Source organism: Ovis canadensis, chromosome 21, assembly GCF_042477335.2.
Source record: "Ovis canadensis isolate MfBH-ARS-UI-01 breed Bighorn chromosome 21, ARS-UI_OviCan_v2, whole genome shotgun sequence".
Taxonomy (NCBI): Eukaryota; Metazoa; Chordata; class Mammalia; order Artiodactyla; family Bovidae; genus Ovis; species Ovis canadensis.
The window spans coordinates 55,774,903-55,846,991 of NC_091265.1; the positions used below are offsets into that span (position 1 = coordinate 55,774,903).

Genomic DNA, 72,089 nt, shown 5'->3' on the forward strand with positions numbered 1-72,089 from the left:
GGATTAGGTCTGTTAGCCTGAAGAACTATGGATGGAGGCTTGTAACATTGCATGGGAGGTGAACGTCAAAACCATCCTCAAGAAAAACAAAAGTGAGAAGGCAAAGTGGTTGCCTGAGGAGGGCTTTAAAATACCTGAGAAAATAAGAGAAGTGAAAGGCAAAGGAGAAAGGGAAAGATATACCCGATGGAATGCAGACTTCCAGAGAAGAGCAAGGAGAGAGAAGAAAGTCTTCATTAAGTGAATAGTGCAAGAATTAGAGGAAAACAATAGAATTGTAAAAGTATAGATCTCTTCAAGAAAAGCGGAGATACCAGAGGAACACTTCATGCAAAGATGGGTGCAATAAAGGACATAAAAATCAAAGACTTAACAGAAGCAGATGAGATTAAGAAGTGGTGGAGAGAAAGCACAGAAGAACTATACAAAAATGCTCATAATGACCAGGATAGGGATGATGCTGGGGTCACAAACATAAGGCCAGATATACTGGATATGAAGTCAAGTGGTCTTTAGGAAGCATCACCACAACTAAAGCTAGGGAAGGTGATGAAATTCCAGCTGAGCTGTTTAAAATCCCTAAAGAATGAGGCTGTAAAAGTGCTGCATTCAATATGTCAGCAAATTTGGACAACTCATCAGTGGCCACAGTGCTGGAAAAAGTCAGTTTTCCTTCCAATCCAAAAGAAAGGCAATTCCAAAGAATGTTCAACCTATCATGCCTATTGTGCTCATCTCACTTGCTAGCAAGGTAATGCTCAATATCTTTCAAGCTAAGTTTCAACATTACATGAACTGAGAACTTCCAACTATACAAACTGATTTGAGGAAACAGAGATCAAATTGCCAACATACATTGGATAATAGAGAAAGCAAGGGAATCCCAGAAAAATATTTCCATCTGCTTCACTGACTATGCTAAAGCCTTCCACTATGTGGACCACAACAAACTGTGGAACATTCTTAAGGAAATGGGAATACCAGATCACCTTACCTTTCTCCTAACAAGTCTGTATATAGGTCAAAAAGCAGCAGTTAGAATAAGACATGGTCAACTGAAAGATTTAAAATTGGGAAAAGAGAATGACAAGGTATACATTGACATTCTGGTTTTATAACTTATCTGTAGGATACATCATTCAGTATGCTGGTCTGGATAAATCCCAAGCTGGAATCAAGATTGCTGGGAGCAGTATCAACATCCACAGACATAAAGATGACACCACCTTAATAGCAGAAAGCAAAGAAGAACTAAAGAGCCTCTCAATGAGGAGAGGAGATGAAAAAACTAGCTTAAACTCAACATTCAAAAAAGTATTCACAAAAAGATACTCAACATTAATGGCTTACAGTCCACCACTTCAAGGCAAATAGATGAGGGAAACATGGAAATAGTGGCTGATTTTATTTTCTTGGGCCCAAAATCACTATGGAGCTTGACTGCAGCCACAAAATTAAAAGACACTTGCTCTTTGGAAGGAAGAAAGGCTATGAAAAACCTGCACAGTGTATTAAAAAAGCAGAGACTCACTTTGCTACAGAGGTCTGTAGTGTCAAAGCTATGGTTTTTCCAGTAATCAGGTACAGATGTGCAATCTGGACCATAAGAAATGGTGAATGCCAAAGAATTGAGCTTTTGAACTGCGGTGTTTGAGAAGATACTTGAGAGTCCCTCACGCAACAAGGAAATCAAACCAGTCAATCTGAAAGGAAATCAACCTCTGACCCCTGCTGTCTCAGCTGAGGCATCAACTGAGGGCCTCTAGGTGGAAAGAATGAATGCTTCCACTAAAAAAGTGCCTAACCATGGCAGCTCCAAGCAAACAGTTTGTAGCCCCACCCATGGAGAAGATCAGAAAGGCTGAAGGCTCTGTGTACCCTGAGTCTCCCAATACATGCATTGCATTCTCCCCAGCAGCACTGGAGGCCAAGGAAGGGGCATTCTAGACCCTGGAGGAGGGGGATGGCTCAGGGATCCACTGGGGCCACCACTTACCAAGTAGGACTATAAAGGACAGAGCAAGCATATGTGGCAGAGAGCTGGTGACTGGGTGTGGAACAAAAGGGAACCAACTCTCCATGAAGTACCTCACCCAAACTCCCCTGGAGGTGAAGGCCAGTGATAAGTTTATCTGAGATGGGATGAAGAGAGTCTTTTTCATTACCCCTTATGATTCCTCTGAATGAGGAGGTAGTGGAGTTGGTGGGTCATCACAAACTCTTCCATGGCCTAGACTATCTCCCAGTCGCTTTCTTTGGAGCTGCCTCTCCCCAGCTTCAGTCATGTAGTTCTGGAGGAAATTGACAGTCATGTGTGCTTCTGGGTCAGGGCCACAAGACCATGTAAAGCCAATCATAGGACCCCATGGCCCTGCCAGAATGGCTGATCTAGGACTGTACTTGTGATCTGTGTTGGGTCATTCAGAGAACACCCTTGAACTCTAATGTCTTCAATCTTTTCTTTCCTTATTGGAGATGCCTTCAGGATTTAAAACCCTAGGGCAGGTAGCCTGGACCCCCTCACTAGGTGTAGAAGCCCTAAGGAAGAAAGTTGTCAGGCTCAGATAATCAAAGAAGAGGGAATGAAACAGTGAGGGTGTGAAATAGAGAAATGATGCCTTCTGATTTCTTGGGTCCAGTCACAGAGATCTTTGTATTTGCTCTGAGTCTTGTGTCCTGGATTCCCAGAATCATTTCAATGAGTCTCCCCTTTCCTTGAAGCCAGGTGGAGGTGGGCTCCTCTCAACTGTGATTCAGACTTTGTTTTAGAGCCTTCCCAGTCATTGTACACCTACCAGACACAAACAGAGGCACCTGTTTGTTTCGGCACCATTGTGAGTGAAACCCTTTATTCTTTAATGAGAATAGGGTGTTCAGAACAACAAATACAGTTCACAAGCATCCTGGGCAGGAGTACCCTAAGTATGATTTAGTGTTTGCTTAGAGCAGCCTTACTGATTCCTGAACCAGTCCAGGCCAATCCTGTCATTTCCTCAATCAAAGACTGAGAAATACAGACTCAGGAAGATGTCATCCAAGATCCAGGTCTCTCTAGATGTCCTCACTGTGTTCTCTTTAAAGGTGGTATAGCAGTGGCCTCTAGAATCTTGGGGGAGTCAGAGACACACACCAGTCAGCCTGAGCCCTTACGTGCGACTCCCACAAATATCCAGACCCAGCACATCTCTTGGTTTTGTTTCCCTCTTTTGGTAAGTATCAAGGGATTTTCTCATTAGCAGGGGATATGAGAGTTCATCCACAACTGAAAAGGGCCAATACATGAGGTTGCCATGAGGAAGGGTATGGGGGAGCGAAAGACTGGGAGTTGGGGATACAGAGGAATGGTAAAGAACAAAGTCCTACTGAAGAGCATAAGAAAATATATTAAATATCCAGTCATAAACCACACAAAAAAGAATAAGAAAAAGAATATATATTTCTGTGTGTGTATAACTGAGTCACATTGCTGTGCAGCAGAACTTAACGCTACACTGAAAATTAGCCACACTTCAATAAAAATTTTACAAAAGAAAAAGAGTGTCCATAGTTCTCCTCTCTCCCTGTTTATTTCTTTATGATTCCTGCTCCTTGTTTTCTCTGCAGAGAAGGCTGATTCTCCTTATGCATCCCCACAATCCATACTTTATTAAGAAACTTTATTTTGTATTAGAGTATAGCTGATTAACAATATTCTGAGATTCAGGTAGACAGTAAACGGACTCAACCATATGTATCCATGTAAACTGGTCCCAAAAATACCCCCCACATCCAGGTGTTCATGTAATTAAGCAGAGTTCCCCATGCTACACAGTAACTTATTGTTGGGAGTTAAGTTATCCATCTTAAATAGAGCAGTGCCCACAACACTTGAAGACTAACTTAGGAACTCTGGGAAGCTTCCTTCACCCTCTTGGGCCACTCCAGGCTTGGTTGGGTAATGTACTCTGGTTCTGCATCCCCACTGGTCAGTCCATAGCCCTCATCACCCCGAGTAAGTCCCCAGTGCCCCAGTGCAGAGCACGTTGGGATAACATTTGCATGGATTTCAGTGCAGTTTTACCTAGAACCAAGCCACTCTCCATATGGCTCCATGAGTTTACAGTTTTCAGTTCAGTTCAGTTCAGTTCAGTCTCTCAGTCGTGTCCGACTCTTTGCGACCCCAAGAATCGCAGCATGCCAGACCTCCCTGTCCATCACCATGTCCCGGAGTTCACCCAGACTCACGTCCATCGAGTCTGTGATGCCATCCAGCCATCTCATCCTCTGTTGTCCCCTTCTCCTCCTGCCCCCAATCCCTCCCAGCATCAAGTCTTTTCCGATGAGTCAACTCTTCACATGAGGTGGCCAAAGTACTGGAGTTTCAGCTTTAGCATCATTTCTTCCAAAGAAATCCCAGGGCTGATCTCCTTCAGAATGGACTGGTTGGATCTCCTTGCAGTCCAAGGGACTCTCAAGAGCCTTCTTCAACACCACAGTTCAAACGCATCAATTCTTCAGCACTCAGCCTTCTTCACAGTCCAATTCTCACATCCATACATGACCACAGGAAAAACCATGGCCTTGACTAGGCGGACCTTAGTAGGCAAAGTCATGCCTCTGCTTTTGAATATACTATCTAGGTTGGTCATAACTTTTCTTCCAAGGAGTAAGAGTCTTTTAATTTCATGGCTGCAGTCACCATCTGCAGTGATTTTGGAGCCCCCAAAAAAAGTCTGACACTGTTTCTATTGATTCCCCATCTATTTCCCATGAAGTGATGGGACCGGATGCCATGATCTTCGTTTTCTGAATGTTGAGCTTTAAGCCAACTTTTTCACTCTCCCCTTTCACTTTCATCAAGAGGCTTTTTAGCTCCTCTTCACTTTCTGCCTGAAGAGTGGTGTCATCTGCATATCTGAGGTGATTGATATTTCTCCCGGAAATCTTGATTCCAGCTTGTGTTTCTTCCAGCCCAGCGTTTCTCATGATGTACTCTGCATAGAAGTTAAATAAGCAGGGTGACAATATACAGCCTTGACATACTCCTTTTCCTATTTGGAACCAGTCTGTTGTTCCATGTCCAGTTCTAACTGTTGCTTCGTGACCTGCATACAGATTTCTCAAGAGGTATGTCAGGTGGTCTGGTATTCCCATCTCTTTCAGAATTGTCCACAGTTTATTGTGATCCACACAGTCAAAGGCTTTGGCATAGTCAATAAAGCAGAAATAGATGTTTTTCTGGAACTCTCTTGCTCTTTCCATTATCCAGTGGATGTTGGCAATTTGATCTCTGGTTCCTCTGCCTTTTCTAAAACCAGCTTCAACATCAGGGAGTTCATGTTTCACATATTGCTGAAGCCTGGCTTGGAGAATTTTGAGCATTACTTTACTAGCATGTGAGATGAGTGCAATTGTACAGTAGTGTGAGCATTCTTTGGCATTGCCTTTCTTTGGAATTGGAATGAAAACTGACTTTTCTAGTCCTTTGGCCACTGCTGAGTTTTCCAAACTTGCTGGCATATTGAGTGCAGCACTTTCACAGCATCATCTTTCAGGATTTGAAACAGCTCAACTGGAATTCAATCACCTCCACTAGCTTTGTTCGTAGTGATGCTTTCTAAGGCCCACTTGACTTCGCATTCCAAGATGTCTGGCTCTAGATTAGTGATCACACCGTCATGATTATCTGGGTTGTGAAGATCTTTTTTGTACAGTTCTTCCATGTATTCTTGCCACCTCTTCTTAATATCTTCTACTTCTCTTAGGTCCATACCATTTCTGTCCTTTATCGAGCCCATCTTTGCATGAAATGTTCCATTGGTATCTCTAATTTTCTTGAAGAGATCTCTGGTCTTTCCCATTCTGTTGTTTTCCTCTATTTCTTTGCATTGATTGCTGAAGAAGGCTTTCTTACCTCCTCTTGCTATTCTTAGGAACTCTGCACTCAGATGCGTATATCTTTGCTTTTCTCCTTTGCTTTTCACCTCCCATCTTTTCACAGCTATTTGTAAGGCCTCCCCAGACAGCCATTTTGCTTTTTTGCATTTCTTTTCCATGGGGATGGTCTTGATCCCTGTCTCCCGTACAATGTCACCAACCTCATTCCATAGTTCATCAGGCACTCTATCTATCAGATCTAGACCCTTAAATCTATTACTCACTTCCACTGTATAATCATAAGGGATTTGATTTAGGTCATACCTGAATGGTCTAACGGTTTTCCCTACTTTCTTCAATTTAAGTCTGAATGTGGCAATAGGGAGTTCATGATCTGAGCCACAGTCAGCTCCTGGTCTTGTTTTTGTTGACTGTATAGATCTTCTCCATCTTTGGCTGCAAAGAATATAATCAATCTGATTTTGATGTTGACCATCTGATGATGTCCATGTGTAGAGTCTTCTCTTGTGTTGTTGGAAGAGGGTGTTTGCTATGACCAGTGCATTTTCTTGGCAGAACTCTATTAGTCTTTGCCCTGCTTCATTCCGCATTCCAAGAATTCCTGAAATTCCCTCCCTTCCTCAAAGTCTTCTTTGAGCCCATCAGCCAGCTCTGAACTCCCACAGGGAACTGACATGAAGCCTCCACCCTGTGCCAGGGCTGGGCAGTCACTGTGCACCGTTTATTCACATTAGCATCCAGCCTCCCCACAGAGGGATCGGGTAGCCTGGCTCACAAAGGGTTCACCCAGCCAGAGCTAGGGGAAGATGCATCTGAGAACTGGGGTGACCATATAACTTATCATCCAAATGAGGAAAACTGTGAGAAGGGAAGGGAGACTGTTAACTTCTATGGTGGCAGAGCACCCTGGGAGTGTCCCCAGTCATTCTTCTTTTCACATGGCCTATTTCAATGACCACTAGAGATGACTTTCATGTTCATGCAGCTGAGGTTTCAGATTGAATTGAAGCTCTTTGAGGACTGAGGACCATAGTGTTCCCCTCTCCTTGTGACTCCCACCATTTCAGCATGTGTGGCATCTCCACATTTATTTCAGGATGATTAGTGTCCCAGATGGCCTTTTACTCCCAAGTGGTTCGTCTTGTGGAAGGCTCTGGCCCAGCAACAAGGCTCAGCAGCATCTGCAATAGTGCGAGATGGCCTGCAGAGGGTGCCTTCATCCCAGCAGCAGCCCAGGGGTTCCTGCAAGTTCCTATTTGAGAACCACCCCTCAGCGTTCTCCCCTCGCATTGAGGATGTAAGCCTGAGCTGGCACCTGGTATTTGATGCTGTTGATAGTGAAGATAATAGAGGGCAGGGTACTGACCGCAAAACATGAAACGTAGTGCTGTTAGAGAGAGAGGTTGGCCCTGGAGGTCCTTGTTGTGTGTGGAGACTGGGAGTGACCCTGGGACATGACCATTCACCTCAGAACCCCGTGGCATGGTGCCGATGCACCTCTGGATGTTATTGACCAGTCTTCTTGGGCCAATGACCAGTGATGACCCGGTATCCACAAGGGCCTCGCAGCCGCCAGAACAATGATCTTTCTTTTCATGGAGATGCGGAGAGACAGTGTGACAAAGCGGGCATCAAGGTCACTCTGAGTCTCCCCAGAGCTGCCCCCCTTCCCGACTGTCTTCTAAACAGCCCTCCATCTTTTGCACTGACTCTTTTACTTTGCTCTTGACATGGCACCTTCCTTGACATCTTTGAATGCAGTACTTGAATACACCAGCAACTTTGGTATCTTGACACAAGCTGGTCTTCCTTCCTAGAAGAGTCCCCTCCCCTTTGACTAGCAAATTTCTTCTCATCTTCCAGATTCCAGCTTAATTGTCAATGATTCAGGGAAGTCTTTCCCTCAGTGTTTATCAGTCTCCTGCCTTGGTCACTTTCTGTAGACCCTATCTCATGTCTGCTGCTGCTGCGTCGCTTCAGTCATGTCTGACTCTGTGCAACCCCATAGACGGCAGCCCATCAGGCTCCCCCATCCCTGGGATTCTCCAGGCAAGAACACTGGAGTGGGTTGCCATTTCTTTCTCCAGTGCATGAAAGTGAAGTCGTTCAGTCGTGTCTGACTCTTTGCAACCCCATGGACTGCTCCTCCATCCATGGGATTTTCCAGGCAAGAGTGCCAGGAGCCACCACGGGAGATCCCACCCATAACAAGGTCATGTGGAAGAGAACTGTTAAGCAAGGCTTCAGAACTCAATGGGCTCCCTAGGCTTTCTTGAGCATCTGCCCCCAAAACCAGAATCTGTCTGTTTTACTATTTCATGACTTTCACCAACTCCTCTGACATTAACAGGGGTCTATTCCTGACCACCTTTCTCTGGAAAAAATTAACTTAGGGCTATAGCTAATAAGTCTTCTGGACATCAGAAAAATATTTCAAATCAAAACCCCTCTGTTAGCATTTTAGTTTGCTTGGCAGATATATCCAGACTCTTGTAGCTACACATATGATTATTTACATCCTCCCAAATGTGAGAGGCATGGAAAGCTTAAAACATAGAGCCTTTCAAAGAGTTAAAAGTTATTAGAGTAGTGTTAATGTAGGATTTCATTATTTGGCCAATGCTTGTTGCTAAGTTCCCATATCTCTTATCCACTGTGCATCTGGGAGTGCATTAGTTAACATAGTTGGAAAGAAAAAAAAAACAAGTGTAGCCTTGAAATTAACCATATCAGACTTTTGAGCTAATTGGTTCTTTCTTGTAACTTACTGCACCTTTACTCTGTGAGAAATGTAACTTGTTTAATACTTTCTGAGGCTGACATAGATTAGAAATATAAGAAAAAAACATTTCAAGGGAAAATAAGTTTTCTGGTTGAGAAGCCTTTATCAAAAGAGGGTCATAAAATGTTCACAGGCCTCCAAGGCCAGAAGATAATGTACACAATATTGTTTATGGGAAAGGTTTGCAGAAAAATCCTGGTTTCAATAAAGACAAAACAGATGTAATGTTTGGGCTGACTCTGTATGACTTTGCATCTTTCATTTCCCTCTATGTACAAGTAAAGGTATAAAAGACCCTTTTGAAAATAAAAACAATGGGCCTCACTTGAAGAAGCTTGGTCACCCCGTGTTTTTCTTTTTTCTCTTTTTTCTCTCTTACTTTCTTTTTTCAGGCTGATCCCTTGGAGCATAGAGGCTCCCTGTGTTCACTTATCTGCCCAGGTTTCTAAGACCTGAACGGGAAGACGTTCTGCGTCTTCACTTCCTTGGGAGACCGGGAAGGCACCTGTGGCCTCCGTGAACAGGGCAAACTTCTTGTCTTGAAGTTTTATTGGCTTTCTGTGTAAACCAAGGAATATCAGCCTCTTTCTCTCCTCTATTTTCTTATCTACAATATTCTTTCCTTATCTCTCTCTCTAAATCATCCACCGACGCCGTTTTTCCTTCAGGTTCCCCTGGATCCTGCGGGGGCTGGACCCCGGCACAAGAGTACTGGAGTAGGGTGCCTCTCATGTCTAGCATGTACCAAAGTCACAATTCAGTATGTGTGTGTGTCATTTCTTGTGCATCTGCCTTCTTAGATGTGAGGGCGAGTTTTATTCTCATTGCCTCCCTAAAGTGTCTGGCACACCGTGGATGCCAAATGTTTGTCTGTTCAGTGAGTGAATGAAGACTGTGAGAATAATGAATGAGAAACACCCAGAGAGTTGTATCTGGTGGGGAACTAATAATGGGTCAAATCACAGAGTGAAGATGGAGATTCGCAGGGGCAGCAGATTCTCATAGTGAGAGGGTAACAGGCAGGAAGGCCAGGGGTCTCCAAATGGAGGAAATAGCCTGCAAGTATCAGACATTTTTATCTCTCTTAAGTGGCAGGAGGAAACAAACTAGCGATATTTTTTCCTTCTCTATACAAATTTAAAAGGGGGTTTCTCTTAAAATTCTGTGTTGCCATGACACCTGGTTTCACCTGAAGTTAACTATTCTCAAACCTAGAGATAACCAATGCCTTTTTCTTATGGAAATGTTTGTCTTAAGCTGTGCTAATGTACTGTGCATTTACCCCAAACTCTGTCTTCAAGTTGGTTCTACCTCTTGGCTCAGAACCTACTTGACAAACCAGTATGTTGTACTCAGATATTGTTCCTCTAATCTATGTAAATGAAACTATTTGTATGGTGATCTGCCCTTCTTCAAGATTCAAGTTAATCATTTTATGGCCCAAGATGAACCATTTGGTGCCAAGATTATCACAAAATGCATCTAATGGGTGAGGAGCCTGGTGCCATTCTGAATTTTAAGACATTCCTTTCTTTCATTAACAGACTGCTAGTGACTCTATAACATCCAGCGAAAGACTAGCATGGGGGTACTCTTTCTGCTTCCTTCTGATGTCTATGTCAGAAGATTTCTCTATCTTCTTTATACTTTAATAAAACTTTATTACACAAAAGCTCTGTGTGATCAAGCCTTGTCTCTGGCCCCGGATTGAATTCTTCTCCTTTGGGGCCAAGAATCCCAGCATCGTGATTCCACAACAACCTTTCAATAGTGGTGGGAGAGAGGGGCTCCTCCGGGAGAAGGTGTCTGCCAGCAGTGCTCCTACAACCAGCTCAGACCCTGAGACCCTGGCCAGGAAATACATGACTAGCCCATAGAAACTCCAAAGGACAGGTCAGCTTTTGTCTGAGGGTATCACACAGAATCCTATCAATTATGCCTCTTGTCCTCAGGTCACTCCTGGATCCCACCTTCCTGATTCTCAGTTATAGCCCCTGCCCCACTGTGTGCCCAGGTATGTGAGGTGTCTTTTTTATTAGTTGCTTTCAAGTCTTAAGACTGCAGCCAACCTCTCTCCACTGCTGGGTAGCTGCTCCCTAAGGAGACCAGCTTTCCCCATTTGCTGAGGACTTTCCCTGTTTTTAAACTGACATTTATCTGAACTGAGAACTTCCTTGGTCCCAGGTAGCCCTGGACAGTTGGTCATCTTATAACTCTGTTCAGGCTGGTGTAATCTTCCCTGATCCTCTGTTTACCACACTGTAGAGTCCTCTAACCATGCTCCACACCTCACAGGGCAGTGGGTGCAGCCCTCTCCCAGCTGCACAGGCCTCTCCGGACCCTTTTAGGACCCTGGTCAGAGCCGTGGTCAGAAGGCCTGGGGATTATGAACCCATGGGTTGTTTGTGTATCTATGTGTTTATGTGTTTGTTTGTATATGTGTTTGTATGTGACTCTAATTGTGCTTTTGTGTCTCTGACTGGCTATGCATGTTTATATGTGTCTCTGTTTATATGTGTCTGCTTGTGTGTTTCCATGTGTCTGTGTGTCTGTCTGTGTCATTGTGGGTGGTGTATATGTCTGTGTCACTATGTGTCTGATAATCCGTGTGTGTGTGTCTGCCTGTGTCCATGTACAGATGTGGAGCATCACTCGGGCTGACCCTCAGAGGGGGAGGCTTACCGGTCCATGGGTACAGGCCAGTCTCCCGCTTGGATCAATGGTACCCAGTTAAGCGCTCCCTGGTAGTAGGCTTTGTCCACCCCACAAAACATCACCACACTGCCCTTCCCCTGCATCTGTAGAGAGAAAAGAGGGGGAGATCTTTGGAGGACAGTAACAACAGCACGGTTGGAGAGCTTGTGTTTGTGCTTGTCTACCCATCAAGGCCCTAATAAGGTCTCCATTTACAGATGCAGAAATCGAGGCTAGGAGCAATTGAGAACCAGACTGAAGTCAGTAACAGGTGAATGAGTGGCACAGAGGAGGTTAGAAGCTGAGTCACATGGCTGGGCTCCACCCACTATGTCTTCTGAAGAGGCCCAGGACCTCCTACTACCTGTGTGCTCAGAAACCCTCAGATGACAGGGTGCTGAAGAGTTTTTGCTTTCCCTTTGTCCAGCTTGTCATTTTTCAGGAAAGTCAAAGCCTGGGAGTTCTAAGTGTGTGGGTTCAGGTCACCCAGAGTTGGCTCCACTGGCCTGTGACCTCTACTGTCCAAAGGGCCCCACACTCAGAAGGGACCCCACCTCTGCTCTCCCTGTCTTGAAATGCCTAATATTTCTTGAACTGTGGGTCCCACACTTTTGTGTCCCACACTTTCATTTCTCACTGGCTCCACAAATTAGGTAGCTGGTCCTGGGCTCCCAGTGAAATGCTTATGAGGAAGGAAAGATATCACCATTGTTCTCCTTCCTTCCTTATAAAATTCATAAGTAAAGTAAGTAAGTAAGTAAAGTCACTCAGTCGTGTCCAACTCTTTGTGACCCCATGGACTGCAACCTACCAGGCCCCTCAGTTCATGGGATTCTCCAGGCAAGAATACTGGAGTGGGTTGCCATTTCCTTCTCCGGGATCTTCTCGACCCAGGGATCGAACCCAGGTCTCCCACATTGGAGGCAGATGCTTTAACCTCTGAGCCACCAGGGAAGCCCTCAAATTCATAAGCAAATCCTAATGCCTTTCCTTCAACTTGTTTCTTGTTGCCTTCCATTAACATTCCTCCTCACTCACCCCCCTAGACCAAGTTATTGCTCTTGAGCCCAGGAGCAGGCATGTGTTCCAATAAAACATTATTTATAAAAACCAGCGGTGATGCCAGGTAGGGCCGGCCCTGAGGCCCTAGTTATCCTGGGTTAGATTATCTCTCAGGATACTTCTTTATCAAGTGTTCTATAATTTTCGTGCAACTGAAAGCATCTTACAGCTAATTTGGAGAAAGGGATTGTCCATCTCAGACTTACTTACTCAAGTAGAAGGCAAAAACAGGCTCAGAAATGGCACCTTGATTATTCAGTTTGTCAAAGATGGGAATGGCTCCAGAGAAGGATATGTTGGGGTAGTTCAAGGCCAAGACACCATCAAAAGGTATACCCTCAAACCCAGATTCTGCCATGCTTAGACAATGGCTGGTCAGTGCTTACAAGGTCCCCAGTCTGTGGGAGAGAAGAGTGTTCCACTTACAGATACGTGAAGTGGGGCTAGGACTGGACTGGGGTGCATTGCCATTAGATCCTCAGAGAAGAAATGAGGCTGGACTGTATCTTTGGTGGACCTCAGATGGTTAGACCAAGCTGGGAGGGGAATTGGGGTTCCATTTGTGAGAGGCTGTGAATTTTAAAACATCTGCCCTTCTGAAAAACACCACCTGAGTGAGTCAAAAAGCAAGAGGGTTCCAGAAAAACATCTATTTCTGCTTTATTGACTATGCCAAAGCCTTTGACTGTGTAGATCACAATAAACTATGGAAAATTCTGAGAGAGATGGGAATACCAGACCACCTGACATACCTCTTGAGAAATCTGTATGCAGGTCACGAAGCAACAGTTAGAACTGGACATGGAACAACAGACTGGTTCCAAATAGGAAAAGGAGTACGTCAAGGCTGTATATTGTCACCCTGCTTATTTAACTTCTATGCAGAGTACATCATGAGAAACGCTGGGCTGGAAGAAACACATGCTGGAATCAAGATTTCCGGGAGAAATATCAATCACCTCAGATATGCAGATGACACCACCCTTATGGCAGAAAGGGAAGAGGAGCTAAAAAGCCTCTTGATGAAAGTGAAAGAGGAGAGTGAAAAAGTTGGCTTAAAGCTCAACATTCAGAAAACGAAGATCATGGCATCTGGTCCCATCACTTCATGGGAAATAGATGGAGAAACAGTAGAAACAGTGTCAGACTTTATTTTGGGGGGCTCCAAAATCACTGCAGATGGTGGCTGCAGCCATGAAATTAAAAGACGCTTACTCCTTGGAAGAAAAGTTATGACCAACCTAGACAGTATATTCAAAAGCAGAGACATTACTTTGCCGACTAAGGTCCACCTAGTCAAGGCTATGGTTTTTCCTGTGGTCATGTATGGATGTGAGAGTTGGACTGTGAGGAAGGCTGAGCACCGAAGAATTGATGGTTTTGAACTTTGGTGTTGGAGAAGACTCTTGAGAGTCCCTTGGACTGCAAGGAGATCCAACCAGTCCATTCTGAAGGAGATCAGCCCTGGGATTTCTTTGGAAGGAATGATGTTAAAGCTGAAGCTCCAGTGCTTTGGCCACCTCATGTGAAGAGTTGACTCATTGGAAAAGACTCTGATGCTGGGAGGGATTGGGGGCAGGAGGAGAAGGGGACGACAGAGGATGAGATGGCTGGATGGCATCACCGACTCGAAGGATGTGAGTCTGAGTGAACTCCAGGAGATGGTGATGGACAGGGAGTCCTGGTGTGCTGCAATTCATGGGGTCACAAAGAGTCAGACACGACTGAGCGACTGAACTGAACTGAGTGAGTCAAATTGGCCTTGTGGCTTCTGTCCAGGTGGAGCAACCAAGAGTCAGGCCAGGACCCATTGGTGCCACCTTGTGGACGAAATGATCGAGAGCAAGATAACCTTCTCTTTGGCATCCCTATCACCTAATGACAGGAATGGACTGCATTCTCTGTAATGTACTGAGGATTCTGAATCTGTCCGGGAAGACAGAAGCCGAAAACACAATCATGCTTGCTGGAATCTATGAAATTACTGCCTGGGGAATTCACTTTTGGGGATATGTATGTTTCTTTGAGTGTGTATGAGACAGAAAGAGAGAGGGTAACTATTCAAGTACTTTGGGGTGGCAGGCCATAGGTTTATTAGATTCTCAAGGGTCCTTTAGAGTGAGAACTCATTCATCAGGCCCCCTGACAATTCTGACTTCCAGTTTCCCACTCTGGATACCTGAAGCCTTTGACTGCCCCCCTGGGTTCCCAGATCAGCTTTATCCTGTCCCCAAACACCCCACAGCAACTTCAGTCCTGAAAAGCCAGCTAAGTTCTACCGCTTACCACAGGCATAACCTCAGCAAGGCCCTTGCTGTCTGCACCTCAGTTTCCTCATATGTCTCATGAGCTAATCAGACCACCTGCTGTGTGAGGTTGTTGCAGGATTAAACCAGTTATTACATGAAAGTGCCTGGAACAGTCTGTGAATATAAAAGTGGGTGTTTTTCCCCTTTTCTTGCTCCCAGCAAAATGAACCTTGAACTGCTCATGGGCAGAGGAGCTGCAAGTCCACACTTCAAGCTATTCTCTGGGTTAGCTAATCTGTTTGCTCAGGTGTAACCACAGGCACTGCCTCCCCAGGGACAGGATTCTGTGTGTAAGATGGTCAATATCTATGGGAGTTAGGCTAGGAAGGGTCCTGCCAGATGGTCCTGCATCTGTTTTGCAAGCCATGGTCACTCCTTAGAGAATCCTGACTCAGCTTCTGTTTACACGTTACCCAAATGGTGTCATAAGCAAGAAATCCCTTCATCCTTCCAGAACCATAGGCAATGTTGAAGGTCTTTTGGGTAGTCCAGAAGGTGGAAGACTCAAGATGTCTGAACATAACGTGTGTAGCTGTGGACACAAGAGACAAGTGTCATCAGGTCTCAAGTGTGGAAACCAAGGCAGCAGGGCAAGTGAAGGATGGTCCGGGTATGAGGTGTCTGTACTCACAACAGACTGGACTGGGGCAAAAGACGGAGGGCACTCACAAGTCTGATGAGCCTGTGTAAAAGACAACCTGGAATTCCTGAGGGGTTGTTCCAATGGTGATGTTACCCACATAGAGCATCTACAGGGAGAAGGAAGGAGTGGGTTAGTGCAGAACTGGCTACCCTCTATTCCCACACTGATGCCTCCTTCTGGGTGTCACATATCTCTTGAGATCACTTTCTAACCACCGTGCACCTCACAGCCTTTTGTCACAGAGGTGCCTGCATTTGATTTTTTTTCTGTGCTACATGGTATGCAGGATATTTAGTCTTACCAAGCATTGAAGTGGTACCTCCTGCACTGGAAGCCCAGAGTCACAACCCCTGAAACTCCAGGACCACTGGACACCCAGGGAAATCCTGGGGCCTTCATTTGAGAAGCTCCGTAGTCTCTTCAAATCCAGCCTTAGCACCCCCTTCTCCAGGAGTCCTTCTTGATCAACCTCAGCTACTCCCTCTAAACTCAGACCACATCCAATCAACACCACATGTGACCCTCTCATGACATGTATTTACTCTTTGCCTATCTCTCAGGCTGGCATGGGAATTCTTGAAGACAAAATAAGTCCTTTTTCTAATCTAAAAACAGTAACCACTGTGTTAGATTCTGATGGCCTTACACAGAATACAGGTTCTGTAACTTTTTACTGCTATGGTTCTTGCATCTGTGGAAACTGAATTCCTTTGCCTCGGGATTCACAATTGCTTTGCAGTTGGTTCTACCTTTTGATCAGTGATGGTTCACTCCTTATCTGTAACTGAGTGGCTCACTTAGTTCAGAAGGAAGAATTGCCCTCAAACTAATGACACATCTTTGACACAGAAATGGATGTTTACCAGCCACCTGGTAATTGCTGGGCCCAGTCACCACAGACCAAGAGTTGAAGATGAGAGTGCCTTCTCCTCTGGTTGGGGTCCCTGATTTCCAAGGTGTCTGCCTCCTGTAGGAACCCCAACCCCAGCATCCACCAAGCACCTCCAGATGAGCCCTGGTGCTAGGCTAAAGCACCAGGGGGCACTGTGAAGCACCTTCTTCCCAAAATACTCACATCCATGGTGTTCCTCAGGGGGTGAGTAGTTATATTTGAGCCACGAGAAGAAATCTGGTACAGTCTATAAGTACATTCCTTCAGAAAACTGTTCAGCAATTTTTTTTAAACTGAGGGTTTTTTGCATGGTCTTCACTTTTGTTAGAGGTATTCTTTCACCGAGCATTTGACAAAGAAAACAAAGAAGAAGCTACAATTATCTGTCAGTGTTAAGGTATAACTGTCATTACGTATAACTGTCATTGTAATGGCACAGTGTGTTTTCCAGTCATTTTTATGAGTCGCCTTGTTATCAGAATTTTATGCATATCCCATGGCAAAGACATAGGTTTGAATACAAGTTCTGTTCTGTAATGTTGGATAAGCCATGTGCCCATGTGGGGTCTGTCTCCCCCTCGGTAAAATGGTGGAATGTAATAATTCCCACCCTCCAAATATAGTGAAGTGATGGATATAAGGTGCCTGATAAATAGGAAGTCTCAACAATGACAGCCACTAGCACTGCTGTTGTGACCCCACTGTATCCTTCTCATAGAAGCTCAGGGAAGGAGGTAGAAGGGGGATTATTATACTCTTTTTCCAGGGGAGGAATTTGAAATACAGGAAGTTTGTGAGTTGGCTGTAGTCACACTTCTTGTCAGATGTAAAACCATGTATAAGTAGCTCTCCCAATCTTTCTCCATGTTGAAAGAGAAGAGAAGGTTGAAAGAAGAATCCAGGAGATAGGGAAAATATTAGGAACATTAAGAGGTTCAAGAGCAAGGAAGAGTTAAAACTGAAAAATTAAAAGTAAGGAAAAACAACAGAGTTATCTGCAGGCACAGAGACTTCCAAAGAGATGGGGAGATAAATGAGAGAGATACAGAGATGCAGACACACAAATACACACTGAAATAGAGAGAGAACAGAGAAGAGATCTAGAAAAAACTGCAGAAAAGTGCTATTCCACAGGACCACTCCTACATCTGCATAGGCTGTGCACTGAACAATTGCAAGGAGTTCCATTTTCAATAGGTTACATGTCTGGGCCCCAAGAGTTGTGCAACCATGCAACTCTACGCCATGACCCTTGGGACCCACAGTCCCTATAGCAAGGTATTTATCAATAAGTAAGAGTTAAACTTTAAAACTGTCAGGGAAATATTCTTTTTCCATCTAACCCTGATGGGTGGAAGAATAATCAGATGAAAAGAAACATCCCAGAAAGGAAGATGATACCACTTAGAGTCCCTATACTTACATGACTATGCACTGTGAGAGGGACACCAATACGATGAGCCCAAGCCACTTCATGCTTCTTTCCTGGTTCCAAGTACTCAGGGAAAATTCGGTTCTTAGCATGTAGTGAAGACCAAAAATGTCTAGTTATATATGCTCTGAATGACTAATCATTCCCTAAGCCATTGATTGATCTAATAAAAATGCAAACCTCTCGAAAATGTTTACCTCCATTAGTGTCCCTGGGGAGTAGACGTTGAAAATTCTCAGAATACAGAGAATTCTACTGTAATCTCTTCCTTGAGGCTTGGTTGGAAAACCAAAGTGAATGGCATGGACATTTAAGAGCATGGGAAACTTGCCAAATTGGAGTAAAAACTGCTAAGAACATTATAAAAATGAATATTAGAGACCATGCTAAACTTTCATGATATCATGTGATCTTCCAGTCACTTCATGAGATGTGCATTGCTGTCCTCATTGGAGAGCTGATTGCTAGGAGGAAAAGCAGGCAAATGGCAAAGTAAAGCCTTCAAGGGCAGCCCAGGGACATACAACTGGCATTAGGTAGTGGGTCAGATGGCAGATATTAGGTGCATCTATGATGCCACCCTGAATCAAAAGTTTAGAGCAGAATGGTATTTCAATTGCATGGTTTCAGAACTGGAAGAAATATCAAATGTATCCACAAGATATTTCATATCATTCAACAAACCTACAAGGAAGACCTGTGTGCTGGGATCTGGATTAGATGCTTCAAAGTCAAAGTTGATCAAGACACAAGTGGTCTTTATCTCAGGCAAGCTAACAGTCTAGTTCTCACAAACTCATGGCTACGGAGGTGAGAGAAATGATTCAAGAATTAGGCAGCCATGCTGGACCATGGACAGTACCGGCCTTACCACTGGGAGAAGCCTTTCCTCCACTTCACCCATGCTGGAATGCAGGCCAGTTGGCCATGTTTTCAAGAGAATCAGAAGTTTGGATATTTATATACAACCTACTGATTTTAATGTTAGCCACTATTCTTTTCTTCCAGAAAAAATATAATGGGAGCCAAATCTCCACCACAGAGTATATGGCTGTGGCTATCTACACCATAGCCTTCAGTCTATGCCTGTTTTTATTTCTGGCCTAGAGTTGGGAGTGCAGTGGGGACGGAGAGGGATTTAATTCAAGTTGATTGATATAAAGTGACTGAATGCATACTAAATATGTTATTTTTCTTTCTGTTTATAAAGGAAGATCACCAGGGACATATAAACCAACTAGTTTAATAATGTCAATTTGCTGAAGATAAATGGATATATTTCTTATGTAATCCCCCAGTAGGGTCCATGCCTTAAAGTTTTTGTCCGCCAAACCAAACATACAAAAAAATAATTTTGAAGTATCTTTTCAATCAAAGAAGACAAAACCACTCAAATCTCCTGCTCAGCCTGAGATGAATAGGGCTACCTGCAAACTGTTACTGCAGCCAAAGTAAAGATGACAGTGTTTTATGACTCCTTCCAAGACTCCCAGGGTCCATTCCTGCATGAGATCTATCCAGGCCTGTCCCTTGGGTCCAATGAAAGGAGCCTGGCCTGATCACCAGGTGTGTATAGATGGGGCACTGTGTCTTAATCTTCATTTTTGCATATTGTTTAATTTAAGTTTTGATGTTAAATTACAACAGGGGGAATACAACAGCATCTAATAAATGACACACATTTATACCCTTTAACTCAGCAGTTGTTTTTTTTTTAATTTTTTTTTACTTTATTTTACTTTACAATACTGTATTGGTTTTGCCATACATTGACATGAATCCACCACAGGTGTACATGCATTCCCAAACATGAAACCCCCTCCCACCTCCCTCCCCATAACATCTCTCTGGGTCATCCCTGTGCACCAGCCCCAAGCATCCTGTATCCTGCATTGGACATAGGCTATCAATTTGTTTCTTACATGATAGTATGCACGTTTCAATGCCATTCTCCCAAATCATCCCACCCTCTCCCTCTCCCTCAGAGTCCAAATGTCCACTCTATACATCTGTGTCTCTTTGGCTGTCTCGCATACAGGGTCATCATTGCCATCTTTCTAAATTCCATATATATGTGTTAGTATACTGTATTGGTGTTTTTCTTTCTGGCTTACTTCACGCTGTATAATCGGCTCGTTTCATCCACCTCATTAGAACTGATTCAAATGTATTCTTTTTAATGGGTGAGTAATACTCCATTGTGTATATGTACCACAGCTTTCTTATCCATTCATCTGCTGATGGACATCTAGGTTGTTTCCATGTCCTGGCTATTATAAACAGTGCTGTGATGAACATTGGGGTACATGTGTCTCTTTCAATTCTGGTTTCCTCGGTGTGTATGCCCAGCAGTGGGATTGGTGGGTCATAAGGCAGTTCTATTTGCAATTTTTTAAGGAATCTCCACACTGTTCTCCATAGTGGCTGTACTAGTTTGCATTGCCACCAACAGTGTAGGAGGATTCCCTTTTCTCCACACCCTCTCCAGTATTTATTGCTTGCAGATTTTTGGATCGCAGACATTCTGACTGGTGTGAAGTGGTACCTCATTGTGGTTATGATTTGCATTTCTCTCATAATGTAACACAGCAGTTTTACTTCTATGTATCTATAAAACAATACACTGATGAAAATATAAAAAGCCAACTGCACAAGCTATCTACTGCACATTGTTTTTATTTTTTTATTTATTTGTTTTTTATACTTTACAATATTTTATTGGTTATGCCACACATCAACATGAATCTGCCAAGGGTGTATACACACCCCCCATTTTGAACCCCCCTCCCACCTCCGTCCCCATACCATCCCTCTGGGTCATCCCAGTGCACCAGCCCCAAGCATTCTGTATCGAACCTGGACTGGCGATTCGTTTCTTATATGATATTATACATGTTTCAGTGCACATTATTTTTAAAAATAGAATATCTTTAGGCCAATTTATTCCTAACTATTTTCTCTTCATTGCAATGGTGAATGGGTTTGTTTCTTTAATTTCTGTTTCTGATTTTTCATTGTTGGTGTATAGGAATGCAAGGGATTTCTGTTTATTCATTTTACATCCTGCTGCTGCTGCTAAGTCGCTTCAGTCGTGTCCGACTCTGCACAATCCCAGGGACAGTAGCCCACCAGGCTCCCCCATTGCTGGGATTCTCCAGGCAAGAACACTGGAGTGGGTTTCCATTTCCTTCTCCAATGCATGAAAGTGAAAAGGGAAAGTGAAGTCGCTCAGTAGTGTGCGACTCTTAGCGACCCCATGGACTGCAGCCTAGCAGGCTCCTCCATTCATAGGATTTTCCAGGCAAGAGTACTGGAGTGGGTTGCCATTTCCTTCTCCCTTTACCATATTCATTGATTAGCTCTAGTAATTTTCTGGTGGTGTCTTTAAGGTTTTCTATGGAGAGGATCATGTCATCTGCAGTCAGAGTTTCACTTCTTTTCCAATCTGGATTCCTTTTCTTTCTTTTTATTCTCTGATTGCTGTGGCTAGGACTTCCAAAACTATGCTGAATAGTAGTAGTGATGTGGGCACCCAAATATTTAGCAATAAATTTACCTAAAGAAACAAGAAATAACAATAAATTTAATAAATAACATAACAATAAATTTACCTAAAGAAAACCATAAAACATTGATGAAAGAAATCAAAGATGACACAAATAAATGGAGAAACATACCATGTTTATGGACTGGAAGAATCAGTATAGTGAAAACGAGTGAAAATGAGTATACTACCCAAAGCAATCTATAGATTCAACACAATCCCTATCAAACTACCAGTGGTATTTCCCACAGAACTAGAAAAAATAATTTGACAATTTGTATGAAAATGCAAAAAAAAAAAAAAATCCAAGCAGCCAAAGCTATCTTGAGAAAGAAGAATGGAACTGGAAGAATCAACCTGCCTGACTTCAGGCTCTACTACAAAGCTACAGTCATCAAGACCGTATTGTACTGTCACAAGGACAGAAATATAGATCAATGGAACAAAATAGAAAGCCCAGAGATAAATCTGAGCACCCACGGACACCTTATCTTTGACAAAGGAGGCAAGAATATACAATGGAGAAAAGGCAAACTCTTCAACAAGTGGTGCTGGGAAAACTGGTCAACCATGAGTAAAAGAATGAAACTAGATCACTATCTAACACCATACACAAAAATAAACTTAAAATGGATTAAAGATCTAAATGTAAGACCAGAACAATAAAACTCTTAGAGGAAAATATAGGCAGAACACTCTCTGACATAAGTCACAGCAAGATCCTCTATAATCCATCTCCCAGAGTAATGGAAATAAAAACAAAGATAAACAAATGGGACCTAATTAAACTTAAAAGCTTTTGCACAATGAAGGAAACTATAAGCAAGATGAAAAGACAGCCTTCAGAATGGGAGAAAATAATAGCAACTTAAACAACTAACAAAGAATTAATCTCCAAAATATACAAGCAGCTCATGCAGCTCAATATCAGAAAAATGAACAACCCAATCAAAAAGTGGGCAAAAGAACTAAACAGACACTTCTCCAAAGAACTCATACAGATGGCTAATAAACACATGAAAAGATACTCAACATCACTCATCATTAGAGAAATGCAAATCAAAACCACAATGAGGTATCATCTCACTCCATTCAGAATGGCTGTCATCAAAAAGTCTACAAGCAATAAATGCTGGAGAGGGTGTGGAGAAAAGGGAACCCTTGTATGCTGTTGGTGGGAATGCAAGCTGGTACCGCCACTATGGAGAACAGGGTGGAGATTCCTTTAAAAACTGGAAATAGAACTGCCATACAACCCAGCAATCCCATTGCTCAGCAGAAACCCCAAGGAAACCAGAATTGAAAGAGACACATGAACCTCAGTGTTCACTGCGGCATTATTTACAATAGCTAGGATACAGAAGCCACCTAGACTTCCATTAGCAGATGAATGGATAAGGAAGTTGTAGTATATATACACAATGGAATATGACTCAACTTAAAAAAAATGGAATGCATTTGAGTCAATTCTAATGAGGTGGATGAAACTGGAGCCTATTATACAGAGTGAAGTAAGTCAGAAAGAGAAACACAAATACTATTTACTAATGCATATATATGTAATTTAGAATGATGGTAACAACCATCCTACTTGCAGGTCAGTAAAAGAGACACAGATGTAAAGAACAGACTTTTGGATTCTGTGAGAGAAGGTGACGGTGGGATGATTTGAGAGAATAGCGCTGAAGCATGTGTATTACCATAATGTAAAAGAGATGACAAGTACAAGTCCAGTGCATAAAGCGGGGCACCCAAAGCAGTGCTCTGCAACAATCCAGAGGGATAGAGTGGAGAGGAAGGAGGGAGGGTGTTTCAGGGTAGGGGGACACATGCGTTCCTGTGACAGATTCATGTCGATGTATGGCATAAACCATCACAAAATTGTAAAGAAATTATCCTCAAATTAAAATAAATAAAATAAATTTTTAAAAGCAAAATATCAGCAAGATACCAGAAGTGATCCTCCACAGGGGCACGTGAAATAAGGCACAGGGCATCCCAACACGTGGGTATAATGTGGATGGAGGGAGGAGTGCAATGGGTGACTTCAAGGTACACTGTGTATTTACTTTTAAAAAGAAGAAGATCCAAAAAAATTCTTATAGTTTGTTGCTTCTACATACACATCTATGTTTATTTTCATTTTTCAAAACTACAAGAATAAGCCATAAGCTACTAAAATATAATTTACAGATGAGGGGCAGGAAAGTGAGATTTTTCTTGTTTTATACTTTGATTTGCAACCATGCAAATGTGTTGCAGCATCAAAAAATAGGTAATTATATGTGTCAAAATTGAGAGCAAAGACTAATAAGTCTTAATTGTATAAAGTTGGTGACCAGTAGCACATAACAAAACATTATTTAAGTGGCTTTAAAATTCAGAATTATGACTGCACATTCAGAGTGGAATATCCTCTAAGGACAAAGACAAACAAAAATACTGCCCATCCAAAACAAAAGTGAAAGAAACCCAAAAGCAGAAAAGGAAAGAAATCTGAAACTATATTCAACAACTTTTTGTTGCTGATATTGCTTCTGTTACTGTGACAGTATCGTATGTATTTTACAGGTAAAAGCAAGTCAGTAACTAAAGCTAATATTGTTCTGAAGTAAAATTTTCAATGGTTAGAGAAGAGAGATTCACACATAAAATGAAGAAGCTTAAGTAAAACCCTGCTGTCTTAAATCTTGAACTGAAAGCATAAGTTTGTACAGCCAGTCATATTCCTTTTTTGTTTTTTTTAAGGAAAATCTATGTTTCCTGACTCTGACCATTGAAAAGCCTAGAAGCAATGACAACTTGATTTAACGGTGACTATCCTGAAGCCTAACACATAGCCTCTAAATATATTTCACACCAGACAATCCATGGATTCTTAAAGAGATGACTGATTTCAGGACTGGTAAAGAAATGCAGCATCATCTTGGGAATCTTCAAAGACCAGAAAGTTGAGGGACTTCAAAGACCGGTGAGGACTGGACATAAAGTGTAGGAATCCATTTGAAGAGGCCAAAATTGGGACAATTTTAGCTTTGCATCCAATCCATTGAAACAAATTAAATGTATAAATGTCATAAATTCCAAATACTATGCTGTTGTTCAGTCACGTAGTTGTGTCTAACTCTTTGCAATCCCCATGGAATGCAGCATGCAAGGCCTCCCTGTCCCTCACCATCTCCAGGAGTTTGCTCAAGTTCATGTCCATTGCATTGGTGATACCACCCAGTCATGTCATCCTCTGACACCCTCTCCTCCTTCTGCCCTCCATCTTTCCCAACATCAGGGACTTTTCCTATGAGTCAATTGTTTGCCTCAGGTGACCAAAATAGTGGAGCTTCAGCTTCAGCATCAGTCCTTTCAATGAGTATTCAGGGTTAATTCCTTTCAGATTGACTGGTTTGATCTCCTTGCTGACCAAGGGACTCTAAGGAGCCTTCTCCAGCACCATAGTTCAAAGGCATCAATTCTTTGGTGCTCCCCCCTCTTTACGGTCAGGCTGTCACAACTGTACATGACCACTGGGAAGGCCATCAGTTCAGTTCAGTTCAGTTCAGTTCAGTTCAATTCAGTTGCTCAGTCATGTCCAACTCTCTGCGACCCCATGAAGGCCATAATCTTGACTATATAGACCTTTGTTGGCAGAGTGATGTCTCTGCTTTTCAACACTCTTTCTACGTTTGTCATAGCTTTCCTGTCAAGGAGCAAACGTCTTCTGATTTCATAGCTGCAGTCCACATCCACAGTGATTTTAGAGGCCAAGATGAGGAAATCTGTCACTACTTCCATCTTTTCCCCTTCTATTTGCCATGAAGTAACGGGGGTGGATCCCATGATCTTAGTGTTTTAATATCTAGTTATAAGCCCACTGAAGGTGTCCAAATGTTAATAGGCAATATCTAATTTGTCACTGTGACAGATTGCTAAGGCATCAATTCTCATCATTCTAAGCACTGAGAAAGGAAAATGATCAGCTATATTTATGCTATTTTTGTTTGTATGAGGCATAGTTAATGTACTATAAACAGTAAAAGGAAGCTTATTTTTATTGAAGAATTTCAAGAATTAAATTAGAAGGAAGGTAGAAACAAGAACCTCTATTTTGAAATATCCTCATAAAATGATTCTAGGCAAGTGTCATCAATGAATGCTGAAACTGTAAGTGAAAGATAGAAGGGGAGGTATATAAAGTGTACATGAGGATGGCAACACCAGAATCCACTGCATTTCAGCATCTCTCAAAGTGAGGCAGAAGGAAATTATGAGCCTCTTGTAGTGGAACCATAAGAAATATATATCTGCATATGAAATATTCCAATAAAAAATTCTGAACTCAAGTATAGATCTAACTACCAGTTTCCAGGAAAAAAAAAAAAAAACAGATAAAGGAATGGAGAAAAAATCCTCTAAACAGGTGGTCCCACAACTTTTTGGCACCCAGGGCTGGTTTCTCAGAAGAAAATTTTTCCACAAACCTGGGTGGTGGGATGTTTTCTGGATGATTCATGGTTATTTCATTTATCGTGCACTTTATTTCTATTACTATTACATTGTGATATAAAAAGAAATTATTATACAACTGTCCATAATGCAGAATCAGTGGGAGCCCAGAACTGGATTTCTTGCAGCTAGACAGTCCCATCTAGGGGTGATGGGAGAGTGAGGGGGAGCAGCTGTAAATACAAATAAAGCCTCATTCACTGGCCTGCTGTTCACCTCCTGCTATGCTGCCTGGTTCCTAAAAGGCCAAAGATGGGTACTGGTCCTGGTACCAGTGTTGTGGATCCCTGCTCTAAACCCAATATTGGGACATTGTATAAGACAAACCACCCCGGTACCTATCAGTTCTTAAACAAATAAATGGCATTAAAATTTCAAGAGAAAAATTATTTCATCTTAAAAGAGAATAACCAAGTACAAAATATGAGTACAATCTTTCAAAAAACTGTGAAAAGCCATCTGTCTTTAGAGAATCAGGGAAATTTGAACATGGACCAGATAGAAGATGTTTATTTTCCTTGGAACAAAATAGTATTTTTTGCACATAATATCATTTTCTCCCAAATATTTATTATATGTAACTTGTGAAATGGTCATCTCTTCCCTAAAATACTTCAGAAAAATGAATAAAGAGTAAAAAGGGAAATTAAATTAGGGTCTGTCTTGATTTAAAAACAGATCTGCATAGCTGCTATGGATTGAATTTTTTGTGTCCACACCCCAATTCTGATGTTGAATCCTTGACTCCCCATGTGATGGTATTAGGTGGTAGGGCCTTTGGGCAGTAATTAAGCTGATATGGGGTTTCAATGGTAGGGCCCATATGATGGGGTTAGCCTCCCCTTCTTTTTCTCTTTTATTCTCCCTCTTCCTCCCTTCCTATCCCTACCACATGTGAGAACACAGCAAGAAGAGAACTGAAGAAAGTCAAAAAGAGTGTCTTCACCAGGGAGCCAATTGTTCACCTTGATCTTGGCTTCCAGTCTCCAGTCTATGACAACCTGTGAGACTAAGAAAGTAGTTTTGTAGTTATTGACGCCAAATGGTGAAATACAGCATTCACGATACTATTCTCTCTTACTTTTGTTATGTTTGAAATCACTTCATTATAAGAAGTTTACAAAATGTCCATTCTTAAGTTTCTGTCTTTAGTGTTACCCTGCAGAGCCCAAGAAAACAGATTCAGGAAGGCCCCCAGGGAGTGAGTGGTTGGAAACCCACCTGCTCTCTATCCCCCTCTTCTGTCATCTGATCACCATCCTCGACACCCAACAACCCCACCCCCAAACCTATCTGCATCTCCACTCCCTTGCTAATCTGCTTGTTCATCCAGCTGGAGACTTTGATGAGACAGATCAGAGCCTGGAAGTAGAAGGAATGTGGACGTTATTAGAAAGAATGATTTGGACCACCCCCTCCCTGGCTTTATCTTCTTTAGTGCCATCTGCTGGTGAAAGGCAGGGCCTGGGTAGGGAGGGAGCCACAAGTGGGGCTGCGGGGATATTTCCAAGGGAAGGGTGAAGTTCACATCCCAGTAACCAAGAGGTGGGCAGCTTGGTCAGGACACGGGAGGGAAGGAAGAAGCACTAGGAAAAGAATGATGCCTGCCAGAGGGCCAGACGCATCAGGGGTTTCCAGTTAACCTTGCTGGAGATCGTGTTCTTCTGGCTGGAGTTCCTCCTCCAGACATGGAATGTCTGGAGTGGAACTCGCTGCTAATGATCCACGGAGAGAGGGACAGTCTCATCCAGGGGCCTTTTGAATCCACTATAACTGTTGGCATCATCCCAAGCTAGAAACAATATAGCAGGTCATCAGAGAGATGACCTATTCAAAATACTACAAAATTTAACCAAGAGTCTTGGCATGTCTTGTGCCCAAAGTTCTTTTCAGTTCAGTTCAGTTCAGTCACTCAATCGTGTCTGACTGCGATCCCATGAATTGCAGCATGCCAGGCCTCCCTGTCCATCACCAACTCCCGGAGTTCACTCAAACTCACATCCATTGGTCGGTGATGCCATCCAGCCATCTCATCCTCTGTCATCCCCTTCTCCTCCTGCCCCCAATCCCTCCCAGCATGAGAGTCTTTTCCAATGAGTCAACTCTTCGCATGGGGTGGCCAAAGTATTGGAGTTTCAGCTTTAGCATCAGTCCTTCCAAAGTACACCCAGGGCTGATCTCCTTCAGAATGGACTGGTTGGATCTCCTTGCAGTCCAAGGGACTCTCAATAGTCTTCTCCTATACCACAGTTCAAAAGCATCAATTCTTCAGCGCTCAGCTTTCTTCACAGTCCAACTCTCATATGCATACAAGACTACTGGAAAAACCATAGCCTTGACTAGACGGACCTTTGTTGGCAAAGTAATTTCTCTGCTTTTGAATATGCTATCTAGAATTCTTTTAGTAGAACTGATTCATCATCCCACCTTGGGTTTCTGCTGAGAAACCTGCAACCTCCCAGTTAGTAACTTCTGACTTATTATTACCTGATCTCATTCCTCAGAAACCAAGTGGTGGAAAATTCTAGCGGGCAAGGGATCTAAGGTCCTCCATCTCACAGCAGCTGTTTGCCAACTGGTCTGCCCTCTCCACCCTGTTCTGAGCCCAGGATCCATGGACATCACCAGGAAGTCACAGCTCCCTACCTATCAGATGCAGTCTCAGCATTCTCAGCAATATGTACGTCTGAGCCACTTGTCCATTGATTGACATTGAGCTTCAGTCTGGAGCAAATGCACTGGAGCAAATCCAGTTTCCTTCATCTAACAGATGGGAAACTGAACCCTGGGGTGTATGACTCACTCTAAAGCTGCAGGTGGGGTGGAGAAGTGCTGAGTCCCAGGGTTCCTGGTTCTCAGGCTGGGAGAGCTCCAGAAAGGGAAATATCATAGAAAGCTCAATTGCATCCACTGCTGAGCAGCTCTCAGAGGTCTGCTGATGACAGAGTTGAAGTACTTTCCCCTTGCTCCTTAGTCTGGCTCTGATTCTATCAGCAAACCTGCCTTCTTGTAGCAGCAGGAAAGGAATAGCTGGGTCTTCTGGGTTCCAGGCATAGTGAGGGCAACCCCCTCCTGGAGTGGCCCCAGGAGACATTGGTACAAATGGTGTCTGACTCACTCCCAGCTAAGCAGCCCCAGAGCTCCCTCTCCTCATCCACACAACACAGACCATTGGGAGGCTGGGTTACATGGATCTGCATTCACAGTAAGGAGTGTTTTCTGCTCAGCCTTCTGACAACTTCGATGCTGTGTCTTATTGTTTCATCAGGGAACCCCTGGCTGAGAAAGGTAGGGGGTGCTGAGACTAGCCTGGATTCAAGGGCTGTGTTCCCTCTTTGACACTCAAAAAAGACCGTGGCACTTTTAAGGCCTTGAGAGGGGGTGAAATAGTCATGTTCTTTCAGGACTTTGCTTTATGGACTAGGTTGGAGAAAAAGAACAGACACCAGGACAAGGCTGGATATCTCTGGGTCCCAGATAGTTGCAACTTGAGTTCCAGCCACCAGGCTTCACAGTCAGGTGCTGATGTTAGTTACAAATCACCTTTGGAGAAGGAATAGAGAGGAAAGAGTTTTTGCCCAGAGAGCCGTGTGGTCAGGGGACCATGGGATCACACAGGTAAAGATGAGACAAGGGTGATTGCTTGTTTTTTTGCTCTATCAGTTCCCTGGAAGTTCCACCCCTGAGGACAATCTCTCTGACAGAGATTGTCAGAGTCACTGGTGGTGCCCCTGGCACCTGATGCCCTTGGTAATAACTGTTTGTGTACACAATCCTGAGCCCAGAGCTGACTCAGCCCTGCGACAGCCCCAGTCTCCCTTCTGAGGGAGGTGAGATGGCTCATTTGTCACATTGTACAGGAGGCAGACACCTAAAACATCCCTAAGAAACAGAAATGTGAAAAGGTAAAGTGATTGTGTGAGGAGGCCTTACAAAGAGCTGAGAAAAGAAGAGAAGCCAAAGGCAAATGAGAAAGGGAAAGATATACCCAATGAAAGGCAGACTTAAATAGCAAGGAGAGATAAGAAAGTCTTCTTAAGTGAACAGTGCAAGAAATATAGGAAAACAATAGGATTGCAAAGACGATATCTCTTCAAGAAAACTGGAGATACCATACGAACATTTCATACAAAGATAGGCACAATAAAGGAGAGAAAAGGCCAGACCTAACAGAAACAGAAGAGATTAAGAGGAGGTGATAAGAATACACAGAACTATACAAAAAGTCTGAATGACCCAGATAGGCATGATGGTGGGGTCACTCATGTAAAGCCAGATTGCGGAGTATGAAGTCAAGTGGGGCTTAGGAAGCAGCACTCCAAACAAAGCTAGTGGAGGTGATAGAATTCCAGCTGAGCTGTTTAAAATCCTAAGAGATGATGCTGTGAAAGTGCTGTTTTCAATATGTCAGCAAATTTGGAAAACTCAGCAGTGGTCACAGGACTGGAAGAGGTCAATTTTCATTCCAATCCAAAAGAAAGGCAATTCCAAAGAATGTTCAAACTACCATACAATTGTGTTCATCTTACATGCTAGCAAGGTAATGCTCAAAATCCTTCAAGCTAAGCTTCAACAGTACATGAACTGAGAAATTCCAGAGGTACAAGCTGGATTTAGAAAAGGCAGAGGAACCAGAGATCAAATTGCCAACATTCATTGGATCATACAGAGAGCAAGGGATTTCCAGAAAAACATTTACATCTGCTTCACTGACTATGCTAAAGCCTTTCACTGTGTGGACCAAAACAAACTATGGGATATTCTTAAATAAATGCAAGTACGAGATCACTGTACCTGTCTCCTGATAAATCTGTATGCAGGCCAGAAAGTGACTGTTAGAACCAGACATGGGACAGTTGAATGATTCAAATTGGGAAAGGAGCATGACAAGCACTCTGGCTATTTAACTTATGTGTAGGATACATCATTCGAAATGCTGGGCTGGATAAATCTCAAGCTGGAATCAAGACTGCTGGGAAAAATATCAACAACCACAGATATGAAGGTGTTACCACCCTTATGGTAGGAAAGGAAAAGTAACTAAAGAGCCTCTTGATGAGGGTGAAAGAGGAGAGTGAAAAAGCTGGCTTAAAACTCAACATTCAAAAAACTAAGATCATGACATCCAGTCCCATCACTTCATGGCAGATAGATGGGAGGCAAGTGGAAACAGTGGCAGATTTTATTTTCCTGGGCTCCAAAGTCAATATGGACCTTGACTGCAGCCACAAAATTAAAAGACACTTGCTCCCTGGATGGAAGAAAAACTATGACATACCTGAACAGTGTATGAAAAAGCAGAGAATCGCTCTGCTGACAGAGGTTTGTAGTATCAAAACTATGGTTTTTCCAGTAGTCATGTATAAATGTGAGATTTGGACCATAAAGAAAGGTGAGTGCCAAAGAACTGATGCTTTCAAATTGCAGTGCTTGAGAATTTGCAGTGCTTGAGAGTCCCCTTATACCACAAGGAGATCAAACCAGTCGATCTGAAAGGAGATCAACATCTGACCCCTGCTGTCCCAGCTTTGGCCTCTACCAAGGGTATCCGGGTGGAAAGAACTGATGCTTTCACTCCAAAAGTGCCTAACCATGGCAGCTCCAACCAAATGTTTTGCAGTTCTTCCACTGGAGGAAGCTCAGAAAGGCTGAAGACTCTATATATCCTGGGTCCCCCGCTACATGAATGTCAACCTCCCCAGCAGCACTGGAGGCCAAGAAAGGGGTGTGCTGAGCCCTGGAGGACGGAAATGGATCAGGCATCCACAGAGGCTGTCACTTGCCAAGTGGGACTGGAAATGACCCAGCAGGCATGTGTGGCAGAGAGCTGGTGACTGGATTGGGGTGGGAGATGGACATAAGGGAACCAGCCCTGTATAAAGGACCTCACCCAGAACTCCCTGGAGCAGAAATCCACTGACAAAGTTCATCTGAGATGGGACAAATAGAGTTTATTTTCATTACTCCTTATAACCCCTCTGAATGAGGAGGTTGTGGAGTTGGTGGTGCCATCATAAACTCTTTCATGGACTAAACCATCCACCAGTCACTATCTTTGGGGCTCCCTCTCTCCAGCTCCAGTCATGCATTTTTTTTAAGAAACTGACAATCATGTTTGCTACAGGAACAGGGCCATGTGACTTTGTAAAGCCAGTCATAGGACCCCATGGCTCTGCCAGGATAGTTGGTCCAGGGCTGGACTTGTGATCTGAGATGGGCCATTCAGAGCACTCCCTTGAACCTTGATAGCTCTAAGCTTCTTCCTTCCTGGTTAGATGCCTTCAGGATATAAAACCCTATGGCAGGTAGCTTTGGATTCCTTCACTAGGTGTAGAAGGCTTAAGAAAGAAAGCTGTCAGACTAAGACAATCAAAGAAGAGAGAAGGGAAAGAGCGAGGAGGAGAAAGAGAGAACTGATGACTTCTGATTTCTTGGGTCCAGTCACTGAGATCTTTGAATCTGCTCTAGTTCCTGTGTCCTGGATCCGCAGAATTCTTCCAATAAGTTCTCCCTTTCCTGGAAGCCATTTGGAGTTAGGCTTCTCTCACTTGTGATTCAGAATTGGTCCTAGATTCTCCCCGATCATTATGTACCTCCCAGATACAAACAGAGGCATCCATTTGTTTTAGAACCATTAAGAATAAAACCTTTTATTCTTTAGTGAGAATACAACTTGCAAAGCACCAAACACAGTTTACCAGCATCCTGGGCAGCAGTGCCCTAAGTATGAGCAAGTGTGTGTTAGAACTGGCCTGACTGATTCCTGAACAAGTCCAAGCATTTACACAGCAGGAGCCAAGCCAATCCTGTTATTTCCTCGGTCATAAACTGAGAAATACAGCCTCAAGAAGACGTCACCCAGGATCCATTTGTCTGTGTTGTCCCCATGAAAGCTGCTAAGGCATAAGCTATTGGAAATCTGAGGGAGACAGAAATATATACCAGTTAGCCTGAGCCCTTGTCTGCAACCCTCCTCAATATCCAGACCTGGCATACTTCTTGGTTTTATTTCCTTCTTTTGATAAGTATCAAGTGGTTTCCTTAGAAGCTGGGGATGTGAGAGTGCATGTAAAAAGTTAAAGGGCCAAGACATGTGGTTGCCATGAGGAAGGGTGTTGGGGAGGTGAGGATTGGGAGTTGGGATTATCAAGTGAAACTAATATATACAGGATGAATAAATAGCATAGTCCTACTATATAGCACAGGGAACTATATTCAATATCCAGCAATATACTGTAAGGGAAAAGATTAAGAAAAAAAGTATATATACTTGTTTTTGTGTAACGGAGTCACTGTGCTGTATAGGAGAACTTAATGCAACACTGAAGATCAGCTACACTAAAATAAAAAAAAATTTTTTAATGAGCAAGAATGGTCACAGTTCCCCCTCAGTTTCTGTTTCTTTCAGTCCACTGTTCACTGCTTTCTCTGCACAGAATGCCTTTTCTTTTTCCCAATTTTCCCCGACCTGTTTTTTGTTTAAAAAAAAAAAAAACTTAATTTTGTATTGAAGTATAGCTGATTAACAATATTGTGAGTTTTAGGTAGACGGTTAAGGGACTCAGTCATATATATACACATATCCATTCTCCCCCAAACTCTCTTCCCATCCAGACTGCCACATAGCATTGAGCAGAGTTCCCTGTGCTACACAGTAGGTCCTTGTTAGTTATCTATTTCAAATAGATTTATAGCAGTGCCTACAATGCATTGTTTAAGACTGCTCTCAGGCCCTCTAGGCAGCCTTCCAGGACCCACAGTCACCGTCCCTGAAGACTTCAGACTGGGTCAATGACTTACCCTGGCTCTGCCATAGTCTGTGGCCCTCATCACTCCTGATCTGTTCCCAGCACACCTTTGCATAGCTACCGGGGTACCATTTGCATGGAATCCAGTATAGATTTGCCTCAACCCAAGCATCTCCTCATTCCTCCATGAGGCTTCGTTTTAGAATTACTGAAATTCCCTCTTCCTCAAAGCCTTCTTTGAGCCCATCAGCCTGCTCTGAACTCCCACAGGGAGCTGATAGGAAGCCTCCACCCTATACCAGGGCTATGCAGTCACTGTGCACCTTTTATTCACCTTAGCATCCAACCTCCCCACAGAAGGGGCTGGTACCCCAACTCAGAGAGAGAGCACTGAGGCTTAGCAAGGGGAAGTTGCAGCCAAGTGTTAAGGTAATCATGCTGTTTATCACCCTAATCTGGACATTTTTGAGATGGGATGGGAGACTGCTAATCACTATGGTGGGACAGTACACTGCCAACCCCGCTTGTCACATGGTCTATTTCAGGGATTGCTAGAGCTGACTTTCCATGTTCATGCACCTGAGGGCTCTGGTTGAACTGAAGCTCTGTGAGGACTGAGACCTTTAGTATTCCCTTCTCCTTGTGACTCCCGCCATGCCAGCATGGAGTGCTGTCTCAACATTTATTTCTGGATGATGGATGTCCCAGACTGCCCTTTACTCATGTGGTTGGTTTTGTGGGAGGCACTGGCCCAGCCAAAGGAGCTCAGCAGCTTCTGCAATGGTGTGAACTGGCCTGCAGAGGGACCCGTCGTCCCAGCAGCAGCCCAAGGGTTCTCGCCTGTGTGTGTGCTGTCACTTCAGTCGTGTCTGACTCTGTGCAGCCCTATAGACTGCAGCTTGTCAGGCTCCTCTAACCATGGGATTCTCCAGGCAGGACTAATGGAGTCAATTGCCATGCCCTTCTCTAGGGGATCTCCTGATCCAGGGATCAAACCCGTGTCTCTTACATCTCCTGCATTGGCAGGCAGGTTCTTCACCACTAACACCATCTGGGAGTCCCAGAATTGAGAAGCAGCTCTCAGGATTGGCCCCTCACCTTTTGGATGTAGGCTTCAGCAGGCACTGAGTAATCGATGCCGTTGATGGTGAAGATGACAGGAGGCAGGATACTGATGACAGGACATGAAACCATGTACTGCTGGGCAAAAAGGGAGAGAGATTGGCCCAGGAGATCCTTGTTGTGTGGGGGAACTGGGAGAAACCTGTGTCATGACCCTTCACCTCGGAATCATAGGGCACGGCATGGATGAACTTCTGGATGTTGGTGACCGGTCCTGCTGGGCCATGGATCAGTGACGTCCCAGTATCCACAAGAGCCTCACAGCCATGTTCACAGCCAATCACTTTCCCATTCATGGAGATGCTGAGAAACAGTGGGACAAAGTGGGGATCAAGATTACTCAGAAGTCTCCCTCACAGTTGCCCCCTCCACAACTGACTCCCAAACAGTCCTTCAGCTCCTTCAGCTCTTGCCCTGACTCTGTTTTTCTTTGCTCTCATCATGTCACCTTCTTTGATATCCTTAAATGCAGTACTTGATAGGCGGTCCTAAGATGGCAGAGGAATAGGACAGGGAGATCACTTTCTCCCCCACAAATTCATCAAAAGAACATCTGAACGCTGAGCAAATTCCACAAAACAACTTCTGAATGCTGGCAGAGGACATCAGGCACCCAGAAAAGCAGCCCATTGTTTTCGAAAGGAGGTAGGAAAAAATATAAAAGACAAAAAGAGAGACAAAAGAGGTAGGAATGGAGCTCTGTCCTGGGAAGGAAGTCTTAAACAAGAGAGAAGTTTTCCAGCACCAGGAAACACTCTCACTGCCGAGTCTGTGGAGAGCCTCAGAACCACAGAGGGCAACATAACTGGGAGGGAAAATAAATGAATAAATCAAACCCACAGATTATGTGCCCAACAGTAATACCCCCAGCGGAGAAGCAGCGCAGACGTCTGCATCTGCCACTAGCAAGCAGGGTCTGGGCAGGGAGGCGCAGGCGAAAAGCCCTAACCTAAGACACCATCAGGCCCACTCACAGAACAAAGGACTGAACAGAGCTTGCCGGCTGCAGACAATCCCCCTCCGGTGACAGGCAACCAGAGTTGTAAGGGGGAAATCGCGGCCCCAGAGAGGCATCATCTACCAAACCGCAAGCAGGCTTCATTGTTAACTAAGACTTCTTGGGATTCTGCATGGTCAACATCCGCCTGAGAAGGTGTACCAGTTGTACACCCAGAAAACTGAGTGGCAGGGACGGGGGAGGTGCTAACTCACAGCGACCACTCTTGCCAAACACCTGGTCACCTGAGCTGCTCGGACCTGAGAAGGGCACAAAACACAGGCCCAACCAAGTCTGCACCTCTGAGGACAACCCGAGTTCCTGAACCTGAGCAGCTTAGACCTGGGAAGTGCATGCAACTCAGGGCCTACCTCAGACAGTTCCCAGCAGAGCAACCTAGAGCCTAAGCAGTGTTGACAAGGAAAGCACACACACCGTGAGCGGGAGCAAACCCAGTGTGGCCAAGTCACTGTGAGCACATGCCAGTGTTATCTGTTGGCAGCGTCTCTCCCTCCCCACAGCACGACTGAACAAGTGAGCCTGAACAAGAGCCTAAGCAAGTGTCCACCACCCTCCCCCCTTGTGTCAGGGCAGAAATTAGATACTGGAGAGACCAGCAAACAGAAGAAGCTAAAACAGAAGGAACCTCCTTGGAAGTGACAGGTGCAATAGATTGAAACCCTGTAGTTAGTACCAACTACATAGGAAGGGGCCTATAGATCTTCAGAAATATAAGCCGGATCAAGGAACAATCCAAAAATGAACTGACCCCAACCTGCCCACTACAACATAAGAAATAGTCCTAGATATATTTTTACTATTTTTACTATCATTCTTTATTTTTTTAATTTTTTTTAATTTTTAAGTCCTCTATTACTCCTTTAATTTTCATATTTATAACCTACTATTACTTTGCAAAAAAAGAAAAAGAGAGAGAGTGAGACCCTATTTTTTAAAGCAAACTTCATATATATATATATATTTTTTTTATAATTTTTGTGACTTTATTTTATTTCTTTAATATTGTATTTTTGAAAATCCAACCTCTACTCTAGACATTTAATCTTTGCTTTTTGGTATTTGTTATCAATTTTGTACCTTTAAGAACCCAATCTTCAGTACCCATTTTTACTGGGGAGCAAGATTACTGGCTTGACTGCTCTCTCCCCCTTTGGACTCACCTTTTTCTCCACCAGGTCGCCTCTATCTCCTCCCTCCTCCTTCTCTTCTCTACCCAACTCTGTGAATCTCTTTGTGTGTTCCAGGCTGTGGAAAACACTTAGGGAACTGATTATTGGCTGTATCTGTCTCTCTCCTTTTGATTCCCCCTTTTTTCCTCCTGGCCACCTCTATCTCCTTTCTCCCGCTTCTCTTCTTTGTATAACCCCATGAGCATCTCTGAGCAGTCCAGACTGTGGAGTGCACATAAATAAGTGATTACTGGCTAGATTGCTCTCTCCTTTGATTCCACCTCATCTCATTTGGGTCACCTCTAACTCCCTCTTCCCTCTTCATTCTCCATGTAACTCTGTGAACATATCTGAGTGTGCCTCAATGTGGAGAAACTTTTCATCTTTAACCTAGATGTTTTGTCAACAGTGCTGTATAGTTGGAGAAGTCTTGAGGCTACTGTAAAAATAAGACTGAAAACCAGAAGCAGAAGCCTTAAGTGCAAATCCTCAAAACACCAGAGAACTGACTCCAGGGAATATTAATCAACAGGAGCTCAACAAACGCCTCCATACCTACACTGAAACCAAGCATCAGCCAAGGGCCAACAAGTTCCAGAGAAAGACATACCACGAAAATTCTCCACCAACACAGGAACACAGCCCTGAGCTTCAATATGCAGGCTACCCAAAGTCACTCCAAACCCACTGACATCTCATAACTCATTACTAGACACTTCATTGCACTCCAGACAGAAGAAATCCAGCTCCACCCACCAGAACAAGCACACAAGCTTCCCTAACCAGGAAACCTTGAGAAACCACCTGTACAACCCCACCCACAGCAAGGAAACTCCATAATAAAGAGAACTCCACAAACTGCCAAAATACAGAAAGGCCACCTCAAACACAGCAATATAAACAAGATGAAGAGACAGAGGAATACCCAGCAGGTAAAGGAACAGGATAAATGCCCACCAAACCAAACAAAAGAGGAAGAGATAGGGAATCTACCTGATGAAGAATTCTGAATAATGATAGTAAAAATGATCCAAATCTTGAAAACAAAATGGAGTTACAGATAAATAGCCTGGAGACAAGGATTGAGAAGATGAAGGAAAGTTTCAACAAGGACCTAGAAGAAATTAAAAAAGAGTCAATATATAATGAATAATGCAACAAATGAGATCAAAACATCTGGAGGGAACCAACAGTAGAATAACAGAGGCAGAAGATAGGATAAGTGAGGTAGAAGACAGAACAGTGGAAATAAATGAAACAGAGGGGAAAAAGAAAAACAAATTAAAAGAAATGAGGACAATGTCAGAGATGTCTGGGACAATGTTAAACACCACAACATTTGAATGAGAGAAGTCCCAGAAGAAGACAAAAAGAAAGACCATGAGAAAACACTTGAGGAGATGATAGTTGAAAACTTCCCTAAAATGGGGAAGGAAATAATCACCCACATCCGAGAAACCCAGAGAGTCCTAAACAGAAAAAACAAAAGGCAAAACACCCCAAGAAACATATTAATCAAATTAACAAAGATCAAACACAAAGAACAAATATTAGAAGCAGTAAGGGGAAAACAACAAATAACACACAAGGGGATTCCCATAAGGATAACAGCTGATCTTTCAATAGAAACTCTTCAGGCCAGGAGGGAGTGGCAAGACATACTTAAAGTGATGAAAGAAAATAACCTACAGCCCAGATTACTGTACCCAGAAAGGATCTCATTCAAATATGAAGGAGAAATCAAAAGCTTTACAGACAAGCAAAAGCTGAGAGAATTCAGCACCACCAAACCAGCTCTCCAACAAATGCTAAAGGATCTTCTCTAGACCAGAAACACAGAAAGCGTGTATAAACTCAAACCCAAAACAATAATGTAAATGGCAAGGGGATCATACTTATCAATAATTACCTTAACGTAACTCGGTTGAATGCCCCAACCAAAAGACAAAGACTGGCTGACTAGATACAAAAACAAGACCCCTATATATGTTGTCTACAAGAGACCTACCTCAAAACAAAGGACACATTCAGACTGAAAGTGAAGGGCTGGAAAAATATTTTCCATGAAAATAGAGACCAAAAGAAAGCAGGAGTAGAAATACTCATATCAGATTAAATAGACTTTAAAACAGGCTGTGAAAAGAGACAAAGAGGGACACTGCATAATGATCAAAGGATCAATCCAAGAAGAAGATATAACAATTATAAATATATATGCACCCAACATAGAAGCATCACAATATGTAAGACGAATGCTAACAAGTCTGAAAGGGGAAATTAACAATAACACAATAATAGTGGGAGACTTTAATACCCCACTCACATCTATGGATAGATCAACTAACCAGAAAATTAACAAGGAAACACAAACTGTAAATGATACAATAGACCAGTTAGACCTAATTGGTATCTATAGAGCATTTCACCCCAAAACAATGATTTCACCTTTATCTCAAGTGCACACAGGACCATCACCAGGATAGATCGCATCCTGGGCCATAAATCTACCCTTGGTAAATTCAAAAAAAAAAACAAAAAACAAAAAAGAAATCATTCAAAGCATCTTTTCTGACCACAAGGCAGTAAGATTAGATCTCAATTACAGGAGAAAAACTATTAAAAATTGCAACATATGGAGGCTGAACAACATGCTGATGAATAACCAACAAATCACAGAAGAAATCAAAAAAGAAATAAAAATATGCATAGAAGTAAATGAAAATAAAGTCACAACAACCCAAAACCTGTGAGACACTATAAAAGCCATGCTAAGGGGAAGGTTCATAGCAGTACAGGCATACCTAAAGAAACAAGAAAACAGTCAAATAAATAACCTCACTCTACATCTAAAGCAATAGAAAAGGAAAAAAATGAAGAACCCCAGGGTTAGGAGAAGGAAAGAAATCTTTAAAATATGGCAGAAATAAATGCAAAAGAAACAAAAGAGACCATAGCCAAAATCAACAAAGCCAAAAGCTGGTTCTTTGAAAGGATAAATAAAATTGACAAACCATTAGCCAGACTCATCAAGAAACAAAGGGAAAAAAATCAAATCAATAAAATTAGAAATGAAAATGGGGAGATCACATCAGACAAAACAGAAATGCAAAGGATCATAAGACAGTACTATCAGCAATTATATGCCAACAAAATGGACAACTGGAAGAAAAGGACAAATTCTTAGAAAAGTACAACTTTCCAAAACTGAACCAGGAAGAAATAGAAAATCTTAACACACCCATCACAAGCATAGAGATTGAAACTGTAATCAGAAATCTTCCAGCAAACAAAAGCCCAGGTCCAGATGGCTTCGCAGCTGAATTCTACCAAAAATTTAGAGAAGAGCTAACACCAGAGAAGAGCTAACACCTATCTTACTCAAACTCTTCCAGAAAATAACAGAAAAAGGTAAACTTCCAAACTCATACTATGAGGCAAACATCACCCTAATACCAACACCTGACAAAGATGCCACAAAAAAAGAAAACTACAGGCCAATATCACTGATGAACATAGATGCAAAAATCCTCAACAAAATTCTAGCAATCAGAATCCAATAACACATTAAAAAGATCATACACCATGACCAAGTGGGCTTTATCCCAGGGATGCAAGGATTCTTCAATATCCACAAATCAATCAATGTTATACACTGCATTAGCAAACTTAAAAGTAAAAGCCATATGATTATCTCAATAGATGCAGAGAAAGCCTTTGACAAAATTCAAGATCCTTTTATGATAAAAATAAAACCTCCAGAAAGCAGGAATAGAAGGAATATACCTCAACAAAATAAAAGCTATATGTGACAAACCCATAGCAAACATTGTCCTCAGCAGTGAAAAAATGAAAGCATTTCCCCAGAAGTCAGGAACAAGACAAGGGTGCCCACTTACAACACTACTATTCAACATAGTTCTGGAAGTTTTGGCCACAGCAATCAGAGCAGATAAAGAAATAAAAGGAATCCAAATTGGAAAAGAAGAAGTAAAACTCACTGTTTGCAGATGACATGATCCTCTACATAGAAAACTCTAAAGATTCCACCAGTAAATTACTAGAGCTAATCAATGAATATAATAAAATTGCAGGATATAAAATCAACCCACATAAATCCCTTGCATCCCTTTACACTAATAATGAGAAAATAGAAAGAGAAATTAAGGAAACAATTCCATTCACCATTGCAATGAAAAGAATAAAATACTTAGGAATATATCTACCTAAAGAAACTAAAGACCTACATATAGAAAACTATAAAACACTGGTGAATGAAATCAAAGAGTACACTAATAGATGGAGAAATATACAGTGTTCGTGGATCAGAAGAATCAATATAGTGAAAACGAGTATACCACCCAAAACAATCTATAGATTCAATGCAATCCCTATCAAGCTACCAACAGTATTTTTCACAGAACTAGAACAAATTATTTCAGAATTTGTATGGAAATACAAAAAACATCAAATAGCCAAAGCAATCTTGAGAAAGAAGAATGGAGCTGGAGGAATCAACCTGCCTGACTTCAGGCTCTACTACAAGACATCAAGACAGTACGGTACTGCCACAAAGACAGAAATATGAATCAATGGAATGAAATAGAAAGCCCAGAGATAAATCCACACACCTAGGGACACCTTATCTTTGACAAAGGAGGCAAGAATATACAATGAAGAAAAGGCAAACTCTTTAACAAGTTGTGCTGGGAAAACTGGTCAACCACAAGTGAAAGAATGAAACTAGAACACTTTCTAACACCATACACAAAAATAAACTCAAAATGGATTGAAAACCTAAATGTACAACCAGAAACTATACAACTCCTAGAGGAGAACATAGGCAAAACACTCTTTGACATAAATCACAGCAGGATCCTCTATGACCCACCTCCCAGAATATTGGAAATAAAAGCAAAAAGAAAACAAATGGGCCTAATTAAAATTGAAAGCTTCTGCACAACAAAGGAAACTATAAGCAAGGTGAAAAGGCAGCCTTCAAAATGGCAGAAAATAATAACAAATGAAGCAACTGACAAACAACTAATCTCAAAGATATAAAAGCAACTCCTACAGCTCAACTCCAGAAAAATAAATGACCCAATCAAAAAACGGGCCAAAGAACCAAACAGATATTTCTCCAAAGAAGACATACAGATGGCTAACAAACACATGAAAAGATGCTCAATATCACTCATTATCAGAGAAATGCAAATCAAAACCACAATGAGGTACCATTTCATGCCAGTAAGAATGCCTGTTATCCAAAAGTTTACAAGCAATAAATGCTGGAGAAGATGTGGAGAAAAGGGAACCCTCTTACACTGTTGGTGGGAATGCAAACTAGTACAGCCACTATGGAGAACAGTGCAGAGATTCCTCAAAATCTGGAAATAGAACTGCCTTATGACCCAGCAATCCCACTTCTGGGCATACACATCGAGGAAACCAGAACTGAAAGAAACACGTATACCCCAGTGTTCATCGCAACACTGTTTATAATAGCCAGGACATGGAAGCAACCTAGCTGTCCATCAGCAGACTAATGGATAATAAAGCTTTGGTACATATACACAATGGAGTATTACTCAGCCATTAAAAAGAATACATTTGAATCAGTTCTAATGAGGTGGATGAAACTGGAGCCTATTATACAGAGTGAAGTAAGCCAGAAAGAAAAACACCAATACAGTATACTAATGCATATATATGGAATTTAGAAAGATGGTAATGATAACCTTGTATGCGAGACAGCAAAAGAGACACAGATGTATAGAAGTCTTCTGGACTCTGTGGGAGAGAGTGAGGGTGGGATGATTTGGGAGAATGGCATTGAAACATGTATAATATCATATAAGAAATGAGTCGCCAGTCCAGGTTTGATGCATGATACAGGATGCTCAGGGCTGGTGCACTGGGATGACCCAGAGGGATGGTATGGGGAGGGATGTGGGAGGGGGGTTCAGGATGGGGAATACATGTACCCCCTTGGCGGATGCATGTTGATGTATGGAAAAACCAATACAATAATATAAAGTATAAACAATAAATAAATAAATAAAATGTAAAAAACTAAAATAAAATGCAGTACTTGAATAGGCTCTTTCCTACCTCAGGACCATGACACAAGCTGGTCTTCCTTCCTAGAAGACCCCACTCCCCTTTGACTAGTGAATTTCTCCTTGTCTTTCAAATTCCAGCTTAATTGTCATGGTTTCAGTGAAGTCTTTCCCCCAGTGTATATCAAACTCCTGTCTTGGTCATTCTCTGTAGACCCTTCCTCATGTCTAGCATATACCAAAGTGACAATTCACTATGTGTGTGAGTCATTCTTCGATGTGAGGGCAAGTTTTATTCTCATTGCCTTGCTAAAGTGCCTGACACACAGTGGATGAACAATGAATGAATGAATGTGAAAATAATAAATGAGGAACATCCAAAGAGCTATATCCAGTGTCTCAATGATAATGAGTCAAACACACAGTGAAGATGGAGGTTCCCTGGGGCAGCAGATTCTCATAGTGGGAGACAAGCTGCCCTGGGAGAGGGTGTCTCCCATTACTGCTCATTCACCCAGCTCAGACACTGAGGCCCTGGTCATATGATACCTGATAGCCCACGGATTCTCCAAAGGACAGGGCAAATTTGTCTGATGGTATCACAGAGATTCCCATCAATTACTATGTTAGTTATCAGGCCACTCCTGGATCCCACCTTCCTGATTCTGTCAATCACAGTGCCTACTCCACTGTGGGCTCAGGATGGATGTCGGGGGATGGGTAGCTATGGTTACATGGAGCGTCTCTTTTTATGAGTTGCTTTCGGGTCTCAAGACGGTAGCCAACCTCTCTACATAGCTGAGTAGCTTCTCCCTAAGGGGACCAGATTTTCCCATTTGTTCAGAACTTTCTGTTTTAAACTGACATTTATATGTACTGAGAACTTCCTCAGTCCTGGATTCAGTTCAGTTCAGTCACTCAGTCATGTCCAACTCTTTGTGACCCCATGAACTGCAGCACACCAGGTCTCTTTATCCATCACCAACTCCTGGAGCCTACCCAAACTCATGTCCATTGGGTCGGTGATGCCATCCAACCATCTCATCCTCTATCGTCCCCTTCTCCTCCTGCCCTCAATCTTTCCCAGCATCAGGGTCTTTTCAAAGGAGTCAGCCCTTTGCATCAGGTGGCCAAAGTATTGGAGTTTCAGCTTCAACATTAGTCCTTCCAATGAACACCTAGGACTGATCTCCTGGGTGGACTGAAGAGGATGGACTGGTTGGATCTCTTTGCAGTCCAAGGGACTCTCAAGAGTCTTCTCCAACACCACAGTTCAAAAGCATCAATTCTTCTGCCTTCAGCTTTCTTTATAGTCCAAATCTCACATCCATACATGACTACTGGAAAAACCATACCCTTGACTAGACGGACCTTTGTTGGCAAAGTAATGTCTTTGCTTTTTAATATGCTGTCTAGGTTGGTCATAACTCTTCTTAACCTGGACAGTTGATCATCTTATCACAACTCTGTTCAGGCTGAGGAAATTCTCCCTGTTCCTCTGTTCACCACACTGTAGGGTCCTCTAACCATGCTTCCCACATCACAGGGCAGTGGGTGCAGCCCTCCCCCAGCTGCACAGACCTCTCTGGACCCTGTGAAGGACCCTGGTCAGAGCCCTGGTCAGAAGGCCTGGGATGATTATGAACCAAGGGGGATTTGTGTATCTATGTGTTTGTGTTTGTTTGTGTGTGTGTATATGTGGCTCTGTGTGTCTGTCTGTCTGTGTGCTTGTGTGTATCTGTCTGCCTAAGTGTGTTTATATGTGTGCCTGCATGTGTGTTTATATGTGTCTGTGTGTGTGCTTATATGTGTGGCTTTATGGGTGGAGCATATCTCTGTGTGTGATCATGTGTCTGTGCATGCGTTTGTGTGCCTGCATATGTCTATGTATATATGTGGGAGCTTCATTTGGGGTGGCATTCAGAGGAAGAGGCTTACCGGTCCACAGTTATTAGCCAGCTTTTGGTTTGAGACACTGGTATCCAGTTGAGCTTTCCCTTGTGGTAGGAGTGGTCGACTCCACCTAACATCAACACACTGCCATTCTCCTTGTGGCTGTCGAGAGAATAAAAGAGGGGGACTCCTTGGAGGACTGTTATGCTGGGCAGTCTGAGGGCTGTGCTTGTCCACCCAACAAGGCCCTAATAGGGTCCCCATTTTACAGATGCAGAAATTGAGGGATTGAGAACCCAACCAAGATTAGTCACTGGCTAGAGTGGCACAGAGCAGATTAGAAGCTGAGTCACTTGGCCAGGTTCCACCCACCCAGGCTTCTTAAGAGGCCCTGTACCTCCTACAACCTGAATACCCTCAGAGGACAGTGTGCTGAAGGGTTTGGGCTTCCCCCTTGTCCAGCCTGTAATTTTTTTCAGAAAAATCAAGGCCTGAGAGTGCTAGGGGTGTGGCCTCAGGTCACCCAGGGTTGGTTTCACCTGCCTGTGACCTGTGCTGTCCATGGGGCCCCACATTTAGCAGGGCCCCCACCTGTGTTATCTCTGTCTGGAAATTCCTAAGACTAGTTGGATAAGGTGTCCCACACTTCCATTTTGCACTGTCTCCTGAAAGTTATATAGTTGGTCCCGGTGAAATGTTAGTGAGGAAGGAAAGACTTCCCATCGCTCTCTTTCCTTCCATTGCAAACTCACCAGCAAACTGTATTACTTTTTTCCTCCAACTTTTATCCTGACACCTTCCATTGCCCTCCCATTCCCCTCACCCCAGAGACCAAGCCACTGCCCTTGAGCCCATGAGCTAGGTTGTGTTCCAATAAAACTTCATTTACAAAAGCCAGTGGTGAAGCCCTGGGGCCATAGTTATCCTGGGCTGCACAGTCTTTCAGGATACTTCTGTAACAAGTGTTCCATAATATTCATCCAACTGAAAGCATCTCACAGCTAATTTGGAAAGAGGGCTCGTCCAGCTCAGACTTACGTGCTCAAGTAGAAGGCAAAGATAGGCTCAGAAATGGCACCTTGTTGCTTCAGCTTGTCAAAGATTGGGATGGTTCCTGGGACAGCGAGGCTGGGGTAGGACAAGCCCAGGACACCATCAAAGGGTGCATTATCAAATCCGAATTGTTGCAGGCTTAGGCCAAACGGCTGGTCAGTGCTGACAAGGTTCCCAATCTGTGGGAGAGAAGAGTGTTCACACATAGAGGGTTGGAAGTGGGACTGGTCTAGGGGGGTTCAGATGCCATTAGAACCTCAGAGAAGAACTGAGTCCTGGCTGTGCCCTAGGTAGACTTCAGATGGTTAAAACAAGCTGGGACAGGAATTCAAGTTCCACTGGTGTGCGGACATGAATTTTAACCAGCACCAGCTATTTCTGCAAACACCATCTGAGTCAAATAGGCCTCATGCCTTCTGTATAGGTGGGGAAACCAAGTCAGGACTGGACCCAATGGTGCCCCCTTGAGGACAAAATGAGTAGCGAGCAGGGCAGTCCTCTCTTCGGCATCACTATGATCTGATGACAGAAATGGACTGAATTTATTGCAATGTATTATGGATTCTGTGCTTGCCAAGGAAGACAGGAGCCCATTTTACAATGTCACTGGCAGAGTTCTTATGAATATGCTACCTGGGAAATACACATTTAGGGGTGTGTGTGTGAGAGAGAGAGAGAGAGAGAGAGAGAAATAGAGAGACAGGGAAAATCCTCAGGCACTTTGGGGAGGGAGGCCATTGATTTTACTAGACTTTCAGTGGCCCCCTAGAGTGAAAACCCATTTATCAAGTCCCTCCCATATGTGTGGGCCCCTGCTTTTGCTGCCTGGGTATCTGAAGCCCTGGGCTGCCCCCAGGGTCCCCCAATCAGTTTTATTCTCTCTCAAATAACCCCACACCTGCTTGAATCCTGACAAGCCAGCCCAGCTACCACTTCCCAGATGTATGTCTGTGACAAGGCCCTTGCTCTCTACACCTCAGTTCCCTCATGTGTATCATGTAACTAATCAGAGTAACTTCTGTGTGAGGTTGTTACAGGATTAAACAAGTTATTGCTATGAAAGTACCCAGCACAGTCAGAATACAAAAGTGGGTGCTTTTTTCCCTGCCCCCAACAAAAGGAACCTTGAGCTGCTCATGGGCAAAGGAGCTGCAAGCCCACACCCCAAGCCACTCTTGGGGTTAGCCACTCTTGGAGTTTGTGTGTCAGCAGGGGCCCTATCTCCCCAGGAACAGGATTTTGCAGGTAAGGCGGCTAGTCACAAGGGGAGTTAGGGAAGGACAGGCCCTGCCAGCTGGTCCTGCATCTGTTATGTAAGCAGTGGTCACTCCATAGCCAGTTCTGACCTAACATAGGCCATCTATGGGGACCAGGAGGGGGTTGGTTAGTGCAGATCTGATTCAGCTTCTGTTTCCATGTTACCCGAACAGTGTCATAGGCAAGAACTCCATTCATCATCCCAGATCCGTAGAGGATGCGGAAGGGCCTGCGCGTAAGCCGGAAGGTGGAAGATTTGTGATGGTCAAAGGTAATGTGTGTATCTGCAGACACGAGAGATGAGTGTCAGTGAGGTCATAGGGTGGAGGGGATGAGTCAAGATGGGGAAGGCGGTACTCACAACAGGCAGGACTGATGCACTTGATGGAGGGCACCCACAAGTCAGATGAGCCTGTGTCAAAGACAACCCGGAACTCCTTAGGCGGTGTTCCAATGGTGACGTTACCCACATAGGCCATCTAGAAGGACCAGGAAGAAGTGGATTAGTGCAGATATGGCTCCCCTCGATTCCCAGACTGCTGCCTCCCTCTGGGTGTCACATGTCTCTTGAAATCACTTTCCAAACACCATTCAGCTCACAACCTTTGCTCACAGAGTTCTTGCATTCAATATTTTTTCCTGTGCTATGTGGTATGCAGGATTTTAACTCTATGACCAGGCATTGAAGCAGTACCTCTTGTATTCGAAGCCCAGAGTCATAATCACTGCACCCCCAAGGAAATCCAGTGACTTCATCTGAGAAGCTCTCTAGTCTCCTCTTCAAACCCAGCCTGAGTGCCTCCTTTTCCAGGAGGTCCTCCTTAATCAATCCCAGCCACTCCTTCTAAACTCAGACCATGTTTGATCAACACCACACAACTGGCCCTTTCACTAAACATATATTTACTCTTTGCATATCTCTCAGGGTAGCTTGGCCATTCTTGAATACCAGATGAGACCTTTTTCAAATCAATAATAGCTATAGTGTTAAATTCTTATGGCATCAAGTGCCTTAGGGTTTCAGTAAATTTTTGCTGCTGTGATTCTTGGCTCTCTGGAAGTTGAATTCCTCTACCTGGGGATTCACACTTGATTTCCAGTTGGTTTTATTTCTATTAGAGATGGCTTACCACTTCACCTGTAACTGAGTGGCTCACTTAGTTCAGAAAGAACAATCTCCCTCAAACTAATGCCACATCTTTGGCACAGAAATTGATGTTTGCCTGCCACATGGTCATTGCTGGGCCCAGTCACCACAGACCAGGAGTTAAGGATGAGAATGTCTTCTCCTCTGCGAATGGGGCCCCTGTTCTCCACTGTTTTTGCCTCCTGCAGGAGCCCCACTGACCTGGCACCTCTAGATGAGCCCCACTGCTAGGCCAGAGCACAAAGGGGTGCTGTGGAGCACCAGCCTCCCAACCCACTCACATCCAGGGCATTCCTCAGGGGGTGAGTAGATAATTTGGGGTCACTAGCAGAATCATCGGACATTCTATTGGCTTGTTCCTCCAGGAAATTGTTCAGCAAGTTTTTTTCCCTCAGGATTTCTCGCATTGTCTTCGTTTTAGTTAGAGGCATTCTTTCACCAAGCATGAGGAAAAGGAAACAAAGAAGGAACAGCAGTCAACTGTCTGTGTTATAGTATAACAGTCATACCTGGCCTTTTAACAGCACTGTGTATTTTCCAAGCTTTTTTTTTTTTTTTTGAGTGCCATCTATTATCAGAATGCTGTGCAAACACAGGGCAAAGACATAGGTTTGAATACAGATTCTGTTGTGTTATCTTGGGTCAGCCATATGAACATTTGGAGTCTCAGTTTCCCTATCGGTAAAAAGGTAGAAGGGATAATTCCCACCCACCCCCCCATATAGAATGCTTTGGCTGTTAAATAACATTATGGATATAATGTACCTGATATATAGGGAGTCTCAACAAAGACAGCCATTACCGTTGCTGTTGCCACCCCACTATATCTTTCTCATAGAAGCTCAGGGAGGGAGGAAGAAGGGGGATTCTCATCCTCTCTTTACAGGGAGAAATTTGAAGTGCAGTGAGTTTGTGAAGTGACTGTGATCACATTGCTTGTTTGAGGTAAAAACAGTCTAGATGTAGCCTTCCTAATCATTCTTCAGAGTTGAAGCAAAAGAGAGGGGTGAGAGAAGAATCCAGGAGAGGGGAACAAATTAGAGAAATTAAGAGGCTAGAGAAACAAGAAAGAGTCAAAATTGAAAAGAGAAAAGGAAAAAAAAACACAGAGAGATCTACATGAACAGAGACATCAAAGAGATGGAGAAATAAATAGATGAAGAGATAAATGAGAGAGAGAGAGAGATGCAGACGTGGACACATACACACAGAAGTAAAGAGAGAACAGAGAGGACACCTAGAATAAAATGTGGAAAATGCTACTCAACAAGACCACACGTACATTTGCATAGGATGTGCACTGAACAATTGCAAAGTGCTCCATTTTCACATAGATCATGACCACACCCCCAGAGTCGTACAACCCTGAAGATCTACCTCAAGACCCTTGGAACCCACAGTTCCCATATCAAAGTACTTGCCAATAAGTGAGAGTTGAACTTTAAGACCGTCATGGAGTGATTATATTCCCTTCTAACCCTGACAGGTAGAAGAATATGAGGAAAATAAGAAAAAAAAAAAAAACAGAAAGGAAGTTGATTCCACTTACAGTCCCTGTACTTACATGACTATGCACTCTGAGAGGGCCACCAGCCAGAGGAGCACAAGCCACTTCATGCTTCTTTCCTGGCGCCAAGTGCTCGCAGAAGATCGGGTTCTAGTCTGCAGCGGTGATCAGGCCCTTCTAGTTATATATGTTCAGAACTACCTTAAGTGTTCCCTTTAGGCCATTATTAGATTTGATAAAAATAGAAACCTCCCGATAAAATCTTTACCTCAATCAGTGTCCTTGGGGAGTGGACTTTGAAAATTCTCAGAATACAAAGAGTCTACTATAATCTCTTCCTTGAGGCTTGGCTAGAAAGCCAAACTGAAGTGCATGGATTATCTGAGAGTGTGGAAAAATTTGCCAACCTAGAGACAAAACACTGTTGTTAACATGATAAAAGTGAACACTAGGGACCAGGCTAGACATTTGTGATCTCATGTGGTCTTCCTAGCCACTTCATGAGATGTGCATTGATGTCCTCAGTTGGACAGGAGATTGCAAGAAGGAAAAGCCATCAAAAAGACTTTAGGGGCAGCCCAGGGACATACGAGTCACTTTAGGTAGTGAGAGGGATGGCACAGATTAGGAGCACCTGTGATGCAAGTCTGCATCAAAGAGCTAGACTAGCTCAGTATTTCAATTGCATGGTTTCAATATTGAAATAAATGTCATGCATCCACAAGATACTTTATATAATCGAACAAGCTTATACAGAAAACCTTGTGTGCTTGTGTCTGGGTTAGATGCTAGCAAAAGTCAAAGAGGATCAAGACACAAGTGGTCCTTATCTTCAGCAAGCTAGCAGTCTAGGGCAATTCTCACAAATTCATGGCCCAGGAGGCAAGAAAATGAATACAAGGACTAGGTGGCTATGCTAAGCACTGGGCAACACAAGCCTTACCACTGAGGGCAGCCTCTCCTCCACTCCAACCATGCTGGAAAGCGGGCCAGTAGGCCAAGTTTTCAAGAGAAGTCAGAAGTCTGGATACTTGTGTACAATCTCCTGATTTTAAAGTTAGCAACATTTTTTTCTTTTTTCAGAAAAAAATAGTGAGAGTAAAATCTCCACAACAGAGTGCTGGATTCAGCCTTCAGTCTATGTAGGTTTTTATTTCTGGACTAGAGGTGAGAGTGCAGTGGGGACAGAGAGGGGTTTAATTCAAGTTGGTTGGTGTAAAGTGATTGAATCCATATTAAACATATTAGTTTTCTTTCTATTTATAAAGAAAGTCACCAGGGACATATAAACCAATGAATTTAATACTACCCATTTGCTGAAGATAAATGGATATATCTCTGACATAATATCCCAGTAGGGCCCATGCCATGAAAAATTTTTCTGCCCAACCAAACATATAAAGAAATAATTTTGGAATGTCTTATCAGTCGAAGAAGACAAAGAAAACCACTCAGAGCTTCTGTTCAGCCTGAGATGAACAGCGAAAGTCATTCAGTCATGTCCAACTCTTTGCAACCCCATGGACTATACAGTCCATGGAATTCTCCAGGCCAGAATGCTGGAGTGGGTAGCCTTCCCCTTCTCCAGGGGATCTTCCCAACCCAGGTTTCCCACACTGCAGGTGGATTCTTCACCAGCTGAGCCACAAGAGAAGCCCAAGAATACTGAAGTGGGTAGCCTATCCCTTCTCCAGAGGATCGTCCTGACCCAGGAATCAAACAGGGGTCTCCTGCATTGCAGGCAGATTCTTTACCAACTGAGCTATCAGGGAAGCCTGAGATGAACAGGGCTACCTGTTAAATTCTTACTTCAGCCAAAGTAAAGATAATAATGTTTTATGGTTGCTTGCAGGACTCCTAGGACCTATTTCAGAATGAGATCTATCCCGATCTGTCCCTTGGATACAACAATGAGAACCTGGCGTGCTCACCAGGTGTGGATAGATAGGACGTTATGTCTAAACCCTCATTTTTACACATTGTCTAAATTCAATTTTGGTGGTTCAGTACCAACAGAGGGAATATCTAACAAATGACACATACATACACCATTTAACTCAGCAATTCTCCTTCTAGGAATGAATCCCAACTATACACACTGCCAAGAATATAAAAAAAAAAAACATCTGCACAAGCTGTCTACTGCACATTGTTTTTAAAAACAAAATATCAGCAAGATACCGGAAGTGACCATCCACAGGGGTGTTTGGAATAAGGCACAGAGCATCCCAACAACTGGGTAAAATGTGGATGGAATAAGGAGTGGAGTGGGTGAGATGTTCAGGGTGTACTTTGTATTTATTTTTTAAAAGAAGATCCAAAAAAGTTCTTATAGTTTGTTGCTTCTATGTACACATATATGTCTATTTTCATTTAGAAGCAGTAGAATTAGCCAAAAACAAGAAAAATATAATTTATGGGTGAGGGACAGGAAAGTGAGATCTTTCTTGTTTTATACTTTGATATGCAATGGAAAAGTGTTACAGAATCAAAAAATAGATAATCACATCTGTCAAACTGAGAACAAAGACTAATATATCTAATTGTATCAAGTTGATTACAAGTTGCACATAACAAACCATTACTTCAGTGGCTTTAAATTTCAGCTTTATGACTCAACATTCAGACTAGAGTGTCTTCTAAAGACAAAGACAAATAAATATACCCCCCTCATTCAAAACAAAAGCAAAAAATCTGAAACTATATTCAACAACTTATTGTTGCTGATATAGCTTCTGTTATTGTGACAGTATCATATGTATGTTACAGATTAAAGCAAGTCAGTAATAAATGCTAACATTGTTCTAAAGTAAAGCTTACAGTGGTTAGAGAAAAGAGGTTCACACATAAAATAAAAAAGCTTAAGTAAAACCCTGCTATCTTAAAACTTCTATTGAAAGCATACGTCTGTAACAATCAAATTTTGCATTTTTTTATTTTGTAAAGACTATCTGACTTCCTAGCTCTGACCACTGAAAAGCCTAGAAGCAAAGATAACTCGATAAAAGTAGCTATCCTGAGGTCTAACTTGTAATTTCTAAATGCATTTCCCACCAGAGGATCCATGGATTCTTAAAGAGATGACTGATTTCAGAATTGGATAAAGAAATGCACAAAATAATCTTAGGAATCTTGAAGAACCAGAAAGTTGAAAGACGTCAAAGACCAGAGGGGACTGGACAGAAAGTTTAGAAATCCGCATTTAAAAAAAAAAAAAGGAAATCCAGAAAAAGAGGCCAAAAGTGGGGCTATTTTAGCATAACATCCAATCAATTGGAACAAATTAAATGCATAAAAAGTCAAATATTCTACATACTAATAGACAATATCTAATTTGTCACTGTGACAATTGCTAGAGAACCAACTCACCATTCTGAGCCCTGAGAAAGGAAAATAATCATCAATATATATGCTTTTTCTTTCTATGAGACATATTTCATGTAATTACAGTTAAAGGAATTTTCTTTCTAATTGAAAATTTTCAAGATTTAAATCCAGAAAGAGTGGTGGAAACAGGAAAGCACTGTTTTGCAACATCTTCATGAAAAAACAGATCTAGGCAAAGGGTATCAATGGATGCTAAAACAATGAATGAAAGGTAGAGAGGGAGTACATAATGCATACATGAGGTTGGCAACATCAGGACCTAGTGCGTATGAGCATCTATCAGAGTGAGGCAACTAGAAATTATGAACCTCTTGAAGTGGTGCCATTAGAAATATCTGTCTGCATATGAAATTTTCCAATAAAAAAGCTTGAACTCAAGTGTAGATCTAACTACCAGTTTTCAGGGAAATAACACATAGAAAGGAAGAGAGGGGCAATCCTCTAAACCAGCGGTCTCTAACCTTTTTAGCACCAGGGGCTGCTTTCCTTGAAGACAGTTTTCCATAGACCAGGGTGGTGGGGGGAGGGGGATGGTTTCGGGATGATTCAAGGGCATTACATTTATTGTGCACTTTATTTCTATTATTATTACATTGTGATATACAATGAAATAATTATACAACTGTCCATAATACAGACTCAGTGGGAGCCCTGAGCTTGTTTTCCTGGAACTAGACTGTTTCATCTAGGGGTGATGGCAGAGTGATGGGGAGCAGCTGTAAATACAGATGAAGCCTCACTCACTGGCCTGCTGCTCACCTCCTGCTGTGTGGCCTGGTTCCTAATAGACCAAGGACTGGTCCTGGTCCTGGTACCAGTGTTGTGGACCCCTCTTCTAAATCCAATACTTGGGACATTCTTCAAACCAGCCTACCTCCTCCCACTTTTTGAACAAATAAATGGCATAAAAATTGGGAGAGAGACAGTTAATTTAGTTTCAAAAGAGAACAATCAAGTGCAACATATGAACACATTCTCTAAATAAACTGTGAAAAGACATCTGTTTTTTGAGAATCAGGGAAATTTGAACATGGGCTGGATATTAGATGTTAATATTTTGGAAACAAAATACATTGTGGTTATGTATATTTTGTGAAATGTAATTTCTTCTGTAAAATATTTCAGGAAAAATTAATAAATAGTAAAAAAAAGAAATAAATGAGAGTGTCTTAAAACAGGTCTGCATGGCCACTATGGATTGAATTGTGTCCACCCCCCAATTCAGATGTTGAATCCTTAAATTCTGATATGATGGTTAAGGGGTAGGATCATTGGGAGGTAAGTAAGTTGATATCAGGTCTTGATGGTTGTCCCTCATGATGGGACTAGCCTTTCCCTCTTTCTATCTCTTATTCTCCCTCTTCCTCCTTCCCCCTCCCTATGACATGTGAAAACATAGCAAGAAGGGAATTGAAGCAAGTCAAGAAGGGTCCTCACCAGGAACCCAATTGTCCACCACTTTGATCTTGCACTTCTAGCTTCTGGTATGACAACTTGTGGGACTAAGAGAGTAGTTTTGTACTTATTGATGAGAGGGAATTTCAGAAAAACATCCACTTGCTTTCTTTATGATCTACTGGATGTTGGCAGCACTTTAACAGCATCATCTTTTAGGATTTTTAATAACTCACCTCCACTAGCTTTGTTCCTAGTAATGCTTCCTAAGGGCCATTTGACTTTATACTCCAGGATGTCTGGCTCTATGTGAGTGTCCCCAGCATCAAGCTCATCCAGGTCATTAAGACCTTTTTTTTTATCTAGTTCTTCTATGTATTCTTGCCATCTCCTCTTAATCTCTTCTGCTTCTGTTAGATCCTTGACTTTTCTATCCTTTATTGTGCCCAACTCTGGAAATATTACTTTGGTATCTTCAGTTTTCTTGAAGATATCTCTAGTCTTTCTCATGCTATTTTTTCCTCTATTTCTTGTTCACTTAAGGAAGCTTTCTTATTTCTCCTTGCTATTCTCTGGGACTATGCATTCAGTTGAGTATATCTTGCTCTTTCTCATTTGCCTTTCTCTTCTCTTCTTTTTCAGCTATTTGTAAATCTCCTCAGACAGCCACTTTGCCTTCTTGCATTTTTTCCCCTCTGGGATGGTTGGTCACCTTCCCTATACAATGTTACCAACATCTATCCATAGTTCTTCAGGCACTCTGTATTGGATCTTCAGCTTCAGCATCAAATCAATATTGTTCTACTATTTCCCAAAACAAAACACATGCTTTCAATCACGTGACAAATAGTCAACTTTGGGAAAGATTAATACCACTGGGGTCCTGTCCTCAATACTGTCTCTACTCCAGGTGGAGAGAACTTATATCCAGCTTCGCCAACAGCAAGGTAGCATGCCAGTCTGAGTGTAGAGTCAAAATTCTGAATTTTAAAGCCAATTAAGTAATGTTTTGTTATGTACAGATCCCCTGAAGGAGGAAGTGGCATTCAACTCCAATATTCTTGCCTGGGAAATTCCATGAACAGAGAAGCCTGGAGGTCCATGGGGGTCACAAAAGATTCAGACACAACTGAGCGACTAAAGAACAACAACAACAAATGGCAGGCAACACTTTTCATTCACACTAGTCAGTGCATGAATTAGCACATGCTCTTCACCCTGCCATGGCAACTGGTGACACTGCAGATGGTGAAGCATTCATCAGTCTGTATTCCAGGAAGACAATGTCCCAGGTCAGAGCCCCAGACAATAGTGAGATGCTTTCTCAGTGTCTCCCTCCATGCCCCACCCTCTTGTCTTCTCTGCATTGCTTCCAAGTTCCCTAAGCCCAGGACTAAGGAGCAACTGGATTGACCATCAGACAGATCTGAATTCAAATCTTGGCTGTACTACTTAAGGCCCTATATCCTTCAGGAAGAGGCTTAATGTCTCTCAACCTCAATTTCCTCATCTGTAAATTAATGACAATTTCACGCTTTCAAGGTGCCCATGAAAAGCACACAGGTAAATGCAGTCAGTGTCTATGGGCTTTTCAAAAGGATCAGGCTCTGTGCTTGTGAGCCTGGAGTGGGCAGAGAAGGCCTGCCTGAGGAAGACACATTTGAGATGGTGCTGAATGTGGAGAAGGAACCAGCCATGCAAAAAGATGGGAGAAGAACATTCTACATGTGGGAAATAGCCATTGCAAAGGCCCAAGGTAACCAAGCTTAATAAATCGATACTTTTTCACCTCCAATCTTCCTTCCACTCTTGAAACTTGGCTACAGGTCACCCACCGAGACTTCATCAAATACTTCACTCATGAGATACCAGCAGGGAATCATCTCAACCTTCCAGAAGGGAAACCCTGGGGCTGTCACAGGGCTGAGTCAGCTCTGAGCCTGGGGTCCAGTACACAAGGTGGTTATTGCCAGGGGCACCACAAGTGACTCTTAGCTTTTCCATGTGCTTGTCCTCTCCCCTAAATCCCCAGGGAACTGATTGAACTAAGAGACAAGTAATAGCTCCTGACTCATCTTCCCCTGTGTGATGATCCCGTGGTTCCCTGATTATACTGCTCTCTGGACACAATCTGTTTCCTCTATTCCTTCTCTGAAGGTGGCTTGTGAACAACATCAGCACCTGACCCTAAAGAATGATATCTGGAACTTAACTGACAGTCAGCTAGGACTCAGGGATGCCTAGCCGTGTCCTGTGCATCTGTCCTTTTCTCCAACCAGATGAATAAACCAAATCCTCAAAGAACATCACGATTCACTCCCTCTCAAGGCCTTCACAGTTCCAAGGGCTATTTTGAGCATCGAAAAAGGAACATATCCCTTGAATTTAGGCTAGTCTCAGCCTCCAACCTCACTCCACCAGGGGTTTCTTGAGGAAATAGTAAGTTACCGCATCGAATTTGCCAGAGGGTTGAACAGAAAATGCTCCTCACTGTGAACACAGGTCTATGTGACCCAGTCTCCCAAGGGTCTGTGTTGTGTGAATGAGGAGCGGGAGCTCTGGGCCTGCTGAGCTGGGAGTGAATCAGCTACCACCTGTATGACTGCTTCCTGGGGCCACTCCAGCTGGGGCTGCCTCCACTGTGTCTGGAACCCAGCAGAATCAGCTCCCAGTATTGCTTTTCTGCTGCTACTGGAAGGCAAGTCAGCTGATAGAATTGCAGCCAGACTTGAGGGACAAGGAGAAAGGACTTTGTCACCCTGGCGCTTACAGACCTCTGAGAGCTGCCCGGCATTGGATGCAATTGAGTTTCCTCAGTTCTTTGCTTTCCCAGAGGTCTCCCAGCCCAAGAACCAGAGGTTTTGGGTCCCAAGTCTTCACTAAGTTACCTGCAGCCTTAGAGTGAGTCACACACCCCAGGGTTCAGTTTCCCATCTCTTGGATGAGGGAGACTGGACTTTCTCCAGAAAGCTTGTTCCGGACTGAAGCTCAATGTCAATCAGTGGACAAGTGGCTCAGAGGTGCATGTTGCCAAGGATGCTGAGGCTGCATCTGGTGGGCAGGGGGCCATGACTGCCTGGTGATGCTCATGGATCCTGAGCTCATGACTGGGAGTGGTAGACCACTTGGCACACAGCTGTGTGAGGCCTTGCCTACTGACACTTTCCGTCACTTGGATTCTGTGCGATGAGGTTCTTTGTGATGAGTTGACTCATTGGAGAAGACTTTGATGCTGGCAGGGATTGAGGGCAGGAGGAGAAGGGGACAACCGAGGATGAGATGGCTGGATGGCATCACTGACTCAGTGGATGCAACTCTGAGTGAACTCCGGGAGTTGGTGATGGACAGGGAGGCCTGGCGTGCTGCGATTCATGGGGCCGCAAAGAGTCGGACACGACTGAGCAACTGAACTGAACTGAACTGAAATCAGAAGTTGCCAACTGGAAGGCTGTAGATTCCTCTGCAGAAACCTGAGTTGGGCTGATGAATTAGCTCTCCGAAAGGAATTCTGGGAACAGGAAATGCCAGGACTCTTAGATAAATTAGGAAGTATTTTAAATGCTTTAGATGACCTGTCATTTTGCTGTCTAGCTTGGGATGATGCCCACAGTTAGAGTGGAATCACAGGGCCCCTGGAGGGTCCCTCTCCCTATGGCTCATTAGCAGTGAGTACGGCTCTATCCCTTCATGTCCAGAGCAGGAATTCCAGCAAGAAGGAAGTGACCTTCAGTAAGGTTATCCAAAAAACAGTAGGCCTGGTCCTCTCATAGGCACCATTCTTTTCCCAGTGCTTCTTCCTTCCTGGATCCTGAGCAATCTGCCCACCTTTTGGTAACTGGGTTATGAACTCCTCTTCCTTTCCAAATGTCCCCACAGCCCCACTAGTAGTCCCCTCCCTACCCAAGCCCTCTCCCTCACTTGAAGATGGCACTAAAGAAGAGAAAATCAGGAAGCAGCTGCCCAGTTCATTCTTTTAAAAAATGTCCCCATTCCTTCCACCTCCAGGCCATGACCTGGCTCATCAAAGTCTCCAGCTGGATGAACAAGCAAGTTAGCAGGGGGGTGCAGGTGGGGGTGAGGGTGAGGTTGTTGGCTGTGGGTGATGGTGATCAGATAACAGAAGAGCTGGATAGAGAGCACGTGGGTCTCCAACCACTCAGTCTTTTGGGGGCCTGCCTGAATCTGCTTTTCTTGGGCCCCTCAGGGTACCACTAAGACAGAGACTTTAAAATAGACATTTTGTAAACTTCTGACTACAAAATGATTTCAAACATAACAAAAATAATAAAGAATAGTGTCATGAACCCTGTATTTCATCACTCAGCATCAATAACTGCAAAACTACTCTCTTAGTCCCACAGGTTGTAGTAAACTGGAGACTAGAAGTGCAAAATCAAGGCAGTGGACAATTGGGTTCCTGGTGAAGACACTCTTGTTGACTTGCATCAGTTCTTTTCTGGCTGTGTTCTCATATGTGGTAGGAGAGGGGACAGAAGAAGAGGGAGAATAAGAGAGAAAAAGAGGGAGAGGCTAATGCCATCATGACGACCCTACTATCATAACCCCATGTCAACTTAATTACCTTGCAAAGGGCCTACCCCCTAATACCATCACATCAGGATTTAAGGGTTCAACATTAGAATTGGGGGATGGACACAATTCAATCCATAGCAACTACACAGATCTGTTTTTAAATCAAGACAGATCCTCACTTATTAAATTTCCTGAAATACATTAAGGAAGAGATTCAGTTCAGTTCAGTTCAGTTCAGTTCAGTTGCTCAGTCGTGTCTGACTCTTTGCGACCCCATGAATCGCAGAATACCAGGACTCCCTGTCCATCACCAACTCCCGGAGTTCACTCAGACTCACGTCCATTGAGTCAGTGATGCCATCCAGCCATCTCATCCTCTGTCGTCCCCTTCTCCTCCTGCCTCCAATCCCTCCCAGCGTCAGAATCCTTTCTAATGAGTCAACTCTTCTCATTAGGTGGCCAAAGTACTGGAGTTTCAGCTTTAGCATCATTCCTTCCAAAGAAACCCCAGGGCTGATCTCCTTCAGAATGGACTGGTTGGTTGCAGTCCAAGGGACTCTCAAGGGTCTTCTCCTACACCACAGTTCAAAAGCATCAATTCTTTGGCGCTCAGCTTTCTTCACAGTCCAACTCTCACATCCATACATGACCACTGGAAAAACCATAGCCTTGACTAGACGGACCTTTGTTAGCAAAGTAATGTCTCTGCTTTTGAATATGCTATCTAGGTTGGTCATAACTTTCCTTCCAAGGAGTAAGTGTGTTTTAATTTCATGGCTGCAGTCACCATCTGCAGTGATTTTGGAGCAGGAAGAGATTACCATTTCACAAAATGTACATAACCACAGTGTGCTTTGTTTCAAAACAATTAACATCTAATATCCAGCCCATGTTCAAATTTCCCTGATTCTCAAAAAACAGATGTCTTTTCACAGTTTATTTAGAGAATGTGTTCATATGTTGCACTTGATTGTTCTCTTTTGAAACTAAATTAACTGTCTCTCTCCCAATTTTTATGCCATTTATTTGTTCAAAAAGTGGGAGGAGATAGGCTGGTTTGAAGAATGTCCCAAGTATTGGATTTAGAAGAGGGGTCCACAACACTGGTACCAGGACCAGGACCAGTCCTTGGTCTATTAGGAACCAGGCCACACAGCAGGAGGTGAGCAGCAGGCCAGTGAGTGAGGCTTCATCTGTATTTATAGCTGCTTCCCATCACTCTGCCATCACCCCTAGATGAAACAGTCTAGTTCCAGGAAAACAAGCTCAGGGCTCCCACTGAGTCTGTATTATGGACAGTTGTATAATTATTTCATTGTATATCACAATGTAATAATAATAGAAACAAAGTGCACAATAAATGTAATGCCCTTGAATCATCCCGAAACCATCCCCCTCCCCCCCCCCCCCCGCCACCTTGGTCTATGGAAAATTGTCTTCAAGGAAAGCAGCCCCTGGTGCTAAAAAGGTTAGAGACTGCTGGTTTAGAGGATTGCCCCTCTCTTCCTTTCTATGTGTTATTTCCCTGAAAACTGGCAGTTAGATCTACACTTGAGTTCAAGCTTTTTTATTGGAAAATTTCATATGCAGATACGTATTTCTAATGGCACCACTTCAAGAGGTTCATAATTTCTAGTTGCCTCACTCTGATAGATGCTCATACGCACTAGGTCCTGATGTTGCCAACCTCATACATGCATTATGTACTCCCTCTCTACCTTTCATTCATTGTTTTAGCATCCATTGATACCCTTTGCCTAGATCTGTTTTTTCATGAAGATGTTGCAGAACAGTGCTTTCCTGTTTCTACCACTCTTTCTGAATTTAATTACTGAAATTCTTCAATTTAAAAGGAGATTCTTTGGAGAGATTGGCCAATACCCTTCAATATTCTTGCCTGGACATGGGAAGAGGGGAGGAGAAGGTGAGATGTATAGAAAGAGTAACATGGAAACTTACATTACCATATGTAAAATGGATAGCCAATGGGAATTTGCTGTATGGCTCAAGAAACTCAAAAAGAGGCTCTGTATCAACCTAGAAGAGTGGAATGGGGAGGGATATGGGAAGGAGCTTTGAAAAAGAAGGCATATATGTACACCTATGGCTGATTCATGTTGAGGTTTGACAGAAAACAGCAAAGTTCTGTAAAGCAATTATCCTTCAGTAAAAAATAAATTAATTTTTTAAAAGGCTTCTTTAACTGCAGTTACATGAAATATGCTTCATATAAACAAAAGCAGCATAAATATTGATAATTATTTTCCTTTCTCAGTGCTCAGAATGGTGAGTTGATGCCCTAGCAATCTGTCACAGTAACCGATTAGATGTTGTCTCTTAACTTTTAAAATACCTGACTTTTTAATCCATTTAATTTGTTCCAAAATATTGGATATTATGGCAAATTTTTCTCACTTTTGGCCTCTTAATATGAAATTCTAAACTTTCTGTCCAGTCCCCTCTGGTCTTTGACACCTCTCAACTTTCTGGACCTTCAAGATTCCCAAGATTATTTGGTGCATTTCTTTATCCAATTCTGAAATCAGTCATCTCTTTAAGAATCCATGGATCCTCTGGTGGGAAATGCATTTAGAAAGCACAAGTTTGAACTCAGGATAGCTATAGTTATCAAGTTGTCATTGCTTCTAGGCTTTTCAGTGTTGAGAGCCAGATTTTCCTTAAATAAATAAAAAGGAATTAACTGGTTGGTACAAACTAATGCTTTCAACAGAAATTTTAAGATAGCAGGGTTTTACTTAAGCTCCCTTATGTGCGGACCTCTTTTCCCTAACCACTGAAAGTCTTACTTCAGAACATTAGCTTTAATTACTGAATTGCTTTAACCTGTAAAATACACACAATACTGTCACAATAACAGAAGCGATATCAGCAACAATAAGTTATTGAATATAGTTTCAGATTTCTTTCCTTTTCTGCTTTTGGGTTTCTTTTGCTTTTGTTTTGGATGGGCAGTATTTTTGTTTGTCTTTGTCCTTAGAAGATATTCCACTCTGAATGTTGAGTCATAATTCTAAATTTTAAAGCCAATTAAGTAATGTTTTGTTATGTGTAGCTAGTCACCAACTTGATGCAGTTAGACTTTTGTTCTCAATTTTAACAGATGTGATTTATCTATTTTTTGGTGCTGTAACACACTTTCATGGTTGCAAATCAAAGTATAAAACAAGAAAAATCTCACTTCCCTGCCCCTCACCCATAAATTACATTTTAGTAGTTTTTGGCTTATTCTTCTACTCTTTCTTAATGAAAATAGACATATGTGCTTACATAAAAACAACAAAATATAATAACTATTTTGGACCCTCCTTTCTTTCTTTTTTTTTTTACTACAAAACAAGTTATAAAAAGTTCTTTAATTATGAATTGCCCTTGTCCACACTTTTCTCTTTCAATCATTCAAATTACAAATCTAGTTGAAAAAAATCAATAAAACATGATGAATAAGCCAATGATTTTCCTCTAGTGCTAGTCTTTAGGTTAAAATAGGGACAGCAACTTTACATACCATTGGTATGAGACATTTTAGTGCTAATACTATGAAATAGGTATTATTTTTATCGAAACTTCTAGATAAATTGTACTTATTAAAATTTTTTCCCTTTCATTTTCTTTTTTTAATTTTTATTTTTTATTTTATTTTATTTTTTGCTTTACAATACTGTATTGATTTTGCCATACATTGACATGAATCCGCCACAGGTGTACATGAGTTTCCAACCCTGAACCCCCCTCCCACCACCCTCCCCATATCATCTCTCTGGGTCATCCCAGTGCACCAGCCCCAAACATCCTGTATCCTGTATCAAACCTAGACTAGCGATTCGTTTCTTACATGATAGTATACATGTTTCAATGCCATTCTCCCAAATCATCCCACTCTCCCTCTCCCACAGAATCCAAAAGTCTGTTCTTTACATTTGTGTCTCTTTTGCTGTTTTGCATACAGGGTTATCATTATCATCTTTCTAAATTCCCTATATATGTGTTAGTATACTGTTTTGGTGTTTTTCTTTCTGGCTTACTTCACTCTTATAATCGGCTCCAGTTTCATCCACCGCATTAGAACTGATTCAAATGTATTCTTTTTAATGGCTGAATAATACTCCATTGTGTATATGTATCACAGCTTTATTATCCATTCATCTGCTGATGGACATCTAGGTTGCTTCCATGCCCTGGCTATTATAAACAGTGCTGCAATGAACATTGGGGTATACGTGTTTCTTTCAATTCTGGTTTCCTCAGTGTGTATGCCCAGCAGTGGGATTGCTGGGTCATAAGGCAGTTCTATTTCCAGATTTTTAAGGAATTTCCACACTGTTCTCCATAGTGGCTGTACTAGTTTGTATTCCCACCAACAGTGTAAGAGGGTTCCCTTTTCTCCACACCCTCTCCAGCATTTATTGCTTGTAGACTTTTGGATCACGGTCATTCTGACTGGTGTGAAATGGTACCTCATTGTGGTTTTGATTTGCATTTCTCTGATAATGAGGGATGTTGAGCAGTTTTCATGTGTTTGTTAGCCATCTGAATGTCTTCTTTGGAGAAATGTCTATTTAGTTCTTTGGCCCATTTTTTGATTGGGTCATGTATTTTTCTGGAATTGAGGTACAGGAGTTGCTTGAGTATCTTTGAGATTAGTTGTTTGTCAGTTGATTCATTTGCTATTATTTTCTCCCAATCTGAAGGCTGTCTTTTCACCTTGCTTATAGTTTCCTTTGTTTTGCAGAAGCTTTTAAGTTTAATTAGATCCCATTTGTTTATTTTTCCTTTTATTTCCAGTATTCTGGGAGGTGGATCATAGAGGATCCTGCTGTGATTTATGTCAAAGAGTGTTTTGCCTATGTTCTCCTCTAGAAGTTTTATAGTTTCTGGTCTTACGTTTAGATCTTTAATTCATTTTGGGTTTATTTTTGTGTATGGTGTTAGAAAGTGTTCTAGTTTCATTCTTTTACTCGTGGTTGACCAGTTTTCCCAGCACCACTTGTTAAAGAGATTGTCTTTAATCCATTGTATATTCTTGCCTCCTTTGTCAAAGATAAGGTGTCCATAGTTGTGTGGATTTATCTCTGGGCTTTCTATTTTGTTCCATTGATCTATATTTCTGTTTGTGCCAGTACAATACTGACTGTGGCTTTGTAGTAGAGCCTGAAGTCAGGCAGGTTGATTCCTCCAGTTCCATTCTTCTTTCTCAAGATTGCTTTGGCTATTCGAGGTTTTTTGTATTTCCATACAAATTTGGAAAGTATTTGTTCTAGCTCTGTGAAAAATACTGTTGGTAGCTTGATAAGGATTGCATTGAATCTGCAGATTGCTTTGGGTAGTATACTCATTTTCACACTATTAATTCTTCTGATCCACGAACACAGTATATTTCTCCATCTATTAGTGTCCTCTTTGATTTCTTTCATCATTGTTTTATAGTTAGTTTTCTATATATAGGTCTTTAATTTCTTTAGGTAGATATATTCCCAAGTATTTTATTATTTTCATTGCAATGGTGAATGGAATTGTTTCCTTAATTTCTTTTTCTACTTTCTCATTATTAGTGTATAGGAATGCAAGGGATTTCTATGTGTTGATTTTATATCCCACAACTTTACTATATTCATTGATTAGCTCTAATAATTTTCTGATGGGCTCTTTAAGGTGTTCTATGTAGAGGATCATGTCATCTGCAAACAGTGAGAGTTTTACTTCTTCTTTTCTAATTTGGATTCCTTTTACCTCTTTTCCTGTGGACCCACCTCTCTAAAAAAACTAAATACACAGTGCACCCTGAAGATGTCACCCATTCCACTTCTCCCACATCCAAATAATGCCCAGGTGTCAGGATGCCCTGTGCCCTTATTCCACGCTCTCCTGTGGATGGTCACTTCAGGTAAGTTTCTAATCTTTTGCTTTAAAAACAATATGTAGTAAATAGCTTGTACAGATGGCATTTTATATTCTCACCAGAGTATCAGTTGGATAGATCCCTGGAAGCAGAATTGCTGAGTTAAAGGGCATATGTTTGTGTCATTTATTAGATGCTGTCATATTCCCACTGTTGGGATTGAACCACCAAAACTGAATCTAAACAAAGGGCAAAAATGAGAGTTAAGGCATGGTGCACCATCTTATACACACCTGGTGACCAAGCCAGGCTCCTCTTGTTGTACCCAAGGGACAGGCCTGGATAGATCTAATGCAGGAATAGGCCCTGGGAGTCCTGGAAGGAGTCATAAAATACTATCATCTTTACTTTAACTGAAGTAACAGTTTAACAGGTAGCCCTGTTCATCTCAGGCTGGGTTGGAGCTTTGAGTGGTTTCTTTGTCTTCTTTGATTGATAAGATACTTCAAAATAATTCCTTTGTAGTTTGGTTTGGCAGGCAAAATGTTTCAAGGCAATGACACTACTGGAGAATTGTATCAGAAATATATCCATTTATCTTCAGCAAATGAACCTCATTAAATGCCCTCCAAGGAGGCAGTGTGAACATTGACTGGACTCCGGGGACTGTCAGTTATTTTACAAGCTTAGCCATGAGGATATATCAGTCAGTCTGGGCAGTATGGGCAATACAAGCCCTAATGAATATCAAAATATGAGACTTCAGATCCCTGGTGGTCCAGTGGTTAAGATTTTGTACTTCCACTGCAGGAGGCAGAGCTTCAAACCCTGGAAGGGGAACTAAGATCCTATATGCCATGTGGTGGGAATTAAAAAATATATATATCTCTGTCCATCACAAGTTGTCAGGAGCTCTGATTAAAGAAATCATCTCCTGGGGATGCAAACTGATGGAGGCTTCACCGTCTGCAGTGGCACTTGTTGTGGCAGGAGGAATGGCATGTACTAATTCATGTACTAACTATTGTGAATGAAAAATGTTGCCTCACATATCAGTAAACAAAGGATGTTACAGTCATCCAGCTATCACATTATATCCGCCCCCAATGGTCCACCCAGAAGGAATTCAGAATGGCAAAGGATGCCCTCCAACAAGCCCTCAGCTACTGAAGTCACTTATTCCTCAAAATTGGGTACCTAAAAGGGACTCAGGATGAGAAAAATTGGATACTTGCCCTAGATAGCTATGGTTCATATCAAAATAATGATTTCAATAAGCCCAGATACTTGCATCTTCCCAAACATTGAAAAAAATATCTAAAATTTACTTTAGATATTTAATGTCTTTAATGAAGTTGTCTTTTGATGCTCTGATATCTGGTTTTTGTTGCAAAACCTCCGATCTACCCTGCCTCCTCCTTTACCTCTTCAAGGTGGTCCCTTAGAGCTATGAGAGGCTGCCCCCAGGCTTGAAGTTCTCAGAAAGTCTGCCAGATAAAACATAATTGTTGGCGGTCCTAAGATGGCAGAGGAATAAGACAGGGAGACCACTTTCTCCCCTACAAATTCATCAAAAGAACATTTAAACGCTAAGTAAATTCCAAAAACAACTTCTGAACGCTAGCAGAGGACATCAGGCACCCAGAAAGGCAGCCCATTGTCTTCGAAAGGAGGTAGGAAAAAACATAAAAGACAAAAAAAAAAAAGAGAGAGAGAGAGAGAGACAAAAGAGGTAGGATTGGAGCTCCATCCTGGAAAGGGAGTCTTAAAAAGTGAGAAGTTTCCAAACACCAGAAAACACTCTCACTGCCGAGTCTGTGGTGAGCCTTGGAAGCAAAGAGGGCAACATAACAGGGAAGAAAAATAAATAAATAATTAAAACCCACAGATTACGAGCCCAATGGTAACTCCCCCAGTGGAGAAGCAACACAGACTGCCTGCACCCGCCACTAGCAAGCGGGGGCTGGGCAGGGAGGTGCGGGCTGCATTGCTTAGAGTAAGGATCTGGCCTGAATGCCCTGAAGGCAATCTGAGAGAACTAACTTGGGGTAGCAAACCAGACTGTAGGATAGCTACCACTCGAAAAGCCTTGAGACACTGCCAGGCCCACACACAGAACAAAGGACTGAACAGAACTAGCCAGCTGCAGACCATCCCCCTCCGGTGACAGGCAGCCAGAGCCAGAAGAGGGGAATTACAGCCGCAGAAAGACATTTACTACCAAACTGCAAGCAGGCTTCTTTGCTAACTAAGACTTCTTGGGGTTCTGGACAGTCAACATCTGCCTGAGAAAGTGTGCCAGTTGTGCACCCAGAAAACAGAGCAGCAGGGACAGGGAAGGCAATAAGTCGCAGCGACCACGCTCACCAAACACCTCATCACCTGAGCTGCTTGGACCTGGGAAGGGCACAAAACACAGGCCCAACCGAGTGTGTGCCTCTGAAGACTACCCAAGTGCCTGAACCTGAGCGGCCTAGACCTGGGAGGTACATGCAGCCCAGGGTCAGCCTTGGACGGTTCTCGGCAGAGCAACCTAGAGCCTGAGCAGTGTGAGCATGGAGGGTACACACTTCATGAGCGGGGGCAGGCCCAGTGTGGCTGAGGCACTGTGAGCACACGTCAGTGTTATTTGTTTGCAGCGTCCCTCTCTCCCCACAGCATGACTGAGCAAGTGAGACTAAAAAAAGTGTCCACCACCGCCCCCTTTGTGTCAGGGAGGAAATCAGATACTGAAGAGACCAGCAAGCAGAAGAAGCTAAAAGAGAGGGAACCACTTGGAAGTGACAGGTGCAATAGATTAAAACCCTGTCATTAGTACCGACTACATAGGAAGGGGCCTATAGATCTTGAGAAATATAAGCTGGACCAAGGAACTATCCAAAAATGAACTAACCCCACAATACCCACAACACCACCAGAGAAAGTCCTAGATATATTTTTTACTATTTTTACTATCATTCGTCTTTTTTGATGTTTTTTTAATTATTAAGTCCTCTATTGCTCCTTTAATTTTCACTTTTATAACCTACTACTACTTTGCAAAAAAAAAAAAAACACTTTTTTAAAGGAAAATTCATATATATTTTTTTATAAATTTTGTGACTTTGTTTTTTTTCTTTTCTATATTTTTTTTAATTTTTAAGTCCTCTGTTACTCCTTTAATTTTCGTTTTTATAACGTACTATTACGTTGCAAGAAAAAAGTGAGACCCTATTTTTTTAAAGCAAACTTCATAGATATATATTTTATAATTTTTGTGACTTTATTTTTTTCTTTAATATTGTATTTTTGAAATTCCACACTCTACTCTACATTTTTAATATTTGCTTTTGGTATTTCATATCAATTTTGTACCTTTAAGAACCCAATCTTCAGTACCCATTTCACTTGGTAGCGAGATCACTGGCTTAACTGCTCTCTCCCCCTTTGGACTCTCCTTTTTCTCCTCCAGGTCGCCTCTGTCTCCTCCCTACCCCCTCTCTTCTCTACCCAACTCTGTGAACCTCTGTGTGTTCCAGACGGTGGAGAACACTTAGGGAACTGATTACTGGCTGGATCTGTCTCCCTCATTTTGATTCCCCCCTTTTGTCGTCCTGGCCACCTCTGTCTCCTTCCTCCCTCTTCTCTTCTCTGTATAACTCCGAGAACATCTCTGAGTGGTCCAGTTGTGGAGTGCACATAAGGAAGTGATTACTAGCTAGCTTGCTCTCTCCTCTATTGATTCCACCTCATCTCATTCAGGTCACCTCTAACTCCTCTTCCCTCTTCTCTTCTCCATGTAACTCTGTGAACCTCTCTGGGTGTCCCTAACTGTGGAGAATTTTTTCATCTTTAAACTAGATGTTTTGTCAATGGTGCTGGATAGAAGGAAAAGTCTTGAGACTACTGCAAAAATAAGACTGAAAACCAGAAGCAGGAGGCTTAAGTCAAAATCCTGAGAACACCAGAGAACTCCTGACTCCTGGGAACATTAATTGACAGGAGCTCATCAAACACCTCCATACCTACACTGAAACCAAGCACCAGCCAAGGGCAAACAAGTTCCAGAGCAAGACATACCATGCAAATTCTCCACCAACACGGGAACACATCCCTGAGCTCCAATATACGGGCTGCCCAGTTACTCCAAACCCATTGACATCTCATATCTCATTACTGGATACTTCATTGCACTTCAGACAGAAGAAATCCAGCTCCACCCACCAGAACACCAACACAAGCTTCCCTAACGAGGAAACCTTGACAAGCCACCTGTACAACCCCACCCACAGTGAGGAAACTCCACAATAAAGAGAACTCCACTAACTGCCAAAATACAGAAAAGCCACCCCAAACGCAGCAATATAAACAAGATGAAGACACAGAGGAGTAACCAGCAGGTAAAGGAACAGGATAAATGCCCACCAAACCAACCAAAAGAGGAAGAGATAAGGAATCTACCTGATAAAGAATTCCGAATAATGATAGTGAAAATGATCCAAAATCTTGAAAACAAAATGGAATCACAGATAAATAGCCTGGAGACAGGATTGAGAAGATGCAAGAAAGGTTTAACAAGGACCTAGAAGAAACAAAAAGGAGTCAATATATAATGAATAATGCAATAAATGAGATCAAAAACACTCTGGAGAAAACAAATAGAATAACAGAGAAGAAGATAGGATTAGTGAAGTAGAAGATAGAATGGTAGAAATAAATGAATCAGAGAGGAAAAAAGAAAAACGAATTAACAGAAATGAGGACAATCTCAGAGACCTCCAGGACAGTGGTAAATGCCCCAACATTCAAATCATAGGAGTCCTAGAAGAAGAAGACAAAAAGAAAGACCATGAGAAAACACTTGAGGAAATAATAGTTGAAAACTTCCCTAAAATGGGGAAGGAAATAATCACCCATGTCCGAGAAAGCCAGAGAGTCCCAAACAGAAAAAACAAAAGGCAAAACACCTCAAGACACATATTAATCAAATTAACAAAGATCAAACACAAAGAACAAATATTAAAAGCAGCAGGGGGAAAACAACAAATAACACACAAGGGGATTCCCATAAGGATAACAGCTGATCTTTCAATAGAAACTCTTCAGGCCAGGAGGGAATGGCAAGACATACTTAAAGTGATGAAAGAAAATAACCTACAGCCCAGATTACTGTACCCAGAAAGGATCTCATTCAAATATGAAGGAGAAATCAAAAGCTTTACAGACAAGCAAAAGCTGAGAGAATTCAGCACCACCAAACCAGCTCTCCAACAAATGCTAAAGGATCTTCTCTAGATGAGAAACACAGAAAGCATGTATAAACTCAAACCCAAAACAATAAAGTAAATGGCAACAGGATCATACTTATCAATAATTACCTTAACGTAACTTGGTTGAATGCCCCAACCAAAAGACAAAGACTGGCTGACTAGATACAAAAACAAGACTCCTATATATGTTGTCTACAAGAGACACACCTCAAAACAAGGGACACATTCAGACTGAAACTGAAGGGCTGGAAAAGAAATTCCACGCAAACAGAGACCAAAAGAAAGCAGGAGTAGCAATACTCATATCAGATTAAATAGACTTTAAAACAAAGGCTGTGAAAAGAGACAAAGAAGGACACTACACAATGATCAAAGGATCAATCCAAGAAGAAGATATAACAATTATAAATATATATGCACCCAACATAGGAGCACCACAGTATGTAAGACAAATGCTAACAAGTCTGAAAGGGGAAATTAATGATAACACAATAATAGTGGGAGACTTTAATACCCCACTCACACCTATGGATAGATCAACTAAACAGAAAGTTAATAAGGAAACACAAACTTTAAACTATACAATAGACCAGTTAGATCTAATTGATATCTATAGAGCATTTCACCCCCCAAAAATGAATTTCACCTTTTTTCTCATGCACACACAGAAACTTCTCCAAGATAGATCACATCCTGGGCCATAAATCTAGCCTTGATGAAGTAAAAAAATAATTGAAATCATTCCAAGCATCTTTTCTGACAAATGCAGTAAGATTAGATCTCAATTACAGGAGGAAAACTATTAAAAATTCCAACATATGGAGGCTGAACAACACACTTCTGAATAACCAACAAATCACAGAAGAAATTTAAAAAATTGAAATATGTTTAGAAACGAATGAAAATGAAAACACAACAACCCAAAACCTGTGGGATACTGTAAAAGCAGTGCTAAGGGGAAAGTTCATAGCAATACAGGAATACCTCAAGAAACAAGAAAATAGTCAAATAAATAACCTAACTCTACAACTAAAGCAACTAGAAAAGGAAGAACTGAAGAACCCAGGGTTAGTAGAAGGAAAGAAATCTTAAAATTTAGGGCAGAAATAAATGCAAAAGAAACAAAAGAGACCATAGCAAAAATCAACAAAGCCAAAAGCTGGTTCTTTGAAAGGATAAATAAAATTGACAAACTATTAGCCAGACTCATCAAGAAACAAAGGGAAAAAAATCAAATCAATAACATTAGAAATGAAAATGGAGAGATCACAACAGACAACACAGAAATGCAAAGGATCATAAGAGAATACTATCAGCAACTATATGCCAATAAAATGGACAACTGGAAGAAAAGGACAAATTCTTAGAAAAGTACAACTTTCCAAAACTGAACCAGGAAGAAATAGAAAATCTTAACACACCCATCACAAGCACAGAAATTGAAACTGTAATCAGAAATCTTCCAGCAAACAAAAGCCCAGGACCAGATGGCTTCACAGCTGAATTCTACCAAAAATTTAGAGAAGAGCTAACACCTATTCTACTCAAACTCTTCCAGAAAATTACAGAAAAAGGTAAACTTCCAAACTCATACTATGAGGCCACCCTCACCCTAATACCAACACCTGACAAAGATGCCACAAAAAAAGAAAACTACAGGCCAATATCACTGATGAACATAGATGCAAAAATGCTTAACAAAATTCTAGCAATCAGAATCCAATAACACATTAAAAAGATCATACACCATGACCAAGTGGGCTTTATCCCAGGGATGCAAGGATTCTTCAATATCTGCAAATCAATCAATGTAATTCACCACATTAACAAATTGAAAAATAAAAGCCATATGATTATCTCAATAGATGCAGAGAAAGCCTCTGACAAATTCAACATCCATTTACGACAAAAACTCTCCAGAAAGCAGGAATAGAAGGAACATACCTCAACATAATCAAAGCTA

General features: G+C 42.3%; 1 protein-coding gene and 1 pseudogene across 1 annotated transcript; both read right to left on the reverse strand.

Annotated features, from left to right (window-relative positions):
• Positions 1-2,951: 2,951 nt before the first annotated feature.
• Positions 2,952-17,735, reverse strand: LOC138426660 (pregnancy-associated glycoprotein 1-like; annotated as a pseudogene).
• A 14,781-nt stretch (positions 17,736-32,516) lies between these two features.
• Positions 32,517-49,815, reverse strand: LOC138426532 (pregnancy-associated glycoprotein 2-like). Its single transcript, XM_069565141.1, has 9 exons — positions 49,763-49,815; positions 48,480-48,630; positions 47,413-47,530; positions 47,217-47,335; positions 45,780-45,973; positions 44,787-44,903; positions 34,767-34,908; positions 34,582-34,680; positions 32,517-32,654 (listed from the first exon to the last, which is right to left on the reverse strand). Exons 1-9 carry the CDS (start codon positions 49,813-49,815, stop codon positions 32,517-32,519), a joined length of 1,131 nt encoding a protein of 376 aa, XP_069421242.1.
• Between the last annotated feature and the right edge of the window lie 22,274 nt (positions 49,816-72,089).

Excerpts from the sequence above, each read along its gene's own strand:
- LOC138426532 (XM_069565141.1), bottom strand. The coding sequence starts at position 49,815 with ATGAAGTGGCTTGTGCTCCTCTGGCTGGTGGCCCTCTCAGAGTGCATA. Across the intron at positions 47,336-47,412 it reads GTGCATCAGTCCTGCCTGTT|ATACACACATTACCTTTGAC; the intron begins GTGAGTACCGCC and ends TCGTGTCTGCAG. Across the intron at positions 32,655-34,581 it reads CTGAAGCCTACATCCAAAAG|ATTTCCAATAGCTTATGCCT; the intron begins GTGAGGGGCCAA and ends TGTCTCCCTCAG.